Below are 72,089 nucleotides of genomic sequence, written 5' to 3'. Positions count from 1 at the left end.
CTCTTGTACCAGCTTTGTCTATTAACTTAACAGCCATTCTCCTTTGCCAGTACTTCTCTCCTACTCCCCTCTCTCCTATACTATAGTAACAGAAAGCAATCATGTTACTTAATCTACACAGTGATATATGCTTTTCAGTTTTCCATTTCTTCATTATCGGGAAGACTCATGCTTTAACTTCAGAAGGTATGGAGCTGCTGTTCAGCCTATAAAAATATTCCCAAATGAACCAAGACATGTATAAACGAGTCATAGTTCATGGACTGGAAAAATCATACTTCAGATATGCTCATTGTGTGTTTCCAAGGCACATTGATTGTTTGCTTGGTTAGAAATACCAGCTTTCTCTTCTACTTTATGCAGTTACTGGGCTTGTACAGGGGAGTAATACAAACTATTTTCAGCTGAAACCAGTTGCACTAGGTTATAATAAACTAATAGTTTAAATATTTATTTCCGGCAGGGCCCCATCTCTGGTTAACAATTAGGAAAAAGGATAAGACTAGATTATTTCTTGAGCTGGAATTTGTAGCTTGTGACGATGCTTCCCTTGGATTGTCTCCTCACCTGCTAAATCCTTGTAAAGTGTAATGTGGGAAGTGTTTCACTCTTTAGCTAGACAATGTGTGACACAGGCAGGCTCTTCAAGGACTCTATGGCTCATGTTACCACCCTCACATCACTTTTAGCACATCTATATTAATGTTATCATCCCTGATGTAGCTCCATGCAGCATAGTGTAAAAACTACTGAATAACCAAAGCACTGGTCAGGAGAAATACTTTGGGGGATTGGGGACACAACACCCATGGTTTCTATTTTTGGTTTTGAAGGTAGGGATAATGTATTGGAAGACACACTGCATGAGCCTTTGACTCCGTGAAGGACCGATGAGGGCCAGGGGGGCAGTACCTGCCATGGTTTCTTTAGGATGAGCACTAGAAAGGGCCATCACAACACCTGAGAGACCTCAAAAGTGGGTCATATTCAGCATTTGAAGAAAGGATCAGAACATCCTTGCCCATCTCTTGAATTTCTAAATGCACTGGACCAAATGATGAACTGGAATGGATCTTCTCCATTATTTTTTAGTAGTAAACTGAAGAAAGCATAAAGACAATAAAATATTATTGATTCCTTGTTGTCGCAAGCCATGCAGAAAGCATCAAACGCTGAAGCATTTAAAATGGAAAAGCAAGTTAGCAGCTGCTTTTATGCACATGCTCGATCAGTCCTGCTTACATGTGAGCAATCCTGAGGACATGTACTATTATATTATCAATCTTTTTACCCTTAACCTGAGAAATTACAGATTTGGATGCGTACTTTGCCTGTTTGTAAAGCACTAATTACTCAACCCTAGGGAAACACCGATTTACTGTGCCTGGTTGAGTGCTGGAAGAGGTGAAAAGAAGGTTGTGCTAAGTGTCGTGTTTTTTGTTGTGTGTTTTTTTGTGTGTGTTGTGTTTTTTTTTTTTTTTTTCTTTTCAATCCGTTCTCCAAATGATTTGTTTGTGGAGGATTTGACTGGTCTTTATATGGAGGTGGGAAGTAAAACCCGTAGTCAATGGCTATATCTCCAAAAACTGAATTGACTCGTCTAGTAACGTTTTGGTGTTTGCCGACCAGAGGGGAAAAACCCACTTCAGGGACAGAAATTCATTCTGAGAGAAGTCTGCTACAAAGGTTGGGTTGTCAATAGCATCAAGCTGAGCTGAGCATGTGAGAGGCTTTTGTCTCCTAATGCAGAAACCTCCAATGGGAAGGCTTTGGTTTTGTTTTCTTTTTCCCCCATTTATCTTTTTCTTTTTTTTTTTCTTTCTTTCTTCCTTGCCAGATTTCATTACTCACTGAGGAATCATTGAGGCTTAATCATTTGGACAGATCTGAGCCCCTTCCTGAGAGATTAGTGGGAGCATTCAGGAGTAGTGGTCCCAGGGCAACATTTTGGGTGCTGCACTGTGATTTGCCTTAGTGGTCCAAACTGTGTGCCTATTGATTAATGAGAAGATTGTGATAGGGAGACTGGTTGAGGGAAAGATTGCTGGTGAGCAATGATCTTGCGGAAGTCATCTATCTATTTATTTATTTATTTATATTTCTGGAGTGATACTTTTTCTTTTTTCTTAATACAATCTTAATATCTTACCCATTTGAAGTAGGGAAGAAAGCAGGGTTCAGGTTGAAAATATCCTGATGGGGTGGAAAGGGAGGCCATTGGCTTGTTCCCAGGTCCTCTCCTACCCCTGAATCAGCCTGTGCTTATGCAGCCTCTCTGTGTGTACTTTGAGAAGGGAGAACTATGGAGAGCTGGAGTAAAGAAAGTGTATTATTTCTTTTGTCAAATGCTTGAGAACGTGGCACTGATCTCAGCTGAAGAAAAGAAAAAGTGTAAGCATGTTGGCAAAGGGAAATTGATCCATGGCATGGGTATTTTTAGGACATATTATCTACATTAGGGCTTTCTCGGATTTTGAACCTTAATGTCTGCTTTACCAAAGAGGACAGCATCCTGCAAAGCTGAAATGCTGGAAGGCAGCACTTCATCTCACTGCCAGACTATTATCACAGAAGATGTTAAAAAAGAAACCACTGATTCATCTGCAGTGACTGCCAGGAACTCAAGCAAACCCTACAAATCATGCTGCTGGGCAGACTGTGCTTTCAAAAGCAGCTATTAGAAGTGTCGGCTGTTTTCTTGCTTTCTGAGTTAAGAATCGATTGGGAAATGGCAAAGCATATTCAATGCTTTCAGAAGTTGCTTTCTGACTAATTTCTTTCTGAATTCAGCTGTGTCCCTGGAGTCTTTCTTTCTTTTAAACCTACAATGTATATTTATTTCTATGATCTGCTTTTCACCTGAAAAGAATAATAATCCCCATTTGCTTTAAGCCTGGCTGAACATGCACTGGCTTCAGAAATTAATTTCTGCCTACTCTTAGCAGTTAAACTCTGAAGGATAGATCCTTAGCTGCTATAAATTGTTTGGCTTCATTGAAGGGTATTGCCCTGTGTCTTTAACCTCTGGAAGCAAATCTCAGCTTAGAGACCATATGAAAATTGATTTTGCTTGTCATACCATTATCTTCATTTGGGTAAATGGTGTAACTGATGTACTGCTGACTTCAGTCTTGTGAAGCTCTGAGTGTACCCAGTGACTGTGTAAGCACCTGTCACCAAATTTGACTCAAGGTGAGGGTGCTCAGCATCCTACTGGGAAATGCTTTGTACCTCAACTATTGGGCTCTGATATGGCTCTATTTCAGTTCTGGGAGGCCTTCAAATCTCACCCATCCACCCTGAATAACTCAGGGTAGCAACTCAAAAATTCTTAGATGATTAAAAAATCACACACAGATTGGCCTGCAGTTCACCTCCTGCTTTGGAGCCTGGAGAGATGCTCTTGATCACAAGTAAAAACTATTTTTAATTTAACCATTGTTTCCTTGACACTCAACTCCACCAAAATTTGTGCAAGATGGCAAGAGCCCTTTCCAGGGTTTAGCTCTGTGTTTGGTGAATTTGGAAGAGGACAGTCCCCAGACCTCAGGCTGCGGTGCATACGACAGAGAGTGTTCTGAGCCCATTACCAGGATATTTGCTTCAGACAAGGCTGTAACCTTCGAGGCTAATAGGTTATTTGCTGCATCCCTCTGGTTGTAGACAGGATATTGAACCTGCTGTTAAAAATTGCCGATGATGATGGTTCCATACTCTCCTCTGGCAATTTACTTCAATGCTTTAACTGGCCATGCAGGTCACATATCCACATACTCCTTAAATCACGGTGCTTTTGGTGGTGGACCCTTAGGATGTATTTGGTGCAGTAGGGGAGAGCATCAGGTAGCCTGGCATATTATTGCAAAATACTGAAGTCTATGTGTGTCAGATGTATGTAAACTGGTATCCCTGCCTAGCTCTCCCAGCTATGGAGGTAAGAAGCTGGCCTCGTCTGCGTGGTGTATTGCAGGTTAATTTATTAACGTCTAATGGACTCTCTCGTTTCTGTCTGTCTCCTTGTGAAAACCGGAGGGTATTTCTTTCTCTTTCCCTTCCCCCACCTTCTATTCTCTTTCTGAAATGCTAAAGCATCTGGCTGCCTCCAAGCAAGGACAAACTGCAAACACCTGGATGTTGACTTTTTTTTTCTTTAACCTTCCTCCTGAGATCTGCAGCTGCATGACAGACCCATTCCAGAGGCTGTGAATAGCACCTTTTCCCTGCTGCTGTCATTTGATCAGAAACAGCCCCTGACTCTCACTGTTTGATTTAAAGAGCCCTTACTCTGGGGCTGACCTGATTACCTCATGATGAAATGATGTGGGGCCATGACACCGAGGCATGATGTCATGGGCCTTGACGTGTCACCAGAAGAAATACAAGCTTCCTGGTGCTGCAACCTTATTACAAGGTGATTTTTGTTCCCCTATACACTGATTTAAGGATAGGTAGCACGCTTCCCATTCCTCCCCATCGAAACCACCACTATTATTAATGCTGCTGACCGCCTCGATGGTACTCCACAACATCACACCCACGTGGGGTGGGAGATCTGGATGTGCCCAAAATGGTACATACTGGCCATAGAGCCCTGGACCTGTGCACAACCCCCTGCTTGTTCAGCAGCTCAGCCTTGCTCCCAGACATCTAATTAGATTGAAGCCTGAAGTCTCTGGATATCATCCCATACCTCTATGCGAAATGATTTATCATGCCGTCTGATACAATCCCTGCAGATAGCTGTTAGGAGACCTCGTTTAACATGCTGCACACACCCTTGTCCAGTGCAGAAAATGTTCTTGGCAACATGAAAACCAAAGACTTTGAAATGATCCTTAGGAGTTCTTCCTGCACAAGAGCCTTGCTTTCAACCGAGAGCAGTCTGCAAAGCCTTTGTTTCCCTGGATAGACACATCAATACATGCCATCCTGAATATTGACTTCTGATAGTCTTAAGAGGTTGTTTTTTTGGTTTTTTTTTTAAATATGCTCTGTTGGAAACTGATGAAGTTCTTTCCAAAGTCCCCAGGCTGTTGGCAGACAGGAGCTGGCAGTTGGACACAGTGAGAGGCTTGCAGACAGGTTGGCTTCCAGAACTGCTTCCAGAGCTGCTTGTGCAAGCACAGACACTCTGGGGTGGCCACGGTGCTGCTGCCCCTTGTCCAGACAAGGTCCCAGTTTGGGCATCTCTCTGCTTGGAAAGGTCCATGGAGAAATAATCTGCTTTCCTTGTTTTCAAGCCAGTGCCGTAACAGCAAGCAAGGGTCTCTGGAGATGATGCTCTTAAGTCTTTTACCTGTATCCCTGATGATATGCTTGTTGTGGTCCTTCATGCTCAGGACCTGAAACTGGCTCCCTTATGGATTACACTAAAATCCTCAGGAGTGCAGGATTCAAGGTACAAGGCAGAGAGCGAGCAATTGCACATGGAGACACAAAAAAACTTCTCTAACACACAAAATACCCTGTTAGAAATTAAATTTCTTATACCTTTGCCTGTGAGCAGAGCAGGATTTTTGCCACTGATTTCACTGGAAAAATCAGAATCTGAAATGAAAGGTGACAGAATATGCTGCCTGGGTCTATTACTGTCAGTTCGCCTGAGCTGGTAGATAATTCATGGCAAGTAATTTATATAGCACTTTTACTTTTCCTGCCCTTTATCTCATCTGTGGTCTGTCTAATTAGAGTTGTCTTTGCCAATCACATGGTTTATTTCTATTAGCTCATTGGCTAAATGTAGTTCTTGTAAGACATTCATGGCATATAACTCTTACGAGAATAGGAAGAGTAACTCCTTTTGACTGGAAATCATTTTTGCATTATTTAAGAAAAATGGAAGTCAAATAAAAAAGATATTATTTTTTACCAAATTAATGTTTTTTTTAATTTCTGAGGCTTTAACTGATTTGTTACGTAAAACTGAAGTAAATAGACAACTAAGTGCAGCTGAAAGCCAGAAGTATTTTATTCTCTAAGTGTGAAGGACATTGTTATTCCCAGTACCACTACCCATTCTTCTACCGAAAGATTTTCACGTTAATCAGCCCAAACTTGAGAAATGTTTTGGATGAGTTGTGTTGGGAGGAGGGGGGTACGGAATGTCTAGTCTATGAAATATTTCCTATATCTATACATGATGATAAATTCAAAAACCATTTTTCTGCAGGGAGAGCAACATTAGCCTTAAATGCCTTTGTTCCTGCCAGTGAGCTCATTTGCTGGAGTATTTGCAGAAAAGGAAATACAAAAGGGAGGTGAACAAAGGGGAAGTGGTTGAAAGATGGGAGTGAATTGTAATATCCCAGACAGCACATGCAGAGCAAGGGAGAAAAGACAGAAAACAGTGCCACCAAGCTCATGAGTGAATCTCTTCAGCCCCTCGCCTGGGCTGGGAAGAAGCTGCTTTTGACATTTCTTCTCCCTGGTAAAGCCAGCTGATGAGTTGTGGGTGTGTAAATGAGAAATATAACAGTTTCTCTCCGTTCTGCTGGATATCCCTGGCTCGGAGGTGTGAGTTTAGAGCAAGTCCTGCAGAGAATTTACTGCATGTCCTTGTGTTGAAAGCAGCAGCTTTAGTTTCTGAGTACTAACACGTCCTTCACCTCTACCTCTGGGTTTGGGTTCAGCTTCCAGCTCACCAGAATCCGAGTGTGGCTTCTACAGGGCTAAGCTTCAAAACTACTGTGAAGAGCAGCCTTGTTAAAGTCAGCTGGGGAACTGCCTGCTCAGATTATCTGTGTAATCCCTTCAATGTGAGATTAGCATCCGGATCTCGAGAAAAAAAAAAATTGGGTGAGGGCTTTATTTATACTGATTTCCCTACTGACTGACTTTTCTCTATCAAAATATCTTCCAGCATGTAACTTTGAACCAGATTTTCTCCTCTTCATTCCTGCCACCCTAAATAATTTAACATCTGAGGGCATTTTGCCTTAGCAAACCTTGCAGGGGACCAACATGGCATGACTCAATTGCAATTATCCAGGCACGTCTGCTAGGAAGGAAAACTGAGTATTTTCCTAACTGCAGCATCCTCCTGCCACCTGGTCCTGCTGCTCCAGCCAAAACCCTTTGACACACATCTGTGCTTTTTATTCTGGGAACCAACTGCCTTCCCCTTTCCTTCACCTCTCCCCTTCATTTCTCTTTCTGCTGAATCTCAGAGTATATTGAAGAAGCAGCATTTTTTTTTTTTTTTAGTACTCTTTGGCATAAATATCGTGTGGGGCACAGACAGCACAGGCTAAATCAATACTGGAGCGATTGGGCGGTGGGGCCATTCACGCCTTGAGTTTAATTTCACAAATTGATCTATGGAGCTGAAGACAGGTTGCAAAAGACAAACAGCCCTCTATGCTCTGTTCTGCAGTTCCCTGGCTGTCAGAGCAAGAAGGAAACAGAATTTACCATGAGGATGTTAGCTAGTTTCAGGCCCTGCTTGAGCAACAGAATTAGAAAAGGTAAAGACATGAAATTCAGACTCACTTGGGAAGAAGCCAGGCTGGGATTTGAGTTTGGGTTCTGGCTAGCCACAAATCTCAGCTCTCGATTCAAGCATCTAGTAGACTTGGCAGTGGTTTGTATTGTTTGTTTATTAGGACACAATGAGTCACATGCATCCATATTATATATATATATATTTTTTTTTTTTTTTAAATTATTATTATTATTTTAAATCAGCTAAAACTATAGTGTTCACTACTTTTCTTCTTCAGTAAAACTGACTGTGGGGCAATGCAGTGTAGTACAATCATCTGTGCCAACAGAGAATGCAACCCCATAGCTGGAACTGCTACTTAGCTATGGAAAAGAGAGGAGAAATCCTGTGTGTGAAGCCTAATCCAGTCCTTGTCTGTGACAGTGAGAATCTTCAGCCTTGGTCTGTACAACAGTCTCTGGCTGCAAGAACTCACCCCAAAGGACAGACGCATTTGGAGCCTTATCTAAGTTCCCCAGTCATATTGTGCCTTTGAAAATGGGTGAAAAAGAAAATCTTTGTTGTGCAGGCTTCCTACTGAGATTTCTCCCAGCCCTTCCTCCAGAGCTGTGAGGTCCAGGGGATGCTCCTGCCACTTGCTGTGGCCACTGCTGGTGCCAGCTGGAGTGTCAAGGACAAAAGAGCATGAAAATGAGTAAATGGGATTTGGGGGTAGTGTGGCTGGTGGGTTTTGTGTTACGCATGTGCGTGCAGGGAATGTCCTGAAGTGTTAAGCAGCGTCTAACCAACTTTACTTAAAAGGTTTGAGAAATAGGATGGTGTTTTTGTCTCTAGACATCTTTTTCATTTCTAATCTGTCCTCTACTAAACACAACCCAGAATCAAATCTGATAAAATAATCCCAAAAAGGAGGGAGATACTTGAAGCTTAGTCCAAACTACATACATGTCTGTTTTTCTTATAAATTGTTGTTGGATTTATTTCTTTAGGACCAGGACCACTCTAAGCTCTACTCCTCCTTCCCTTGTGTCATATTCTTTCAAGTAATAAATAACCTTTCAAATACTCTTTTAACAATAGATTAAATAGTGCAATGAGTGACAACATGGTCTGAAGTTTCCAGTACCTGATTTAGTTGTTCTAAATGTGGGAGCACACAGAATAGCCTAATTTTCCTTATCTCTTCCAGCATTCAATGCTACGTTCTAGGTTTTCCTTTGTGAGTGATGTTCCTCAGTAAACATGGAAAAGCCTGTGGTGGCATTTAGCAGTCTGCAGCTCGGGCAGTAGTTTTGCCAACTCTTTCTAAATGTTTGCTTGCTTCCCTGCTACATGGCTGGCACTTCGCATTAGATGAAAAGTCATTATTTTTCTGCTTGACTGTTGTCTCTATCCTGTGAGCACGTTATATACACAACATCTCTGACTTAACAAACAGCTTTGCCATGAATTCCAAGCTAATTTCCTCACACAAACTGTTGTCCTTGACTAGCATACAGCAGCTAAACAGAAGGATCCTGTAGTAAGTATTTTAGGTTCTGCCAAGATAAACTATGCAATCTATGTACATGGGGCAGAAGGAAACACAATTGGAATTTTTTCCCCCTCTTGCAGTGTAAGTACTGACAGAGCTGCATGTGAAGAGGCTTTTGCTATGGCTTGAGCTGGGCTTACCCACAGCCCATTTCCATACACTTCCTATCTTACACTTTATCTTCACTGGTTTCAAGGGCTTTTCTGGGTAGGAAAGTTTCTGAATTTGGGGAAAAAAAAAATCCTAGAAATACTGTTTTCCTCACTGAATTTTTACACGTGTCAGTATTAAATTTGTGGTGTCAGCACACATTTTTACAGGAGTGGTCATTGTAGGTGTCACTCTGGCAATCTGCTGTGAACTCCAGGAAGTTTGCTCAGTGCACAGCTCTTGGTCTGAAAATGGAAAAAAAGTAAATTAGGTGTTTTGCTCACCACCAATTTTTGTTTCAAGGTGCCCAGTACAGGGTTTTGTTGTTACGGTACTAAGAAAACAGTAGGTGAAACTGTAAAAGGGAGTAAATGAGTAGCAAAGTCAAGCTGAAGCTCCTCTTTCCTGGGTACACACTACGGTCACTGTCTCCTCACCCCTCTGCTCTGGGCACAGCAGCAGGTTTGGGGGTTCAGCTCCCATGGTTCCCTTTTTAAGACACAGACACAAGAACCTGCACAAAATCCATCCTGAATCCCACCTGGGGCAAGGCTATGCCCCCATGGCCAGGAGCAGCTTTGTAACAGTTTCACAAACCAAAATGAGTCACCAGCTGTAAAAATAACACGGTTGTGGTGGTGAAATTGAGGGTGTGCCAATCACAACATCGCCTGGTGCCCATCAGATAGGTTTAACACCTTGTGAGTCCTCGTCCTTTATCACTTCTGTCGTGGTTTCATTGACACTGAAAGGGCAGAAAAGTACGAACAAACTGTTACACTTGGCCTGATAGACATCTCTACTTTCAACTACTCCTCTGCAAACAGATTGAAGATAACAAGTGCAGCCATCTCAAATGGCTCTGGCCGAAGCAGTGGGTTGCTCAGTAACTGCTTGCACCTGCCTGCTTGCCCTCGACTGCAAAACGTAGTTGCATTTCAAGTCACATCTTTTGTTTCCACCCTCCTTTCTACTAAATATGAGAAAATAATTATCTGCACTCTTGTTAAATGTCAGCAAAAGCCTTCAAGGAAGAATGTGAGATGTACTGACAGATGCCAGTCACTGTTTTTAAAGAATACATATTATAAAATCATTCTTTGTTTCCAACATCTGTTTTATTTCAGACTTTTCAAGTCAGGTGGGGCTGTAAGGATTACATTTCGGCCTTCACATTATCTGGCTCATTTTCCAAGTGCCACAGCCCACTACCACCATGGTTTGCCTGTGTATCAGTGGCTGATGAAGCAATGGCGATTTGTCCTTCAGATACCACCTCTGAGTCATCTTCTGTCCTGATTTACAATGTGTTCCTACTGCTACGGTGGCATTTAGATGTGTGGCAGGTTGTGACTCTTGCTGTCCGTCACTTTATTATTCTTCTGAATTTTGCAAGCAGTGGATCTATGATGAAGGGCCTTCATCGGTTATTACATCATCTTTCATTTCTGCAGCCCGTGTTGTCTGACACAGGGATGCCTTTTGCAATGTGTCTACAGAGTGTCTCCAGATATGCTATCAAGATGTCTCAATAAATAGGGCATAAAGAACATAGTAATTCAGTGGTAGCGCTGGTAGCTGAAATTGTCTGAAAATATAAATGAATTATTTTTGCCTAATTTAAAACATGTTGGTCTTTGGTGGCTCAGAAGGGAGATGCACCTCTTGTGTGGAGGCTCCTGAATTAGTGCTTGGGAGAAGGCAGCATATTCTCAGCCAAAATACAGGCTTGGTGCCTGATCTCTGTCCCCTCAAACTCCATGATAAATATATCTGTTGCTTTCCACAAAGCTGAATATAGGCCTTAGCACACAGAAATTGCCAGTCCTCCTTGATCACTAGGTGCCTTACCAGACATGATAGGGATTTTGATTTATTCATCAAAATCCTTCCAGCAGCAAATAGAAGCACATCCCCCTGTTTCACAGTAATATGCCTGTACAATCACCCCTGCTGCTTAGATGAGTGGCTAATTTCCATGCCAGGAATCCTGCTTTGTGCCAGATCCCTTTATTCTGCTTGGAACTTTGAAGATTTATTATGATGCTAATTAATTCCTTTCTCCAGAAGAGAGTAATTGCAAGTATTGGAAGCAACTTTATAAATGCAGGAAATGAAGGCAAATAGATGCTCTTTTTCTTTCTTTCTTTTTTGATTTCCCTTTTGAAGCCAAAGACCATGAGTTGATCTGATTTCTGGTTTCTGTCATTAACCCACCACAATGAAGTCACATGGTCAGATGCAGCTGGTTGTAAACCGATTCTATCCAAGCTTTGGGTTTGCTTAGGTGAGTAAATCATTAACCATAACCAATCCTCATGCTAATTTGAGTTAGTGAAATAATTTGGTCTCTGAGGCAGAATACCCATTTTTCTTCCTTCCCATAGGCTGGAGTCCCATGGCAGTGGGTGAAGTTATGCTGCAGCATCACAGTGACAAATGCACTTTTGCTCCTCACCTTTAATTTCCTCTCACCTTATCCTTACAAGGGCCTGGCTGCTTGTCATTTAATGTACATGCCCATGTCTGTGCCTTTGAGTGGCTGCTTAGCAAACCACAGTTGCATGCAGCTCCCTGTTCCCATGTTAAGAAGATTGTACCCTCTCCCTTTCTTTTGTCTTATTGACTTTACAAACCAGAGAAAAGCAGAACAGCCAAAGTATGGAACAGTGACAAATTTAAAGCACTTCAATGAAATGCAAGGAATTGCAGAGGGGCACTACCTTTTTCTGGCAGCCACAACCCTAAAAATAGGAACTGTGTCTAGCTCTGGGCTCCCCAGTTTAAGAAGGACAAGGAATTACTGGAAAAAGTCCAGCAGAGAGCTACAAAGATGATGAGGTGTCTGGAGCATCTTTCTTATGAGGAAAGACTGAGAAAGCTGGGTCTGTTCAGGCTGGAGGAGAGAAGGCTGAGGGGGATCTTCTTTATGCTTGTGAATATCTTAAGGGTGGGTGTCAAGAGGATGGGACCAGATGTTTTTCAGTGGTGCCCAATGATAGGATGAGGGGCAATGGACACAGACTGAAGCATAGGAGGTTTCATCAAAACATGAGAAAATCTTCCCTCCCCTGCAAATTTGCATCTGGAACTGGTGGCTGGATGGTGCCACTCGCTGGGATTTTCCCGGTGAGACAGAAGGAAATGTTCAGTAACGGGAGTTTTTGCTCAACAGGAGCTTCGTGGTCATGTGAGAGGTGCATTTGGACCTCTGGTTCCCCTGTATATCTTGGGGGCGGGCAGTAGGATGGCTGCAGCATAAACATTGTGTTCTTTATGGATCCTCTCCTGGGAATCCCTTGACCTTTCAGATGCCTGATTTATATAATCCTCTCAGAGGACAGGCTAAAGGGGGGATATTATCAGCCAATTAAAGGGTTCCCTCCTGAGAAGAGTGGAAAACAGCATACAGATGATTTCTAATTTTTTTTTTTAAATGCAACATCAATTACCATTCTGTTGCCAGATGTTGCGCAGAGGAAGACCCATGCTATAATGTGCTCTGTGGAGCTGCCTCTCCCAGACTGAAACTCTGGGAAAAGAAACCCTGTGGTGTATTCTTAAAGCTGCATGGGTATTAATTAAATATTTGATGGGTGTGAAATATGCCTTTCTGACAAAAAGCAACCATCAAAAACTGCACTAGTTATATCCTTATTCTTCTGTAGCAGCTCTCTGCTAATTGATATTTGGGTCTAGATGAACAAGCAAATAATTTTTAAAGCTAAGGGGCTGTTATTTTAGTACTGTTTTCTAGGAATCTCCAAGCTAACACCCACGCTACACAATCTCTATGGTATTTACTTCACAGTTTCATCTGATCTCTCTCTCGCTTCCCTACTTCCAGCTGTATTTTTCATCCAGTATGCTGCCAGTTATCTTCAAAAGAGAATGTGACAGTGAGTACTCATGAAGATATGCAATGCTACAGTATTTACATCATGGTTTTGGTCACACATGTCATATGGAAAAAAAGATGCTACGAATGGGAAACAGTTGTTGCAGATTCCAGGGTTTTAAACAAAATATTCTGCAGGCCATCTTGTGAAGAGGGAAAATTTTGTATTTCACTTCTGAGGTTTCTAGGTAATTCTAGCTGAAAGAAGTTTTTGAACAGGGAGATTTTTACCACAGCATGCTGTTGGTTCCTGACTGTACAGTTGGAAGGGAAGACAACAAAACAGAACAGAGAAGGAGGAGTGAGGGAGGACTAGAGCAAGTATGAGAATGGTAACTGGGAGCTCAGTTCTAGGGCACAGTTGCAGGGAAATGGCATTGGGCTCATCGGGAAATCAGGTGCCTTAGGCTGTGGGAAGAATCTGCCCTTCCAGACACACACGAATGTGCTGGAGATCTGCTCTTGGTCTTGAGAGGCTGTGGGGTGTCCTATGGGTCTCATTTTCCTCTGGGATCTTGAGCACTGTCTCTACTCATCTCTTCATCTCAGACTGTCTATGAGAAAAGGATCTTGTTATCACAGCTTTCACCCAGCTCTGGTTCTGGTGTCAACATCAGTAGATATTTTACTACCATTCATTGCATGTCCAGATCCCATCCCAATAGGAGTGGGTGGGTTTGGACACCTCTGCAGAGACTGGTGTGTTGGTTTGTACCCATCGGCCATGGGGAGGCCACACAGTGGGGCAAGGACATTACCTACACTTACTTGTTGTCAGAAGTTGTACAATGTCCTGTATCCCAAACAGACCAGAGGCTTGTGGCCTTGCAAAGCTGTGGCTAGACAAGGTCTCCAGCACAGATGCATCCTGTGGAATGAAAACTCACATTATGTTGCTCTTTTAGTATGTGTCTGCCTTAGCCGAATGGTGCTCATTAGTTCATGTCCAGTCATTCCTTGGCTAATCCCTCAATGCCAGTTGTGATGGATGTGCTTGCGAGGAAGGGGGTTGGTACCTGAGAGCTGCTGAGTGTTCAAAATCCAGGTGGGACAAAAATTGAACCCATCATTCAATGACCTCAGCGGTGCCAATTCAGCAGCGATGGTATCAGATAGATTTAGAAAACAACACGATTTCAGGCCTGGGTTTATTTCCTGAGCAAAGCACAGTTAAATCCAGATTGATCAGACAGATGAATGCTTTTCAATGTCCTTCTCCAGTCCGTGATTCTTGCTAGACACTGCTTTTATTTCATTTTAGTTGATAATGAGCCCATAGGCCACAGAGGTCCTAGGTCAAAGATCGTCTTCTGACTATGTACCTGGCACTTTTTCACGAAGGGCTGTCTGCGATGACATGCCACACGTGCTAAATCTCATTGCAAGCAAGTTGGTACATCTGCCACATAGAGATCCCGTTTAGACCCTAAAAGCTGTGTAGTTGCACTGGTACAGATTTTTGCCTTGATTACCCACTGCTGATGGCTCTGAGCAGGGTTGGCTTCATGGGCCACAGTGTGACAAGGATGAAGACGTTTGTGTCAAAGTGAGGGATGTAATGCAGCATTCCTGGACCTGCACATCACTCACACGTTGCCCTCTCAGTCATGCTCAGACAGGCAGACTCAAAAACACCCAATTTCTCAGCAGGCCAACAACTCATCGCCCTCACACATGTGGAACGGGACCCAAAGTTGGGGCTATTGTGCAGCTTGCACAGGTGGGGATCACATAGCCCGCTGCTCCTGCACATTGCAGGTGAGAACCCAGGCCACAAAATCCATCAGTGTTTATTCACAGGGAGAGAGACTGACGTGCAAGATAAGGTCCCTCTAAGCCTTGGTGATATCACAAGGATGAGGTGTTGTGACAGCAGATCACAAACATCTATGTGTTGCCCACGTGTGCTGCTCTTGGTGTCAAGCTACGACTTCAAAGCAGCACCATGCTGACAGCTGTAACCTTTAAAAATTGTAACCAGTCACCACAAGTGACCTGAAAGCAGACAAATAAAACTCATTTTGAGTCTCTGGTGTATTCCATTGAGGAATCTATAGGAAAACTAAATGAGAAATCATGAGTCCTGTTTTGTTGCTGCGCTGCAGAGAAGGCAGCACTGACTCCTGATGAATCGTTTTATGTTGGTGCAAGGGGAGCAGAGGTGTGTTTGATGATTCGGAGAGAGGGAAAACAAGTGCCACTGTAGTGAGGGACACCTGGCTTAGGATGCACATTCCTTAACGCAGGCAGAAGTGGCAAATTAAACGATATGCAATAACTTGTTACAAATCTAGCAAAATACATTTGCTCCACTTAAAATCTTGTCATTCCATGTCGTCACAGATCTGTAAAGTGCATCATGCTGTGAACTGGGACATCACATTTCACTCCTTTAATGTATTCAGTCGTTCTCTCCTTCAACTTCTTCACAGCAGTTCACGCTGCAAATCCTGCTGTTTGATGTTAACTCTCAGTTTGTACACTTATTGGTTAATGCTTCACCACTGACCTCTTCAGACCTGTGGTTTGCATCTTTGACACTGACCCTTGGAATATACCTCAGGTTAGACAGCAAGGTCATGGATTTGACCATTGTGATGGAGATCCACCAGATGGAAGGGGAAGGAGAGAAATTTCAGCGAGAGTCTGAACACTGGTCACATAGTTTGCATTCCCTAAAGAATTTTGATTAATTATCTTACAACAGTAGCCATTTTATGATCAACTCTGATGGTCCTTTCCCTTGGAATTATTACTAGAAGGACAAGATTTTGAAAATAATCAGCCTTCATGAAGAATAACTAATACCCTTTCCTCTGTGTGCATGCCTCTGCCCACTGAACTGAGAACCTGCCAGACCTCTAAGCTCAAGAACATCAGCACGTTAGGGGAAAAACTAATTTTGAGACCAAAGAGAGGAAGCCGGGATGTAAAGGAGGTGGAAGGGAAAGCTCAAGTGATGGGAGTTTTCAAGAATTCCGGATGCTCTCAGGCTGGAATCATAAGAAATAATCACTTAATATCTGGGTAATTTGAAAAACAGATGACAAGGATGGTAGAAAACAGCTGTTCTGAGGATTCTAGCCTGGTTATTTCCCAGAGCAGGAGGTAAAAAAAAAAAACAAGTCCTGTCAATGGAAAAGAAGATTTAACTCCTTGTGTTCTCGTGAACCTCTGTTGCACTGTAATGATACTTGCAGATTCAGAAGGCTCCATTTTCCAGCACAAGGCCTGGTACACTCACTGCCAAGGTTTGGCTTTTTCAGCAAAGCATCATATTTTCACATATTTTCAACTGTTTCACTTGATGTTTAAGTAACATCTCACTCTTCTGTCACTTTACCTTCCAAGCAAGGCTTTAAAGTTTCTCACTGTGTTGCTGGTAATTTGAGTTTCTGAAATCAGGAATTACTGTCCCTAGAGTCACTTAAACATACTTAACTTACAGCAATCCTTTAATAAAAGCCTAATTTATTTTTTTTCTGAATAGTTTAAAGAAGTTTTTCAGTGCACAAAGCTGAATTCTCCCCAAAATGGCTTGCAAGCAGATGCCAACTCCATAATGCTTCTACTTGTTGACTGCAGTACCACTAGCGCAATTTGAATGAGAATGACAGAAAGGGCTCTGTGTTACTAAACTCCTTTAACTGATTTACTTTTACATTAGACTGATGATGCACAAACTGCAATCACATTGCTTGTGGTTTATTAAGATGTGGTTATAAATATAGCAGAATGTTCCTTGTCACCTGCCCTCTCCCTCCAGCCATCCCTCCCCTTTGCTGAACTTTAACATCCTTTTTCCTCAGATCTGGACTTTTGTTTCTGTTTTGCTGTGTTTGCACTACTTTAAATCACAAGAGCAATCCAAATTACATTGGGCATCATGAGTGAAAATTTGGTATAGGAGAAAACAGAACTGCGTCCTTTTATTGTTTAAAGTATCGCATTCCCAGAGGGTAAATATCCTGTAGTACCACTGTGGAAGAGCAAATATGTGAAAAAAACACTTAGTACCAATAAGGATACTAATGTAGTTAAAACATTAATCTCCCTGCAGCTGTTGTCAAACCTGTCACAAGGCTTAAGGTGGTTTCCCTGCAACTTCTCGGGAGAAAACAGCACGTGTGTTTTGTACGATCTTAAGAGACGGAAACTGGATCCGGGGCATTTTTCATTCAGTTTCACAGAAAGACATGTGCTTCCTCCTCGGGATTCTTGTAGCCTGCTCTCATCTGCTCAGTGTCTGTGAGAGCTTGGGCAAAGCAAGGGCTGGAAGCAGGAAAGAGCAGGTGGCAGGAGCTGCTGGGGATGCTGAGCTGCAGGGTTTTATCAGGATGTTTGTAAAAAGTGGGAAAAAGTCCCATGAGAAGTAGCCACTACTTTTTTACAGGACACTTGAATGATGCTGGGAGCTACAACAGATGGGTCCTGTTAGACTGTTACCTGCAGTCTTCTGTAGGTTTCGTTTTTGGTTTGGTTTTGGTTTTGTTGGTTGTTTGTGTGGTTGGTTGGTTGTGTGGGGTTTGTTTGTTTGTTTTTTTGCCCTCAGGTTCCTTCTTTTGGTCCTATCCCCAGCAATCAATACCTCCCCCACATTTATCCTTTCCAGCCCTCCCTGCCTGGTCTTTTAGCATCAGTTTAACTTCCATCTCTTAGCTCCAATTAAAAATAATTTATAAGGGGAAGAAGAGGGAGGAAAGGCCAGTTTCTTGATTGCACGGTAATGAGAAAAAAACTAAAGTTGCTCCTAAGTGATGTCAGTTATTGAAAGCTCTTATGATTTTTAGGAAAACCTCAATATTTGGGCCAAGTAGCAAGGAGAGGGCAACCCAGCCAGGTGTAAGAGCCAAAAGATGGTTGAAATCGCAGTCTCTGAATGATGAAGAGGGAGAAGGACTCTTGTCCCCTTGATGCCAAGGGTTTCTCCCAACAGAGGATGCTTCGTGCCTGAGGCAGAGGGTATGCAGTTCATGGATATTGTAATTGTCTTTACGGAGTGAAAGGGAAACCCAGTTTTCCCAGTGTCTGGTGGCTGGGTGCCCTGGGCTGGTGGCGGGGCAGGGCTGTTCTCCAGATGTTCACTGTGCTGTGAGCCAAGCTGGACACAGGCCAGAGCCCACTAAGACATGGTCATGTCATCCTTTGACAGAAGGTCAGATGGTGGAAGATGGACATAGTGGTGGGATCACCAGTAACTCTGTGCTGGAAGGAGCAGGAGGATTTGCAGTCTGTTTTATGAAGGTTTCTCCTGTTTGCAGCTGTGTAGACTAAACCTCCTTTGTGTGATGCCCTTGCAGGAGGGCATGGTGGGGCATCCACATGCTGCCGCATCAATGCTGGGACCTGTTGTCTTGAGATCTTCCTGGGGCTCCTGAGACCCGAGCTAACAGAGCCAAGGGGCTCTAGGACCTCAGGCTACAAATTTTCTTAACATTGTACCTCTGTGCTAAACTCTTCCTTCATGAAGGAAAGAGTTCAGCTTGAGCTGATAGGGGAATGTAAAGGTATCCTATGCATCAGGCAGGGCACTGTGGTGTAGATGCAATTTTAGTAAACAATCGTGATAAATAACTTAAGCTCTGTGATCGATATTTACTTCCCAGCTATGATTATCCAACATGCTGCACCTTAAAAGCTCCATTCAGCTCCTCGTATCATTGTACGGATTGCTGATTTACTCATGTCCCTCTGCTCCAAGCTCCAGAATCCCAAATCTTACCATGGAGATGCCCCCATTACTGACCATTGGCAGCATCTAAGGTGGCTCATGGGTTCAATTTACCTGATGTGCCTTGGCAAATATGGCTTTTCACCAAAGCTGCAGCTGAGTGCACCACGCCTTTTAGCTGGGAATACAAAGCCAACATTTCAGCATAGGAAAACTAAGCAGTGTGTTTTCCTTCTGAAGAGAAAAATACTTGACTGGGTATGAAGGGTGAGGCTGGGACATTGCAAACATTCAGGTTTGTGTGCCCTTAATGGAGACCTTCCTTCAGCTGCAGGTCACTGCGATGAGCTGAGACATTGCACGTGAGTGTCATCCCCAGCTAAACAGCTGAAGCTTCCAGTTTTACCCAAGAAATGTCAGTTGTTCCTTTGAGGCAGCTGAAGTCAGATGTTCAGAGCAATTCCTGTCATCATCTAATTACAGTCTGAGCTCGGCTTTTGTCATTGATGTCGGGTCATATGGGCATCCCAGATTTCTGCAGGCATGAGCTCAAACACTGCCGTTGATTGTCATCTTGTCATTGTGCTGGGAGCCTTCGCTGTAGCCTACTGTATCTTTATTTGCACAAAGCCTCGGCCAGATGCCTGGCACCATGCCGACAGACTGGTTCTATTTCTGTTTGTTGATAGATCTCTCTTATATCGCATACCTTGATTAACGAACATTGATTTCTCCTGTTTCTGCTGGGTGGAAAGGGTACTCTTAACAGCAGCCTAGGAACTGGTTTCTCTAGGAGAGGTTACTGCATTGCATTTAAAACCCTCAGCATGTACAGCTGTGAAGTGGCACTAAGCACAACATATATTTTCAGGATTTGCTTTTGCCTGCCACTTAATGGCTTTTAATGGCAAAATATATTTGCAACGACAAATTGCTTTGCAGGTATTGTGCTGAGCTTCTGGAAAGGCTCCAAATGCAGAGAGGGATTCAGAACGACTTCCTGAATCCCCATCAACAAGACAAGATGACCCCAAGCACTTATTTTCCATGTATGAAAATTAGAGGAGTGTGAAACACTGACAACAAATTACAGCACTGTTTTGAGTTCAAGGCAGTCACGCTGCTGTGAGGCTCAGAGGGCTGGTTCGCATCACCTCGGCTCTCCTAGGACTAGACCCCGAGTACTTTTTGTTTTAAATGCAGCAAAATTAACACTATTTTTCAATATGCACAGGCCATTTCTGAGTAGGAAACAGCAAAAGTAGGAACGTTCCCCAGCAAATATAATCTGTGCTAATACAATGAACTTTCAAATAAATCTGTGATGTTGCCTCTGGACAAGCCATTAGATTATCAAGCTGAAGAATAATATGTTACACCCACCTCTGCCTCTGGGTTCTTTTGCCCAGCTACAATCTCCAGTGCCTTCAGTTTGTGAAGATGCAAGGGGGGTCTGCAGTGGCACAGTCTCCCCTCTTTTTCTGTCAGCAGAAAACCCATATTTGTTCTCCAGTTTCTCATACTGGGACAATGTGGAGACCCTCTGGATGTTGGATATTCCCCACTGGGAAGAATAACAGAGAGCTCAGCTGCTTTTCTGCAGCACTCTCTGCCTTTCCCTCCCTTCTTCTCCTACCAGTTACCTGTCTCTGGATTCCCTCAGTTCACAGTAGAGGAGCACTCTGAGCTTTGGGTTTTTAACCCTTTTCTCTCCAGAAGCAGTAGGGGAATCTAATTCACTACATATAGGTTCAAAACGCATGTTGTTTATTAGAATCAGCAGCTCTGTATGGTTAGGCAAAGAGTTGCTTTTCAAGGCCCTGGGTGGCTCTAAACATTGTTAAACGTGGTCATTAGAACGTGCTTTTCCAACCATTGAATGGCTGTGAACATTAAATATTTTGTTTTAATAAGTGCTTGCTTTTTCAGCTGCTGAGTGGCCTTAATCTTTTTTTTTTTTTTTTTACTTTATTAAAAAATGTTGTTTTTCCAGCTCATGAGCCACTGAAAATACTGTTCTGGTTTTTTCCTCTCTTTTTTTTTTTTTTTTTAATTGACTGATCAGTTTATTTTTATTTTAAAAAGTGAGTGCGAATTTTGGAGCTTTTGGCTGAAATAACTTGTTTTCAGCTACCAGGACAAGCATAGGGCAAGGCTTAGGATAACATAAAATCAAACCTTGCTTGTGTGAACAAGTTCTACTGAGATAAGAACATACAAACTATCCAAACATCAGCAGATTGTATTCTATGTGTGCTCTGAAAGGACTGATGAATCTCACTGCTGCATGCCAGTTTTCCTACCTGTCAATCAAGCATGTCTTATTATGTCATCTGTATAGACCAACAGGGCAAGGTATAAAGCAATCCTAGGGTCAGAAGTGAAGCATGTGTGTTTTGGATTCAGAATGAAGATGAGAAGTTTGGCTTAAATTTCATTTCCCTTATTTGTGCTACAAGGGAGATCATGTTATGCAAAAGGAAATTAGGAAGAAAGGTCTTTTGCTAGAGCATTACGCTGGAAAAAGCTACTTCTGCTGTGGGCTCATTTTATGGCCATGAGAAGGACATTTATACCATGACTCTGTTGCCTAACCATGGTCTTCACAAACTACCTGAGATGTTTACTGTGCCCCACCTGACCTTCAGCTGTCCTTCCAGGAGAGAAGAGTTTTTCTGGAGGTCTAACACTGTACCTGCTAGTACCATGAGGCCTTGAGTATTACATCTCAAACAACATTAACTGTCTCTGTTTAGGCAAATGGGTTGCAATCTTAGACGTTCTTCCTAGTTTTCCCACAATAGCAAATCCTAGGAATGTGCTGGAGGCAGAGGCTGCCCCTCACAATGTGTGCTCTTGCTCCCTGATTTCCATGGTCACTCTGATGAGGGAGGAAACATTGACAGCACAGAAGGTGGTCGACAAGTGGCCAACTTCTTGCTCAGCGGACGAACTCTCCTTTGGGAGTCCAAAAGTGGCAGCTTTCCCCTGTGGCTGGGGCATTTGGCTTTCTGCAGCTTCTAAATCACCCACTTGGAATGCACTGTGCATCAGCCTGGAAGGGAGTCAAACCGTTTTATGAAAGCTGCAATTAGTGGCTTCCCACAAATAGCATCTAGCACTGACAAGTGGCTGCTCTGTAATGCTGTTTATGAGCTTGTTTCAGGTAATGGAATTTCATTGCCTTTCAGGTGCTCTCGCCACAGGAAGCACATATATTTTTTCAGCTCTGTGATTTTTTTTCCACTAAATTGCACAAATCATTATATTTGGGCAAGTGCATTGGAAACATTTTACTCTGCATTTATTTTGCAGCTCAAGCCCTTCATGAAATGAAGAATAAATATGTTCTTCTGGGCAAACAACTGAGGTGAGAAAGCACAGAGAGAGCAGAGACAGTGAGGAAATAGGACCTGGTCTTCACAAATAATAAATCAGTGTATCTGCAGTGATTTAGTGTAGCTGTGCTGACTGGTACTGGGTGATGAGTGGATCCAAAATTTCCCCCCTTCTCCATCCCAGCTGTGGCAGCTCCTCACAGCCTCTACCTGAACCCATGCCTGGGTCTCCTGGACACATGTGATTTCCTTGGGAGACCAGGCTGTGAAGTGATGAGAAAGAGTTTGCTGGCTCTTCTGCTGCACAGTTATACACAATTGTTGTATTTGTAGGAACTGAGCAAATCAAACCGGGAGTTCAAATGATCTCTTTAACCATAGTGGATGATTATGTTGTGTTGAATGTGGGAACAGAAGGCAAGAGTGAGTCATGTTGGTTGTGGTTGTCCTGTGAAATTTAACCATTTACCAGGGTGATACAGGGCATCCAGCAATGCACAGGACCTCCCTGTGTGGTCCATGCTCAGCAGGGTCCTTCTGCACTGGATGCATGAGCATTTCATCAGAAAAAAGTATCCCACATGAATAGCGGTGAAAAACCAAGCCTGGGAGACAAGATCTTTTACACTGAGCCTGTTAGGTCACGCTTAGGTGTAAGGAGCATTTGTAAGGAAAGCTGAGCACCATACTGTGTAGTGTTCTCTTCATGAGACTCCTTGAAATCAAAAGCCTCAAAGGGAAAAGAAGGCCGTGAACCCAAGAAACAGGTGAATCAAAGGCAAAGTAGTTGCTTGAAGGGGAGGAAACTTGAAATCAAGGTTGCAGGAAACCAGGGTTCCTAGTAGGATAATGCAGGTAATACTATCACACACACTAAGACAATACAGAGCTAATTAGTTCAAATATTTGCTGACAATGTGGGTTTTGAGGAGAGGGGGGCATGGGCTTTCATAAAACTTAATTAACTCATAGAGGAAATCAGTTTCATTCATTGCCACAACAGAGCCAATCAAGATAGGCTTACTGTTTGCTCATTTGGAAAACAATTAGGATTTCTATTTAGACTTAATTACAGTGCAAAGGTTGACAATTATCATCTTTGTGGAAGCACTGGATGCCACAATATCTCAGTTGAACACGTGCCTATAATTACAGACATCATTTTCTTAGCAGAAAATGTAACCCACTTATTACCTGGATTTCATGCCTGTAATTAGAGATAGTAGAAATAATTTAAAAAAAAAAAAAAGATGGGTGGTGCTGAATTATTTTGGTTCTTTCCAAAGTGAATTACTTTGTGCAACTCTTTGCTATGAATTAAAAACTTGGTTTGTATGTTATACTCCTCATGGAAGGAGGAATAGACATACAGAGGAAACAAACTAGCCATGTGGTCGTATTTTGACACTGCTAACAATGTCACTGCCTTAAACTGGTTTAATTCATAAACACTTCCTGATACCTCCCTGAAGTTTGCTGTATTGCACAGGTGCATACTTATCACCCAAATCGTTGCAGAAACAAGCTGTTGAGAGAAACTTTATCAGTCACTTTAGAAAATCATGGCTTGATCTGAGCCAGAACTGAATAGACTTAGCCTGTTGACCAAAATCCTGTTGACCAAAATAAACCACATTAATATTATAGTTTGCAAGAAGTGTTTGACTGCAGTCGCATTTAATACTGCAAAACACAAATGATAAACAGGTTGAGATTCCTCCCATTTGCCAGCCCAGACCCCTCCAGGAGATGGTTTCAATTTGTTGCGTCCAGGGGCTGCACCACAGCTGAGATAAGAGAAAAAGAAAGTTCAAAACGTTTTACAGATATTAATTACAGATAAGGCAGGAGGTAAGACGAGGATGTAAGAAACCTAAACTTGCTTCAGTCAGATTTGTCACTGTCCCTGGGTCTCTGTTTATCCCATGGGCTCATAAAGAAGCTGTGGGAGATGGACCTTTGCAGGGAACAGTGATGGATTAGCGTAATGCCAAGCACTGAACAGGCATCACATTTTACAACAAAGCTGAATTAGTTGCTTCCCTTAGTTTCAGTTGCATTTCTTTCCAAGCCAAGGTGAGGTGGAAGAACACAGGACTCCAACCTTCTTATGCTTGCATTGCATGGGATGTGTCTGATCCTAGAGTAACACCTGGACCTCCTGGGGAAATGTTGTAAGTGACTTTGGGACCAGGGCATCACCTTTTGACTGCCCGCCAACTGAAATGTTGAGTTTGTCTCAGACAGAGATTATCTGCAAGGAGCAGAAGGAGAGGGGTAGAGTTTCCACTTACAGATCCTTTTTTATTTTCCATGGTCAAGGAAGAAATACAGAATTCAATATTTCTTCCTACTTTCGCCCTGCTTCTTTTGAAAAACATGATTTGTCTCCTGAAATGAGCACTACCCTGTTGGGGGAGAAAACCAGCTTTATCAGGTTGGATAATCCCTGTGCACCACAATCAGCAAATAGTGTCAGCAGGGCTTCAGGGAGTGCATTTTTGTAGCTGATTGTGATGGAAAGGTAGCTGGGAGTCTGGAGGCAGAAAGGCATTTTTGATGGTTCCTCAGAAATATTAACTTGTGTTTTCATTCAGGTTTTTTTTCATAGGTGTAGATAAAAGGGAAGAAAACAAAGTTTGAGCATTGCCTGTGTCCTTTTGAAAAGTTTACTGTTCAGGTGCTTTTAATATTGCCTGAATGCTAAGCATTTTGCAAGGAGAAAACAGTGATGGAAGTAATAAAACATAAAAAATAAGTCCTAAAATTGTTTTATGTGCTTATAATGCTGAAGGCCTTTGCTTTTATTTAGTTTCTTCTGTCTTATTCACTGGAGCTTTATGTAGCTTGCATGGTATTATTGTGTTGCTTGGAAAAGCTGAGAAGGTGGATTTTTGATGCCTTGGCTCCCAGCTGCCTGGTACCAAGAAGCTCCTTCAGATGTAGGCAGAGAATCCTGCTCATCTCCAGGCTTTGGAGCAAGCTGCAACCTCACAATGCCAAACACTACTTGGTGTGACAGCAGGAGGACTTCCACCTGGCTTTTCAGATGGGATCTCAGCGCTGGAGCATCTTGATGGCTCCAGACAAGTCAGAACAGAGCAGCCATGCCCCTGCCACAGTTTTCAGTGCAGGATGAATGAGATTTTCTTTTGAACTGATGAACTACAAATTCCCCTCCTGGCCAAGCAACCGTGGTGGGTGGGAAGAGGGGGGGTGGGTAGAAGAAAGAGTTGCTTGGCGAATGAAATGGGTGTGGGTGGTGGGAGCAGCTGACTTGCCAAACTCAGTTGGCTTCACTCCACTGAGCTGGGTGCGGTTGGGAAATCTGGCAGGGTTTGATTGCCTGCTACCTGGGAAAGTTCATTTGGAATGCCTGGTAGCTCCAACCAACCCACAATTAAGTGATCAGATGCAATGATCAGAGGTTCAAAGAAACAGGCAGCACTAAGAAATATTCTAACTTGTTTCAAAAGTAAGGGTAATAGGTTTGGGGGTTTATTTGTTTGTGGTGTGTTGCTTTTTTTGTTTGTTTGTTTCTTTATTTTCTTTAAGGAAAAAAAAAGAGAGCCCAAGAAGAGATGAATCCTCCTAAGAGAAGTAGGAAGGAGGAAATGAATGGAGTGGGGATTTGTTAGCAAACACCAGTTCAGGGCTATTCACTGATTTCATGCAGAACTAGTTGTGCCACTTCAGTGTTTATTTATCCACTACATGAGTCCCAGGTATGAAAACAGACACAGAAACTCATTGGCACACCGGCATTCCTTGCCTGGCAGCAGAGGCATGTGAGATCTCTGCCTTTGGAGTGAACAAAATCACAGTCCTACAGAGCTACATTTATATCAAACTACTTCAGCATCAGAAATGTTGGGTCGCAATTGCTTTTCTCCCTCATCCGCCTTCAATATCATATTTGTATTTTTTGGGAGACAGTAACAAAATTGTTTATTTCTGTCCCAACCAGAAACAGTCCGAATGTCCCTGTTGTTTTAACATTTCTGAATCAGTTTCATAAACAGAAGAAAGTAAGGCTAGTCATGTGAGTTTTAAAAAACACATAGATTTTTCATATCCTTATCTGAATTCAGCCTGTGTGTGTTAAGTGACTTTGTTTTTAACTCTTGGAGATACTGCAGCCCTGTCATCATCAGCCTTGCAGAGGTAAAGATGAGGTAAACACCATGAGAAGTCAAGAAAAGTCCAGTTCTTGTTACAAAGATTTCTGGAGGTTAAGCCTGGAACAGAACATGAGTTTTAAATTGCAAAGATAAATATCTGAGACAGCTGTAGTGTTACACAGACATTTAAGAAAAATGTTAGTTTATGATTGCCATTATTCTGAGTATAAAACTGAGCAGGGAGGCATTTTTTTCTGCCTTTGCTCTTTACCACAGGTATTTTACACCAAAAGCTGGGAAGTGTGGCAGTTGTGAAAAACTCATGCGTGGAAGCACAGATTTGGTGACTAATAGAGAAGGCCTTGTATGCAGACACCTCTGAGATGTTTCAGAGTTTGCATTAAGTGAGGATGAGAAACAATGACTGAGCTCATGCTGAGCATCTCCACAGGATGGCTATAAAAATGTTTTTGAGAGCGCTCCAGGTATAGCTTATGCAAAAAATGAAGCCAAGTACTCAAACAATTTACTTTTGATATAGAGTGCATCATATTAGTGAGCTGGAGAGACAGAAAATTAAAGGTGAAGTGGCCTAGATCACTTTGGCTTTGGCATTTGGGGCTTTTGAGTGTCTTACTTTGATGAGAAGGTACATAAATAAGTGCCTTCAGAATACACTGTTAACCTGAGAGTATTGAAGGGGAGAGAAGCTTGTTGTGTGTGAAAAATATCCTTGGGAACCAGTGCTAGATGTCATGCAAAGCGAATCTGGCAGAAACGATGGGGAGCAGAACAGAACTGCTAAGCAGGTTTGTTGTGGCTTAACACGTGTCTCCTGCATGAGGAAACCTTCTGTGCTGGGCAGATGGGAGCCTGCAGAGGACTGCAGGAAGATTCAAAGCCAGCTTTTGGTAGGAACACCTCACCCAAGGATGTGATCCAAAGAAATGTGATAAGTGGGTCCAGCTCTGTCTCCAGCACAGCTCAGTCCTGTGCACTACGTGTGCACTGAGGTATTTTTTGCTCTTGGCTACGTTCAGGCTGTGACAATCAATAACTCCTCTCTTTGACCTTCAGATTCTCCCTGAGGGAAACCCTGGAGGTGACCACTCCAACTCACACCTGGTTTGCAAGCAGATATCTTCTTGTAGGGGAAAAATGAATGTCTAATTTGTTCAGCAATGAAGTATGTTTTGAATCTCGGTGTAATCTAACTCCCTGGATCAGGAGAGATAGCGCATGGGTTTTGAGACAGAAATATATCCTGTTCTTGAAGTGGTTAGGAGAAAGCAGCAATCTGTGTGGGAAAGCTGGAGAAATGGCGGGAGGGAAAAGAAAAATTACATGCATTAGTGGTTTATGCCTTCCAGACATTTACAAACTCTGGGTAACGCAACTCAGAAGGAATCTTAGACGTTCCAAGGAGGCTGCATGATTTAAGAGGGCATAAGGGTTGCAGTTTGCTCTATGGTTTAACCCACAAATAAAACTTCCATCACCCAGTTGAATATCTGGAAGGAATTTGGAGAGGCATTTTTAGGAGCACAGGCATTAATAAAGCATTTCTTTACTGTTTTGGTGACCTATCACCTCCGCACTGTCTGGCCCTGTGCTGCTCATTGTACAGAGAGGTTAATATGTAAAACATACCACAGCTTCAACAGATTTGGGGAAAATAAAAACAGTCTTGAGGTTGTTGCATTTCTGATTTTTTTTTTTTTTTACACATGCCACTGCTCCTTCTTTCTGTCCCATACTTTAAAGACCATCTACCTGACCCATTCTCCTTTGCTGACCTACTCTCAGCCTTCCAGAGAGAGTGAAAAACCAAGGCAGTTTGCAGCTGAAGGTCCAGTGGCCATCGTCAGCCCATGATCTAATTAGATCAAAACTCTAAGTGTTACATGTCCCTTTAATACTTTCCTACCCATTTCATTCAGTGATATCTTCCAGTCCTTTTCCTACGTAGCTGATACATCAGAAAAGGTCCTAGAGCATTCTTTATTGTATTCCACCTGCAGAGACTTCTTTGTTTTGTTTAATACATATTGTTATCCCATAGCTGGGATACGTTGTCTTAGCAGTGTTCCAAATAACGTGTACTTCATGTAGTGTTTTCCCTTTTCTATACCATTCCATTCCCTCCTTATGTTTTCCATATTTTTTATATTCCAAAATATTTTTTCTGCCTTGATTTTTTGACATGTAAAGATAAGACATATATCAGTAACAAAATAAATCCCCCAGTGTGTTTTTGTGATGAACAGCAGATGAGAATGACAACAGTGAAAAAAAAAATCAAGCATTCTCCTTTTTCTATCTTGAAGGACATTAAAAAACAGAGGAAAATATTTGGAACTAGGATGAGAGCCTCAGTCTAGTGAGGATTTATTTTTTTATCCTTATTTTATTAGGAAGGGGAAACAGAGGCAGAAGGACTTCCCCAAATGAGTCAGTCATGCAGCCTAAACAGATGTGCTGGCATGATTCTGGCATCTTTCAGAAATACCAAGACTCACGTTGATTGTGAAATACTTGCTGAAGCGCATTATCCGGGAGCCTCAAAGGGGTTTCACTTCAGAACTAGTGGTTTGAAGGAAAAGTAGATAATACCTCATATCTCAATCAGACCATGAGAAAGGACCCAGAACAATCAATTTCAGCTCCTTTGCCCTTCATGCCACGCTTCTCATCTTCGTAGAGCACTAGGAGAGAGTTTGAGCCGATGCAGATTGGAGTGAACTTGCAGTGTTACAGCAATGAGTAGGATTGAGTGTAACTGGATTTAGACTCATGGAGAAATTTCAAGAGCTCTTTCTGATCCATCTACTGGGGGAAAATCACCAGAATGATTTCATTCCTGTTGCTTCATGTATAAAGTGATTTTAGTGATGATCAAGTCTCCAAAGTGATGTACTCTTGGTTTGCTTCCTTCCTTCTGCCTTTCCCAGGACAGTGAACTAGAGCTATTGGTTTGCTGGTCCGGTTGTAATTTGGTTCCGGATTAAAGTCTTCCCTCTCCCATGTTTTCACACTACCCTCATTGCTCTTTCCCAAGGCAATCTAACACAGATAACTGGAGACAATTCCTAATCCTGAATTGCCAAGGAAAAACACGGAGTTGCAGTGTCTGGTATTGAGGGTAGTTAAGGGGTTGATCACAGCTCCATTTGCCATGTAGGCACTTCAGAAAGCCAGAACAAAATGTGTTCTGCCTGGCATCAAAAGGCAACATAAAACTTCAAAATACACCAGAAGCTGCTTAGCCAAGGCAGCGGAGAAATAAACATAGGCTGCTAAAATAATTTCAGAAGCAGAGTGAGTGTTGGGTTGATGCTCCACGATCATCTGCAGCTCCCTTGTAACTTCTGGAAGAAGAACTGTCATCTTCCTGCTGGTCCAGATGTGCTGCTCTGTGCTACAGTGTCAAATGCACCGCCTTGTTTTTATGAATAAAAAATGAGGCATACAGAGGATAGTCTAAAAGACTAATTTTAACCATTTGTTTTGATTTTCTTATTAATAAAGTCGCTGTTAATATTGGAACAATTTAAAAATTTGCTTCTTTAATAACTTTTTTTTTTTTTTTAAGAGGAGGAGGAATCTAGATTTCACATATTTTCATTGTGACCATTTTCAGAATAATGCTTTGCAAACATATCTCTGTAAAGACACCACGGGGCTTAGGATACTTCAACAGTAGCCAAAGCAGCAAAACATGCAAATGCCTCTAGATTGCTTCCAGGGTTTTGTTCCCCTGCCAAAAACTGAGACGTAGACTCACAGCATGAGGCAGCAAACTTCTCTGGTTTATGTGCTTACACATGAGGTGGATTTAACATAAGAGACTGTTACATTCCCTCCTGCTTCTCCCCTTCTATTCCTCCCTCAAGATCTTGATTTAACAACTAAGAGAATAATACAGAATTAATTCTGGATTTTGTGATACTGAAGGCAGATGAATCAACTTTGCCAGTTGCAGCACATATTTATCAAAACATCTGTGCTGATGAACCTTTTAGAAAGACCAGTTCCAGTATGTTCCATCAGGTTAATTCTGTTTTGTGCATATGGATGGCCAGGTACTGGGAGATATATTAGATAATGTGTGTGCTTCCTAGGGCTGCTCAGAATATGAAGTCAAGGTGCCAGAAGGACATATAGTTTCTGCCCAGAACAGACACAGGTTCTTGCCTTCATTTATCTTTCTGCCACTCAAATAACTTGGGATGAGCTCTTTGTCTGACTGGTGAGGCATTGTACTCTAAGAAGCAGATGAATCCCAGCCTCCCAGGGCAACCTTTCTTAACCTCCCTTTCAACTTGCCTGTTTTCTTGAGATCTTCCTCAGCTAATGGGAGTTAATTGTCTCCAGGGTAAGAAAATCAGCTATAATTCCTGGCTGCAAGGGTTTAGTCTCTTAGATATCATCATTGGCATTGGGAGCCTGACAGCAATTTAAAGTCGTTAGCCACTCCTGGGTGAATATAAACCTCTGCAGGCAACAGTTGTAGTTTGCTGCTCTTCCCTTACCCTGAAGGAGGCAAACTGCTGGCGACCGCTGCATTTGCACCTTGAGCCCTTTGCAACCCCAAAGGTAGTTCTGATCTTCAGAGACACTTTGGGGAATGAAACCGCTGTGAGGGGTCCCTTTACCAAATTCTGGTTTCAAATTTACACGTGCAACAAGTGGGTATCTGAGCCTGGAGTCTACAGAGCGTGTTTTCAGGATGACCTTTGGGAAGGCTGCTGACACAGATTGTTCCTTCTCACCCCACCTTGCCATGTAATTCTCTGCTGCATCAGGAAAAGCATCAACAAGCAAGTTATCTGTTATCTCAGATTTCTTCATGCCTGACGTTTAAGCCAGTTCTTGCCTTTTCTGATTTTGTTGTGCAGAGCTTTGTAGAGTTTGGGGAAACAGGCAGAGTTTAGTCATCTTTGCTTTAGACTTGTATACTTAAGCCTCTTACCCAGATCATCCACAGTCTCTCCCTCCTCTTCTGCTTCTGAACAAAGTGCCACAGATAGAGATCACAATCCAGTGCTAGGAGAAGCCATCTTCCGAGCACGTCCATGCATGTAGAATATTTCCCAGAAGCAAATGCATTTTTCTAATCTCAAGACTTTGCTTTGTGCATTGAGATCAAACCTTGAGCAATAGAAATTCACTGCCAGACTTCCCCTCTGCTGTGTACAAATTCTGCATATCAAAGGTAGCAGGCACAGGATTCATCTGTATAAAACTGATTTATTAGAACTTGTGAAACCAGGTTTTATTCATGTGGCACTGCAGGTAAGCAGCATAGCATCGCTGAAGGGCATTTCACTTGCTTAATGTCCAAACAGAGCCAGAAATGGGGAGAAACATGTTGAGTAGCCAGTGAGAAAGTAGGGGTGCAGTGATAACTGCCAGGTATTTCAGGCATCAAACAGCTCCTTGGTTCTGTCTGATCAGCTTTGAAAGTTACTATTTAAGATTAAAAATTTTCCAAAACTCAAAGCTTATGTTTTAAAAAGATCTGTTATAGTTTGCACTCAGAGCTGTTCTGTCCTGTCACTATTGAAACAACCCTCCTGGTTTCATGGTGCACCTGTATTTCCGTGTAGTACCCCAAGGATAACTCATTGTCTCTGTCCTTGTCTGTAGCCTCTCACTTTTCTGACAGTTCTGGCATGTCTGCCTCTGCCATGGGGGTATTATTCCCCTGAGTGCTGAGCTGGGACCAGCATCCATCTTTTTAATATCTCCGGAGAGTTTTCAAATGGGAAGCAATTATTTGATGGGGTGATGCTCTGTGGGTGACTCCGCAGCACCAGTGGAGCAGCCGTCTCTGCACTGGTTTTAAACCAAGCACCTGGTTGTCTCTGAGCTGCCAAGTTGTCACTGGTAGCTTGAGGAGCTCTCAGCTCCCCTTTGACCTTAGAAATCACAAAATCTTAGTTTCTTATAGGATGACTTCTTTAATTTCAGCCCGTACTGGAACTGCCAAACTGAGGTGAATTATACATAAACATGCCCAGCCATCAAATCGCAAAGACTTTTAAATTACCAATATATTTCAGACGCAAAATCCTTACTATTCAATCTTCTTTCCTGCTGTGCAACATAACACTAGATACTTAATCGCATTCTCTGTTACATTTGCTTTTTATTAACATAGCGGGCTTACCTTAGTGCTCTACTACTGCTGCTGTATACGTTTATAATTAAATCATGGGAATATATAGATGTCCATATGTTGATATACAACAAGAGAAAAGTAAAAATTCAGAATTGCATATTTGAGCATGCCAGGGGTTTTTGTTTGCTTACTTTGCTGACTAAGCTGCTCCTAGGGTTGGTTCTGATCACAGGATTTCAGCCACATAACCTCGAAGCAGACAGTGACTGGTGGAAGTAAATCTCTTTAAAACTGACTTAAGTCAGACTGGCCTGATTACAGAGGGCTGAATCATTCTCTGTGTTTGCATTTAAGTCTGTTAAAGGTAGGTAAAAGGAATTTTTCAAAAAGGGATGAAGCAGAGAGGTTATATGACTAAAATGTAGGGATATTGATATCTGAGGATGTTTCTTACTTGCTTTTTGAAGTGTGAAATATTAAGCTGGTCAGTGAAGGAATGGGAGAAGCAGATTTATGGATTCTTGGGAGTTTATATTGATCCAGAGGAAAATTAAACATATGATGTACCTATATGAAAGGTGCCTTGAATGTTTAAAGCAGAGCTAAGAGTCTGCAGGTAATTTTGCATTCAGTCGAAGTAACAGATCAATTAAATGTTCCCCTATGCACCCAAAAAACCCTTTTGGGTCTGCATGTATGGATGTAGCTTTGCTCTGAACAACCTGAACCCTTCAAAGCAATCGGTTATTTACAAAGGTAAGAAATAGACGTAATTCTAACTTTTTGCAGGTATACCTGTGTCTGGATGAGATGGGAAGCAATTTTCAAATCTCAGTTCACCTGATGGATGTAGAAGGGAAACCAGGGGAGACAAGGACACCCCACCAGAAACAAACTGCCTTCTTACTCTTAGTATACAGGAAATCTCCGTTGTCCAGATGTGACAGCAATAGCAAAACCTATTTCATGGTACCGTCCCGTGAAGAAGCTGTGAGTATCAACAACAACACAAAAGAGCTGGTGGGGGCCCTGGGAGGGGAGACGTTGGAAATAAGAAATACCATCTATCTGTCCTGGTGGAGTGTGGTAGTTACTTGTGGATCCCACTGCCTAAACCCCATCAAAGTAAAAGCCCAGCACTGCTATCTGTTGTAAGTCTGGTTTGTTTTTTGTTTTTAAAATGATTTCAACATGTTGGCTTACAGTTCTGAAAGTCTGCAATTCTTTGAGAGAAAGCATTGATTTATTTTGTTAATCAGTTATGAATTCAAGCATTCATCTGACACAAAGTATGGGTGTGAGTGGCTGTGATGAAGCACAAGAGAATTATTATAAACCCTTGTCACCAGGGGAACCAGCAAAGTTTCATCTGCTCCCTCCTCAGGTCTTTGCCACCTGACAGAATGACCTTGTTGGGGATGGAGAGGATCAGGATCTCTCCTGACATGTCACAAGCCCAGGGGCTGGTCTGCTTGGAGTGGGATTTGGTGTTGGGTTTTTTGTTTGTTTGGTTGGTTTGGTTTGGTTTGTTTTTTTCTGCAAGTGCATTTAGCTAATTTTTTCATCTCATTGCGGGGAGCAGAGAAACCAATGGTTCATTTAGGTTGGAAAAATAAGGAAGTTGCTTACGGACAAAGATGTTCTGGAGTAACCTCTGAACACAAAAAGTGGCGATGAAAACTGAACTGCTTTTAAGACATAGATCAATAAATGAGTGAGATACTAGTGCTAAGTGACCCTAATTAGGGTTAGTAGCTTTACAAGAGCTGTTAATCCTGATTAGTGCTGGAGACAATTTCACTATATGCATCTTGGATCTGACCTGTGATGTCCCCTAGTAAAGCAGCTGTGTAACTACACTGCTGTCACTCCTGATTCGCACTGCTGGAAAAGAAGAATGGAGCCAACGTAGTTTCAGGATATTTTCTGTAATACTTTATTCAGGTTTTATAGAATCCTACTGGTTTCCCCCCTTTTAAACACTTTAAGATTTTCTACCATAAAGGATTGTTTGGAGGGCTCAGAGTATTCAGGAGGGAGGAGGTGGTGAAGCAGCCAAAGGTGTGTGATAAATTAATGTAATTACTCAGCTTTGCACTATAGCTCAGAGGTGTCCCCTTTACATGTGCAGTACATGCATTAATATGCAGTAATAATGGTAATACAGCATCAAAATAGAGCTGGACACTTAAACACCATCTGAGACCCACACTATTTCTAGATATGTTGCATTGCCACATCTGGTTCCATGCTAGCAGAATGGGGCTTTCATGCTATTTTTACTCCAGACTTTCTTTTCACAGGACTTTGTTTCACTTCCCACTGCCTCTCCCCCCTTCCTCTTTGCCTCTGACTGCTTTCCACATGCACTTGGGCATGACAGAGAACATGCACAATCACATCAGCAGGCCAGTCACAGAAGGAGGGAGAACATAATCCCTTTGTTTTACAAATCCGCTGTTACTTCTCCAGTTGCTCCATCCAACTGTTCCTCCTGGCTGAAGGACTTGCTTTGGCTATTTCAGTCTGCTGAAATGACTCCTATGAAAATAACCTCCTAGACTTCTCATTCTGGCCCGGTCTTTGGAACCTCCCTGTGGAGCAATCCTCTCAATCAGAGTAAAATTGTTTTCCTTTAAAGCCTCATGTATTATACCTTGACGTGTTCAATCAATTCTCTTAACCCAGTCTTACACACTTACCCTTATCCACTGCTCCTCTACTGAAGTTTGGAATAATTGCTATTTGTTTCGCTTTCAGCCAGTTACCCAAGTTTGTAAGGGACAATTTAATGTGAAATAGGCCGTTCTTCAGGAGCAGAGGTGTGGCAGTGGTTTCCATTAATTATCCACACCTTTCCACAAATGTTCGCTGTGCAAGAACCTCTTTGTGAAGGCAGATAACTGAACTATACAAACATCTGTGAATAAGGTCCATGGTTGTTGTGTTCAGTCTTCCACATTAGTAATGGAAACTAAAACTGTAAAGGAGTTCTAAGAGCCGGATCTACCAGTTATTTAATCAAGCAGTGCTTTGTTATGCTGTGGGATTTATCAGCTGGGAGATAAACCCCATAAATAACCCTCTAAGAACTCATGAGAATGAACATCTTCCTCCCTTCTTAGCAGAGAGATCCCAGTGAGATGATCATTACTACTCTGCTACTGTAGAGTTTTGTTCTACTTTCCAACTATACAAGTCCTACATTCAGGAGGGTGCAAAGGAGAGTTGAAACCCATATTTTCCTCTCCTACCCTCCTTGACAACAGCATGAACATGGCATTGTGCTCTGCAAAGAGTCTCACCGCCACATTAAGACAGTTATGGGAGAAGTTTCCAGTTTCTGTATTTATGCAAAATTAATATAAGAAAATTATTACTGTACTTTAGTCCCAGAGTGAAAACTTTAGAAAGTGTTTTTTATAGACTTTTATCTTATTGACTGGCTTGTCCTGTGGTGCAGCAATAAGTAGTTATGAGCAACTTGCAAATGAAATATTTCAGTATGAGGGAACCTTTGAGTCAATAAATAAGCATGAGTCCATCTGCAGTGGACTATTTTTAATATCCCAGGGTCTGCAATAATATGTTTAATGAAAGCCAAATTGAAGTTTCTATTGCTCATTTTTAGGCCTCTTTTCTCAAAGCAACTCTGTGTAAATGTTCTTATGAATTATTATGAGGCTGAATGATTTCACATGAGAATACCAATCCAAAATTGAATTTTTTTCTAAAATATTTGAGACAAAATGCAGAACCAAATGTTTGATGTTTCCTGTGAATCTCAGTAATTTGAGCAATTTATAAAGCAGCTCCTTCACAAATTGTTTTGAGGTAAACATTCATTGCCAAAACCAAATTTATAGGTCAAAAATACCAGTGAATAATGGATGCAACATGCAACAGCTTAATATGCAGATGTGCTTACACACAGTCTATCGTAATAAAAATGAGCGCTGCTCTGCTTCACACCTTAGTGGCTTTAATAATCACATTCAGATATGAATTTTATGAAGGTCCCGTAACATCTGAGTATCTCCATTTGCCCACTGCAGATGCTATTTTCTCTCACTTTTGTTTTTTTTTTGCACTCTAAATAATAAGGACATTGCAAATATTCAAGCCTTGGAAGTAGATCTCTTTCCTTTGGAATTAAAATAAACATCATTAAGTCAAAACAGCTTTAACTTTTGCTCTCTCTTGTTTTGTCTCTTGGTTAAAACAATAATAATAATAAAAACCCATAGTATCTTGGTTGGGCATCTCCTGAGTCAATACTGTACTAAACACATAAACGACTTTCTGTAGGCAGATGGAGTTTTTAGAAATGCAGAGGAGACCCTATACTAGGTGCAAAATGTACTCAGTTAAATGTATATTGTCTTTAGAGCCTTCCCAGCCTGGCTGGAAGCACATACACTAGACAGGACTTTAGAAAGATGTTTATAATTTGATGGGTGATAAAACTGTAACTGCACTTCTGTATCGGATTTCCAAATCATGTCAGGTTCATTCAGCAGGGTAATTCAAAGACCATCGAGGCTTTGATGGTTGCACAGTTTACAGGAAGAAAGAGCTATATTAATATTGTCAATGGATGCTTTTGTGTGGGCCACATGGTACGGTCACTTCTAAGGCTTCTGCTTGGCTGAGATCTGGTCTCACAGTACCGTCGTGCTTTTACAAGACCGACTTTATTCTCCAGTGGGTGTCTGTATTGATTTTTGACAATATTGTATCAGAACCCCGCTACTCACATTTTTATTAATCTTTTGTTCTATTCTTCCTCATCCTGATGTCCTGGTTAGAATTTGCTGGTCAGTGGTTATTTAAGGTAGACTGATCTACATTTTGCAAGCATGACAACAAAACCGAATTTTCAAAATTGTTTTTTTTGCCACTTTGAGCTAGAATTGTGATGCTGAGGTAAAGTGGCTATGTGATTGCCAGAAGGACTAATGTATTCATGGGGTCATCCAAGCAGACATACAAGTTAAAAGTGAAGCCCAGCAACTGGAAAGGAGATGTTTTCCGAATTCAAACATTTCATCATGTCTCCCTACAGACTGAATGATTACAAGAGATTTCCTGCTTGACATAGGTTGGGTTAAATGCCACGAGTAGAATGTTCATGTTAGAAAAAGGAACATCTTGATGTTATACAGACTTTTTAAGCAACTATTCAAAGAAATGTTGTATTTCTTAAGAACAGTTGGTGGAAATTTGTATACAGCTTGACCAACACGCAAACAACTCTGCACAGCCTTATAGGGATAAGCAGGAAAATAGAGCTGGAAACTTGTGGCCTTTTTTGATATACTAGATTTACTGGACTACAGTAACAATACCTTCTGAAATGTTATTTTTCAGCAACCTTTTGTCTACTTACCAAGACAAAGGATTAGACAATAAACTAATTGCAGTATTCTCTAATTATTTGAAGATAGGTAAGGCCTAAGAGAGCATCATTGACTTTTTAGAAAACAGGACAATGATTTTTCCCTGGAAGGGATAATGAGGCCTATGGAGGCATGAGGTAGGACTGGAGAAGTTGGAGGATTGGCTTTGTGTTTGTTCAATACTTTCATTATTTTCTGTCTCTCTTTGCCTCTCAGCTTTTTCTCTTCTCTATTTAGACCACAAACCTTCTTGAGCAGGAAGCGTCTTGTGTGTTCCCAGGTTTGCTGGAAATTCCAAGGACCAGTGTAATGCAAGTAATGTAAAGCAACATTTGGTCCATGTTACTGCAAGAAGAGATTAAAAATGAAAAGGAAGACATCAGGCTGGGGCGAACATCAACAAGCATCAGATGAAGTTATCATCCAGGTTGGCTGTCAGCCAAGTTGCTACAAGCCTCCTTGGAGTCTGCCTCATGAAACACCACTTCCAGCAAAGTCAGAACCTGCCTGTGAACACAGTGGGGATGGAAATGAGAAACCTTTTAACCATCAGTGAGATGAGCTTCTGGAAGAGCCTCTTGCTAGGATTCACTGAAGCACACAACCTTGCCTTAAGGTGAAGTTTTTTCCAGACTATAAGATTATGGGGCATGTACTTGCAGTACAAAGGTGCTGGGCCCAATGTCCAAAGAGGTCCTGTCCTGTCCATTGTTCTTACCACATTCTGCACGTTTGAGTAGGAAAAAAAAGTATTTCTGAGCTCTAAAACTCCAGTTTAAGTTTAGAACAGCTCCTTTATTCAAAATCCATCCCAGAGGCCGCTTAACTGTTGTGTACTGAACCCTCTGGAAGTGAACTAGAGTAATTTGTTTCCTTTCATTCTCTGTAAAGATTCTTAAGCTATAACAACTGAACAGGATAATTTCTTTAAAATGCCTTTCCTTCCTTCTCTCTTTATATTGCCTTTGGCAATTTTAAGCCTTCAAAGACAGCTACAGTTTCTTAACAGTTTCCTGACAGTCTGCACTGCTGAAGAAAGACTTTAATTGAGCACAATAGCATCCGAATATGATAACCTGTGCAGCTGACTGATTATTTTTTAACTACCCTGGATGCCTCAGGAAAAGTAGGCATACTGGAAATATGCAGGTATTTTTTTCTTTAGGTCTTTTCCCAATGTGACCTCACGTGTTCTACTGTGGTAAATAGGAATGGGGTAAATGGGCATCTTAAATCTAGGCAGTGAATTTCACGCTGGTCAAAACAAGATTCTTTTTTTTTTTTTTCTTTTCCAGATTCCCAAGGATTAGAATCAGGAAAAAAAAAAAGTATAAATATAAATAAATCTTAAAATCTTTCTATTAAGTCATTTTTTCAAAAACTGGAAGAGGATAAGTTTTGCTGATCATACTTCTTATAGCTATAATGAGATTTGTTTAGAGGAGGATCTTGAAACTGAATCGTGTGTATCAAATACAAAGACGCAGAGTAGGATTCTTTTTCAAATTCTCCCAATGTTGCTATTCTAGTTTGTTGATCTTACCCAGCCAGTAAGTTCATTACTTTGGCTTGTCTCTCTCTCATGAAAGTTTTCATGAGAATTGTTGAAAGGTTTCATTTTTGTTCCACTGTGGAATGAAAATCAAGTGTCAAAATCATGATGCCTGGGGCTTTGGGGTTCTTTTTTCCCTTTAAAGGAATGAGATTTCTGTTTTTAGTCTGCCTCCATGTACTGAAATGACTTCTCAATTAAAATTGTCATTACTGAGAGGAAGATGACTGTAGTCTGGGTATCTGTTCCCTGGGACCTGCAACCTGTCTGGCAAGGAAACATTGTCAGGTAGGCTTTACCTCATTTAAATGTCATTATTCCAAGGACTTGCTCAATCTGTGTACCCTGAAGTGGGAGAGACTCTGCAGAGAATGGAAAGATGGATGGCAGGCTTGGATGAATGCCCCACTTAGATTGTCTGTATTAGATTGTCATGCTTTTCCTGGCCCAGATGCTAACATCTAACACATTTTTAATACTATTGCCTGTTGAGATCCTATTAGAAAATGATTCAGAGTCTGGAAAGTTAGGGGGGAAGCGGGGGGGCAGTTAATTCCCTAGAAATAATACAGTCATTATATGTACACACAATTCAATATGTAACTTAGGTTTTTTTATAGCCTCTCTACTATCCTGTACACCAGCTTTTTAAAATTGCAGTCACATTCATTATAAAGTAAATGGCTAATGCAAGTGATTCTCAAAACAGTTTGTAATTTAAATTCCTATTGGATATAAGAATAATGACCTGCAATAGCTCATTAGTGGACTTGCAAATGTTCATTATTTCCTTTGTCTTTCTCCTGTTTTTCTCCCATTGCTAAAAACAAGGGAGTTTAAAGGCTTAGACTACCTTTAGAGCTATGCATTTCTAATGACCCATGAAAATGAACATTCGATTCTCGAAAGACGAAATCATAATTCCCTGGTGTTTTCAAGGGGATAAGTGTGTTCACTTAGCAATCCATGAGGAAGCTAGATATTCCAGATAATTTTAAGGAATTATTTTTATATTTATGCCCAGGAGATTATTTTTAATTGTTCTAAAATGTCAAGTCAAATACTGGCAAGTCCAAGAAAAGTCCCTGAAAAGATGGATATGGACACATTAAATTTTTGAACGCAGCTTGTTTCTAACAATATCCTGGATACTGCTACAGTACCAAAGGTTTATCTGTCTCCCCATTGCTTGGAGATGCAGGAGCAGGTGATGCCCTGCACCAGCTTCCCCTTGCAGCACTGCTGTGTAAGCACCAAATGGCATTCGGTAATTGGTGTCCTTCAACACAGCCCATCTCCACTGGCTTCTCTGTGGGATGAAGAAGATGCAGCATCTGCCATGCAGATGATCCTTGGGTTGCTGAGGGAAATGACGCAGGAGAGAGACAACATGGGGAAGTAGTGAGACTCTGCGTTAAAAGAGGAGCAGGAATGGTGGTGTTCTTAAAAATATGCTTATCCTTAAAAACAAGCTGCCTTGTTCACTGGGGTTTCTTATTGCCCTGAAGTCCTCGGTCCCTCAGCACCACTCTTTGTTTGTCTCCTTTATGGTGGTTCATGCGGCAGCATTTGCTGTTGGTGTGGAAATGCAAAAGTGCTCTCTCCACCAAAGCCTTTGTAGCAAAAATCCTGTGGGATTAAACGTCCTGTATCCCACATGGCCTGAGCATGCTTTGCTGTAGTATGTCCTCAAAGGAAAAATAAATGCAAAAAAAATATTTATACTTAGTTTCTCTCTAGGCCAGTGATTTTCCTTCTCATTAGCAATCAAGACTTGGAGATTTTCGGTATACTGGTGATTGCTGGTAGGGGCAGGCCTTAATGCAAACCTCTTTAGAATATAAATTAAAATACTGCTTGATTGTAGAAGTCTCTTGTAAGTGCTTACCAGAAGTTAAGTTTCACTGATTACTTTCTGTGTATGCAAAGGGGGATTATTTTGGCAATGTATGCATGAAAGAAAAGCTGGTAACATGCTTAAAAGCATTACCTATTGTTGGAATTCAGGTTATTTGGTACAGTCATTAGATCACACCCAATAATTTTGTAAAAATTGATTTTTCCATCCTAAGGTAAATTTACTTTTATTGAATTGCTTCAAGCAGGTTTCTCCAAAGCACAATGCTCCTCTGTGAGCCACCAGCACCATGGCTGCTACTTGGTTTGCTGATGCTTACATTAGGTCATCTAAGAATCAGGTTTGACTCAGTTTGGACAAAACTAGCTCATTTGACCTATGTTGAATTTCTTTTAAAGGAAACTACTGAAAGAATGTTCTTTTTCAGTCCTCCCATCTAATTTCTTGCTTAAACTCTGAGACCACTTCTCTCTGACTGGTGAGACTCTACTGGAAGCATCTTCTTCCCTCTGTGCTGGAAGGCAGCTGCTCTCAGCCTGGTGTTAAGTCTTCCTCTCAACAGAGAGAAACAAAAGCTCGATCCCCAGTTTCTCATAATTTCCGTGCACTAAGTCATTTCCTTTTTAAAAGTTTTATCTCTATTCTTATTCAGATCTACTCACGCACCCCTTGGCTTGCTTCCTTCTCGTTTGGTGTGTACTCTGGTGTGGCAGTTGTTTAGCTTTGCCCATCGGGTCCGTGTCAGATGTGATGTTAACCATCTATTCCAAATTCCACTTTAAAACAATAACATTCTCACTTTGTTCACTATAAACTGACTACACAGTACCACCTGCTGATGGACTGGCATCACAAACCTGGCTTTTATTACCCCTTTTTTAAAAAAGGCAAAGTTGCCTGTGACAGCCTTGCTTCTTAGGAAGGGGCCCTATGTGAGAGGTAGGAATTCTCTCATGTTCATGCTTTAGACTCTGTCATCTGCTACCACTTAGTGAAACGATAAAGCTGTGTTAGAAGGAGACTTGTGCTTTAGGAGAAAGCGTGAATGGTGTCCATTTTTCAGAGCCTAAAAGGGCAGGAAGAAAAATGAGAGCATAATCCAGCAGACCTAAAACTACTCTGATTTACATCAGAATCTATACGGGCACTGTATGGCTTACAAAGCCTAGTAAACATCTACATCTACTTCTGTGGCCCACCCCAAAGTTCAGGAATGAAGTATCTGAGTACCAAGGTCATTATATTTCATTAGTCTTCATTAACATGAGAGCTGATCTTGGTCTGATCTCTTATTTCAAAAGCTTTTGCCACTGAGGCACTAAAACCCTTGTTCTCCTTAAAATTCAGGAAATAATCTCAAGTTAGGAAGCAGGTTTGCACTTTCACCGTATGACCAATACATTGAAGTATTGATTATAGTTTTTCGGTTGTTGATTATGAATCTGTTGCTCACCCCAGGAAAGCTCCAGTAGCTTCTGGCCCCATAAAAGACTGCAGAATCTGCCCCTTCCTAGGGAACAAAATCAGTGTAATCACAGCCAGGTAACTGTCAAAGAGAAACAGTGCAAAGCCAAGAAAAAGAGACGACAGAGCCAGAACTTGGTATTTTGCAAATCCAAATTCTAGTCTCCTTCAATTATCTATGAGGCAATTAAGGAGAGTTTATCCTATGTCCAGTCGAACATTCTTGCTTTCAAGAACTTCCTTTCTCCCCAGTTTGCACGGTTTTCTCTTTCTCTTTTTTTTTTTTTTTTTTACTTCTTTTCGATGTGAAATAGTCTGGTGCATGGCGTTTGGTTTAGGAACGCTTGCTTTTTTCTTTTCATTTTGTCAGGACAGAGTTCCATTTGTTCAGCATCTGCACAGGACAACATCTGGAGCCTCAGGAAATTCAGCTGCTCTGTGTATGACGCTTAAACGAAATTACTTTTTCATGCACTTCAGAAGAGTATCAAGAGCATCTTTCTGACCAAACAGGGCCTTTTGTTCTCCTCCAGCAAGTGTTTCTCATTAAAAATGTCATCTCCCTAACAAATTGCTTCATTGCCTTTGCAGCTGGGGTTATTGTTTTCATGGTTTTGTACTTGTGCGATTCTCTAAGGGAGCAGAAAGCCAGAGGAAGTGGAGCTTGGTTTCTTTTCTATTTGCCCTGTGTGTGCCATGCTTTGATTTCCCACCTTTGGGGTGGAATACCACATTTTTACCTCTTTACCCTCTTCCAGCTCAGCTCACAGGCAGTGGCCATGGCACTGGGACAGTCCATGCTCCCGCCGAACCTCTGAGCTGCTCTCTGACCTCCTCTCAGCTCCCTTGGTGCTATGGTGCTTGCAGGAGGGTGAGAGGAAGGAGGAAACAAAGTGAGAAATGTCCATTTAAAGCTGGAATATGAAGGATGTTTTTTAAATGGGACTAATCTGATTCTTTCTGAAGTACCACAAGGTTTGGTATTTCCTTCACTTATTCTTCCTGAGCAGAGTATGTAGGGCAGATGGGTCTACAAGAAAACCTAAATTACTCTTAGGGACTTGGGATGGTTGCTATGACTTTTCATGAAAAATACCAGAAATAAAACTAGCAGCTGAGTGGAGGAGCTGGAGGAGTTCAAAAGGAGACAGCATCAGTCTGTAGCTCCTGCAGCAGGTTCCAATAGAGCCAAGTATGTGCAGTCCCTTACAACAGTGAGCAACCCTGTAGTAAACCTCATAGAACTGAAGTGGCTCAATAATTTCAGTGAAGAACTGCTTAGAATGTCAAAACTTCAAAAAAATATTTTACAGGGAGAATACCATTTAAATGGCAAACATAAAAATCTTTATTTATTTTTTCCCCCCCCTCACCTCTCTCTTTTCACCCAGGATTTCCTCCTTTGTGCATTTTGAAAAACATGTTCTATTTTTTTCTCCACCTAAAGAGAGATAAATGCCAAAAATCTTGAATATTTCTGGTTGGAAGAGACCTCTAGAGGTCATCTAGACCAACCCTCACTCTAAGCCTGGTCAGCTTTGAAGTCTAATTTCAAATGGCAAGTTATAAATAATCTAGAGGCTGTATTATAACTCACTTGCATAAGTGTTCACTGCATGGTAACACACCATCTGCTTAACCTGATATCTTTTTGTAGGTGACTACAGATTGCTCCTTAATTGCTCCCACTATACAAACTTGATGGGAATCAATTTATACAGGCTTATTTGCCCGTTTTTGCAGTTCTAGTGCTAGTTCCACAGTATTTGCAGTTTTTCTTAAAGTCTTGATTCCTTGAGTCATGTATTTTCCTGAAAATGTAGGGTGTCAGTTTTTAAAATGGCAGGAGCTATAGAGAGATGTTGAAAGGCACATGCTTAAAACATCATAAAAGAGCATGTAAGTAATATCCCCTCAATTTTATAGTTCTTCCCTAATCCCATTGTTATTTAGACATTCTGATGTTTAGAGCCTCAGCTTGTAATTCCAGTTTCTCCTTCATTTAAAAAAAAGATGGGAATAGTTGTAAATCAGATGTTGGTTTGTTTGGGTTTTTTATTCTGTTTAAGTGAGTGATTTCTTAATGAGTGCTTTTCTAGGTTTTTTTCTTTATCTCATCTGGGATGCCAGCAGCCATTTAGCTCACAAACCACAACAGTTACTTGGGCCATCTCAGGCACAACTGATTTTTACCATGTCACCTCTCCTCCCATCCCACTTCCACCCAATCAAGAGAAAGTTTCTCTGTGTTAAGCATAGAGCCAGTGAACCCTCCTGTGTGGCAGCTCTGTTTCAGGCTGTAGCAGAAACATTGGGCACCACACTGTGGAAAATAAGCACGTAGCAGTTGTAAATACACACGTACATTTATATATATAAAATGGTGCTAGAACCCACAGTCTATAATTTGTGGGTGACCTTTAACTACATGAGGATAAATGGTTACAAATGAGGACCTCTGGTCTTGGCTGTTGTAACCTATTTTCTTACTTCTGTTAGTAAATCAAAAAACATGTATATCCATGTTTGTTTTTTTTTTTTTTTAGTGTAACATTTGGCTTAGATTTAAGCTGGGATAACTGTACAAAGTGGAAAACCAAACAAATAAATATGATTATCCTGCAGTGTTTCATTTCATGGAACCAGGTTCTGAAATCAGCAAAGCGTGTGCAATATTTTAAGGTCTGTAAGACAGACACATGCTATTCCCATAATGAAATCTATTCCCTGAATTAGGTCTTTGTGCTATTAGGAGCTTTTTCCTCTGTTTATTTTGCTACAAGATTGCATTTTTTTTTGCTGGAGCCAAGTAGTAGACCAAATTTTTGATTTTCAGAGACCCAGAGATGAGGCTGGTGACATGAAACCTCCTTCTTGAAGCACCAACTGCTATCAGAGGGTAAGCTCAGTCTCCAAGAGTGTTACAGGATGTTTGGTTTTGAAATGCACCGAGAGGGGTTATTTGGGGATGTGCACAGCAATTCAGGAATAGTATGGGAACAAATACATTCGATACAGTAGATCATTAAATAGATGTTGGGTGATGGTGACTCCCTGAGAGTAGCACATAGGGAAAACTTGAAGGGAGATGTAGCACTCAAAAGCTATAAATCGCGTTCCCGACACCTTTAGCTATTTTTTGCCCTATCTTTAATTAAATGTGCATGTAAGAACTTTCTTTATTCTATTTGTTCATCACAACACAGAGAAGTAAGTTTTATCAGGTCTTAAGGATTCAGTGACCCTCTGGGCTCTTGATTTTTCCACCGTGATTTCTGTGGCAGTCTCTGATTGCTGCTGAGCTGTGGCCCATCTGCCTTTGGCTTTGAAGCTGAGATATTCTTGTCACAACAGAGAATAAATGTTGGGCTTCATGAATTCATTGGCTTATTACCCATTTGTTTCAAGCTTTTCCTGAACAGAGATAACAAGATGAAAAACCCCAACTGAAAGTAAAAACCCTGCAAGCCCATCTGTATGTGGAATTCTTTTCTTTCATCTCTTTCATCCTTTCTTCATCTCCATCTCCACTAAAACTCATTTTAAACCTCTACTTTGTCATCTGGGCTATACCATACATACTTGATCTCAAGGTCAGCTGTTTATTTCCTATTTCCTCAGAGTACTTGCCCCAGTCAAATCCCCACCACATTTTATCTCCCTTTTACCAGCCTGACATTTAAGGCTTTGTGGTTTGCTCCCATAAGCTCAGGAATGCCTTTCCCTGGATTTGCACAGGTCTCCTGACCTTGTTTTTAGGCAGCTAATGGATTTCATAGGCTTCTCTTTTCCAGGTGCTGCTCACACCTATCCATCTTTTCTGCTATCACTCTTACAAAGAAAGTTCTTCAGGGTTTCTTCACCAGCCCTGTCCAGAGATCAGTGGCTGAATAGAGCACTTCAGCTAGCTGTGATATCTGGAAAAAAACTGAATTTATCAGCTCAGTTGCCTTACAAAGACATTAAGGATCAAGAAGGAAGAACAGAAATAACCACACATCCTCTGCTCAAACTGGACATCGCACAGGAACCCTGTCTTGGTGGATACCTACAAGTCTGGCATCTCTTTGATTTTCATGCCTGCAAGACTGGAAATCTTGTTTGGTGATGGAAAAGAGTGTTCCTGAGAGGGAACTTCACAGGAGAAAAGAGGGAAAGCAGTGCTGGAATCTTAGAAGAAAGGGCGCATGGGGAGCTTGACAGGAATGCTAACGGCAACAGGATTTTAATTTGATTACAGCTATACAAACAACTGCAAACAGTGCCAAGACAGCCAGTAAGCTTTGGGGAAAAGAACAGCAGAAAGCAGAGATGATTTCTGAGATGTTTAGAAAAATGTACATCTTTTGAACTGCGAAAGATGGGAAAGAGCATTATGAACATTAGTCGTAGGGTTTTCACTCTTGAGAAGAAACAAGACTGAGGGTCTGGGTATGAGTTCCTTTGGGCCCAGAGGGGAGAGATCATGCTTGGAAAATCCTGGAGAGCAGTGCAAAGATCAGAAGGACTCAGGCAGAAAAAGGCCCACAACAAGGACCTGTGATACACTCCAGATCACACCCATGTTAGTGCTGCCCTTAGCACGGGTTACTGTCCTGCCTTCCTGTGAATCTTCATGTACCTCAATAAACCCATGGGCTCTTTACACAGAAATGAATCTTTACAAGTAGTTCCCTCATCTGTATGCTCCCCAGTCTCAGTTCATCTCCCATGAAGGTTTAAGGAATTGTGTGGCTCCACAGCCTCCTGAAATATTTCCCATCAGTACTTTCCTTATTCTTATATTGAGTTTCCCGATGATTTATCCTTCTGGTTATCACAGTGATATAATATCTCAATGTTCCTCATGAGGAGGAAAAAAAAAAGAAAGGTCAGCAAAAGCAAAGTTGGGATATCTTTGGTTCTTGTCTGCTTTATGGCTAAAAAGACCTCTTCCCTTCAGATGTGAAGGGATGGTAATGCTGTGAATGTCATCCTGCTTATGATGGAAAAGGGGAATGGTTTTCATAGTTTCCCAAAGGTCCTCTAACTGGATTTGTCTCATTTCCTCTGCAAGTTTGTTCCACAGCTGGATCTCTTCAGCCAGAAGGCTTTGTCTCTAGCTTTTGCACTTTTTGTTCTGGACTTCGTGATCTGCACTGTCGTGGAGAAGTCAGCATAACCGTGCAGCCAGTGTACAGATGGGGAGGAGGTTTGCAGTATACCAGGCTCTGTACTAATTACTCCGAAGATTAGCTCTGAGGAACTCAATTAGGAAGAGAGATAGACTAAGAACAGGTGGAAGTTGTGGGCTGGTTTGTTATGGCTGGAGTCAGGCAAAGGAGCAAGTCACAGGGGAGTCCTCACTTTTGGTTTGTATTTGCCTCAAGATACTGTGTCTGTGTCATGGACACCATACACAACCTCAATACAGACACATCTGGGGACTGCAGGTGCCTTTTGTCTCAGTTATTGAAGTTGGTTTGTCATTGATATTCTTTTGTTTTTAACATAGCTTTCTTGTGCAAGATTCATTATTCTGACTTCTATACCTAAATCCTGCTCCCTGAAGAGGTGGGAAATCTCATTTCCAGGAATTCGTGGCTGTCTCAGTAGACTTGTAAGAGCTCGCAAAGATTAAGGATGATTTTCTGCTCCCACGTCCTCCCTTTCATTCCCTTTTACTAAACCCTATATTCAGGCAGATAAAGTGCTCATGTAGAGCCATTCAGCAGAAGATGGGCCACAGACGTTCAGCTGCAACCCCCTGGGACCTACACTGGCCTTCACTGTGGATGTAGGTTCCATCTTTCCCCTTTGTGTCTTCAGCATGCTTCCCTGCTCTCCTGACCAGTTTATTCTGATTTACATCTGTGTTGAGGCAGCTAAACTGGTTTCACGGAGTTGCTTATTAAAACCTGCCACCATCATGCTCCGTTCCCTTCTGCTGTCACCCGTTTGCTCATGTTTGGATACCAGGGTGATTGCACCACCCCTGTTCTCCAAGCCCTGGCTCCAAAAGTCGATCTCCAGCTGACTCTACCCCATCACCAGGCTGCCTGGCCCCACCTCAGAGCTGGTTGCTAGTACTTGGCAGCACACCTTGTTCTCAGAGGTGTTTCGGTTACTGATGGGTGAGTGACTTGATTCTGAGTTTGCTTTGGATAAGCTCCCATAAATTGTAACGCTTGACTGTAGGTTATCCAAACTATCTGGGCCTCTTGAGACTCTAAATTGGCCTGGAAGATCCAGACTTTTTTTTTTTGAGATTTTTGGCACTTCCTGATCCCCAAGAAGCTGCAAATAGCATGGCAACAGGCTCCTGCATGAGAGGTCAGCATTTCTGCTTCTTGTTTCAGCTGGATCCTGCAAAATGAGTGAGCAAGCAAAGCAGCCTGTTAGACCCAGCTATTGAGCCAGGTGGGAGCATGAGGGGGCTGTAAGGAGCTCCCTGGTTCCTTATGCTTGAGACCTGTATTGCTATGTTGGCATTTGATAGACATGTGACTACAGATGCTGTCTATTGACACAAAATTGGATTTGTCACCTCAGTGCACCAGTCCAAGGGTAAGTCTGGGTGGAGAAGGGATGATACATCATAAAAAGTGGCCAATGGAGCTGGTTCAGGAAGAAAAAAAAAAGATGAAGCTGTGCCTCTCAGATTAAATTGTGTATTTTTGCTTGCAATATACCCCCTCATAACCATGTATGTATGAACATCTATAGTGTCAGGACTAACACAATATCCTGTTTGTAGGGAGAGCAGGAGGTTTGGATGTGAGCAGACTGAGCAGTCCCCTGGCAGAGCCTCACAGGTGCCTGTGTGCAGTAGTTCAGTGACTTTCAAGCCAAAGATCTTGTCCAGATCATTGTATTAACAGCTACCAATGAACCTGTCCTCTCAGACATTGTCTATACAGTATTTAAACACTATAACACTGGCAATTTACAATTACCGAGGCAGGAAGATTGTTGTGGAGAGAGAGAAAATCCAGTCTTTTACAAATCTCTGTAAAGGTCCAGATGTTTTGGTAAAAAAAAGGAAGGTAGGTAGGTTCTTATGTAGAGTAAACCACTTATTCCTACAACTGCAGTGGTGGGTGGATTCCCTGCAGAGTTTGGGGATGGGATGGGATGGAGCTGCTACCTGCGCTTCCAAGCCTGTGAGGCAAGGAAAGCAGTCATCTGACCTCATGATGTCATTTATTTTCACTCACCTTTGAATGCATTTTTCTTATCTCAGCCCTGAAGTGCTGGATAAACACAATCATTTTGCCAAACGTATAAAAAAACCCAAAACAAACAAACAAAAAAAACCAAAAAAAACCCAAAACACAAAAAACCACACTTATCCCAAATCCTACATTCCTGTTACATTATAGTGTGTTCCTCAGAGTAATTTGCAATGTCCTGGTGTTTTTGCTTTACGTGCTGTAACCTCCCCTCCAGCTTTATTCTGGTGTGCAACCCTTCCTGCCCACATTGTATTACGCTTCATGCGAAGGTCATGAAGATATTGCTAAATCACAGCTGTCTTCCCAAACAACTGGCTTTTCCTCAAGCCAATTTTGTTCAGTCTCTGAAAAGCTACAGTACTTGTGCTGGGCCTCATTCAAACTTAAATGATGTGCTCAGTTACAAACATAAAATAAAACACAGGGCACAAACAAAGCAGTTAGGCTTTGATTAATTCTGTGAAAGGGTTAATGGGATTATTTTTTTTTCTTCCTTTTTTTTTCCTCACTCTCTAAGGGGTAAAAAAAAAAAAGACAGAGTGAAAGACTCAAGTGGACACAACTAGAACAAAGCCCTGCTTATGATTAGCATGGCTGAAAATATCCATGTTAGGCCAGGTGCAGATGGCTAATTCCCCCAGACTACAAGCCAATTTAAACCATAATTCCTGAGATAGACCACTTTTCCCAACATTAATGGGAACCAGCTGCCTCCTATTAATAATATGGATGATTACAAGAAAAAAAAAGTGGGGGAGGGAGTAGTGAAGTTAGAGAAGATATTATTTTCCAGACTGTTGGCTGTGTCCTGCTGAGGACAATATGGAAAGCTACAGAATACGACTCTTCAAAAACTTGTCAAGTTAAATACTCACAGTATGTTTGCTCAAAAGAAGGATCGAGTTATCTATGTACTTCTGTGTTTCGGTAACAAGGTTATTTAAGGGGTAGCAATTGTATTTATTTAGTTATTTGCTGGTTCTTTGCTTTTGCCTTCCTTCTGCTGAGGCTGGATGGTTTTGATTAGCGTCCTAGGAGGGGAGCCCGTTGCCTTTGGTACGCTGAGCCTGGCCGTTCCCACCAAAGCCTGATTTCATGTGAGATTGTCGAGTACATCAAAGCAGAAGGACGACAAATGATCTGAAGTGTTCTCCTGAGAGCCTGACTTGCTGCTTCAAGAAATTTGTTCGGGCTTCCATTATCGCTGTGCCAGTGTGAGATGAAATGTGAAGACAAGGCAGTTCACAGCATGTAATACCAATGTGTCTCAGGAGTGTTTTTTCTCTGTGTTCTTGATGATTGTTTTCCTTTGGTTGTTTTTGGGAATCTGAGTAGAATTTACTTTAAAAAATAAATTCCACAAAATACTGAGTTTACTTGTTTGGTAGGCAAGAGGGAAAAGGCCCATGGTATCAGTCATTGGCTATATTCCTTGTTCCCTATGTAGACATGATTCTTAACACATGAATCATTTCTTTGAGATTGATGAATAAAAGAGACTCACTACAAATGTCTCTCTTGCTCCTGCAGGAGATGAGTAGGAGCCAATGCCCTTTTCTCAGTTATTCCGCTAGGATTTTGTGGGATTCTTGGAGACATTTAGTTCATACAGGCTGCATTTCATTTTAATTCCTTTGATGATGCTCTCTGGACACATGGAGGAAAATTCAGCTCATGGCATCGTGGTTTGTGCTGTAGAGTTTGCGAGGGGAGGTTTTCTGTACCTGAAGAGATGCATAGATGGAGCAAGCTGAGATTCCCTGTTACCCAGCCTGAGGGTACAAAAGGCCATGATGCTTCCCCAGATCGTATGAACCTTGTACATACCTCCTTCAAATGGATGAATGACAAGAGACCCTCATAGACTTTCCTGGTTCTCGCTGATTTGTAAGAGAAAGTGGAGGAGAGAGACTAAGATTTTGAATCTTTAATAGTTTGATTGCTTGGTTTTTGTAACAGGTAGCCAGTCACGTAGATTATCTTGTGTCCTTTGCTAGGTTACAGGAAGAGCCCTTTTCTAAATCAGAACAACACATTATCTAGATCTAAAAAAAACATACACATCTATCTATCTATCTATCTATCTATCTATCTATCTATCTATCTATCTATCTATCTATCTATCTATCCTTGACCTTCTAGCTAAGCCATGAAACTAAGGACATTCCAGCAACATATCCCAGCGATAACGCTTAGTCTTCATTCACGTCTTTGCAGCCCAGTCCTTACATGGGTCGCCAGAGAGATGTTCTGTATTTACTGTAAAGAACCAAACCTCCACTGTCCATATCCAAACTTTAGAGCAGCATTTAATGCAGACATAGAAGAGGTAATGAGAAAGATTATTGATTTATGCATGTAAATAGAGCATAGCTGAGTTGACAATGTCTCTTTAAATAATTGAAAAATCAACCTCAGCTGACAGTAGCTCTCTAGATAATGAGGCTGTTTGTGGAAGAACGTGAATAATTACAGAGAGACGATTCTTGCTGCATGGAATTGACCCTTGGGGGCTCAGAGAAAGCAGGATTTGTGGCTGCTTTGAAATGCCAGTGGTCTGGTCCAGCATTCCTCTTGTCAATATGAACCTTGTGTTTTTATTGGAAACACGTGTCAAAACAAAACAGCGTTTGAGGCTGCTGCTGCTGAGAGAAGGTGGGCAAGTCCAGAGACAGCCAACCTGCTTTTCTGTTTGTTGCCAAAAACACTGTGCCACTGCTGCCCATCATTTTCAAATGGAAGGACAGACAGCAAGCACCTTCATAGTGAAGGAATTGTTGCTCTACAGGTATGTACAGATAGAAAAATATCTTACACTACTGATTCTGACACTATTACATCCTTAATGATGCTATTCCCATGCAGAAAATTAATGAGGTCAGGGTGACTGTGCATCCTGCTATACCTTGATGATGCCCAGATTGAGAGTTTATATTATAGTAGGTGAAAAACTGTCACAGCAAAGCAGTCCTCATCTTTTCTGGATGGGCAAAGGAGTGCTCAGTGAAGACCTGCCAGTCATATATAATCTTTTACTCCCTATGGGCTGGCAAAACACTGAAAACTTGATTATGAATCTTGGAACCATTATCTGCATTACAGAAAACTCAAAGTAAAGAGGTGAAAGTCATAGTATCCCATGTTTACATAAATTATTATTTGGATATATTAGTTTTCCTTTTCCTGATTTAAAATTATTTTGTTGGGCTGGTGTTAAACATCTGCCTCTTTCTCTGCCCTCCTCCACCTCCTGAGATGGTTTTATTTCATGGGTGAATTAAATGGTTTGGTGAGCTAAAGAACCCAATTTGTAATGTGCTTTAGGAGCCTTTCAGAGTGAAAGGCAAGGATTGAAGTAGGGTATTTAGTCATTAGTGTCTCTATAATTCTCTCCCTTGATCTACCTGTCCTATTGTGTTGTCAGATCTTTGCGGCTCAGATTTGAGGCAATAATAGTGAAAGCTGGAACATGTGAGCCCTATTTAGGCCCAGCATCATCATATTTCTGGACTGAATCTAAGCCTAATTCAAAAGGCAAGTGGATATCTCTGGCAAAAGAAAACATGACTGTCATAGGCTTTACCAAATTCAGTGTAACACCGTAGAATGTCCTCTGGCATCTTTGTTTCGTTTCCATTTTAAATATAAAATTAAAGACATATTTATTCTGTTGTAGGTTTTAAGAGGATTTTCCTTGAGCTCCATTTCTTCACTGCTGCCACAAGCATGAGTAGCTTTGAGACATTCTCTTTGGAAGGTCAAAATGTTCCAAAACTTTTAGGCAAAGCTCGATCTATTTTCATCTTCTGAGATATTTTTGAATCATCACTGTTATTTCAGACTTGTTTCTTTCGATGAGTATCCATTTCCAGTTTAGAAATTGCAGAGGATTTTTTTTTTATAGTTGATACTCCTTTTGTTAGCTTGAACTACCATGTGATGATTGTCATGTGTGCTTCAAAATAGAGTATATGAGAAAGTTTTGCCCACAGTAACAGGGTTTTTTTTAAATTATCCTTATTAATTAATTACATGAGCTTAATTGATTCTTTAATGAAATATCAACATTAGATACCCATTCTAGAAAGCTGAATCCACTTATGGTCTTTGACTGAGCCCTTTGGTTTTATTTGTGTCTAATACATTTTAGTCTCCTCGTTGCTTACTGAGCAAAGAATCTTCTATGAATCAGGTGCATTTTAGGAAAGGTTATTACAAAATAGAATATTCTGGAGCTGCTCAAATTGAAGCCAGAGGATCTGATAGCAGGCAGACTGAGATCTGGATGGCTCCTTTCAAAGACCTTGTCTATCAACTAGGACTTGGCCCAGGCAGCCCTTGGATTACAGTGGAATTATAAGCAAACTCTTCTCGCAGCGGTGGCACTATTGTTTTGAAACGAGGCAGATCCTCTGTGTTTACTATTTGGCAGGTTCTCTGTTTTTGGCTGGCAGCCACACTGAAATGTGTTTAGTTTTAATTGACAGCCATGGTCAACAGTGCAGATCTCAGGTAGGTACTGCTAATCCTGACAAGGCAGGAACGGGCAACAGGCTTGTATTGCAGCGAGCCAGAGCCTCAGACTTCAGGAAAGCAAAGGCATTTTGCCTCTAGACAATTCACCCTCAGGAACTCAACCTCCAACCTCATAAACTCCACCTCAGAACCTCCATGGGAGCTGTAAGCTGTTGAAAGCAAAATGATTTTCTGATCAGCTTTGATGCAATGGGACGTCAGGTGCTGGTATCCTCGCACAAGGGATCTTATTAGAGCAGGGAGACATCCAGAGTTCGGTTTTCTTGGATTTGAGACTTGAAAGCAAGAGCAGTTACACACAGACCTGTAGTTTAAAAATGTAAGAGACATTCCAAAAGTGCATATGGTTAGATTTATGTAAGCCACAGTTTGTAATGGTTTAGATTTAACCTTCTAGTCCTTGTGAGAGAGTTTCAGCCTTGCTCTCAGGAGAGTAAAAGAATAACACAGAACATTTACAAAAGTAAGGAAAAAAAAAAAAAGAATAGCTTATACTCAGACTTTTGATGGCTAAGTTATGACATCTAATTAGGGACAGCAATGATTTCTGAGAACCACAAAAACGTTAGTTTCAGCTGGCATAAAATTCCCCAGAATAATACTCATGACTATCTCTCCATCTATCTGTTTCTCTATCAGTCCTGCTCGTATCCTTTATTATTAGTGATGCATTCCTTCTCATGTTGTCCTCCTTATGAGATAATTTCTCAAGGAATTCTTAACATACAAGGCACTTAAGAAAGAAGTTTAAGTAGCTGCTATACAGAGCTCCATGGTAAAGGAACTTGTATTTATGGAAAGGTTTCACCCAGCTATCAAGACAACATTTTTCCTATGAGCATTTAGGTCTCATCCTCGTTAACAGCTTATGTCTCTGACTGAGAAAAAGAAACAGCATCTAGTTAGATAATACAGAAACAGGACACTGAAGGTAGAGCTTTACTGTACCGGTGAGAGCAAAGTAAATTTGACATGTCACCTGGGAGTAAACGGGATGGTTGTTCCATCCCTGTGTCATGGGATGACCCCAAGTGAGAAAGTAACCCAGAGCCTGACATGATCAGTGACAGCTTCAGAGCATGACTTTGGTGAATCAAGGCCCAGCCTCCAGATACAACTACATCTTTGGAATAGCACAGCATATATGAATTTGGATCATTTCTGAGAGCTGTCTTTTTAATCTGGGAGAAGTTGAAGAACCTCCCCCAGTCACTCATTTTTAATGGAGCTGTGAGATTGACGTGGAGACCTGGCTGTTCCAGACTTTCCAAAAGTAGAGTAGCCCTATTTTTCTCCTTCAACAGGTCTTTAAACTGTGCAAGACTCGTTCATGAATCTCAGACTTTGATTTGGCACTGCTGTGTTGTGCAGATGTAGCAATCACATTTGTGAGCCTGGAACTAATTAAAAATGGAATATTTTAGATCAGTCATGGTGAGTGTGGCCAGATTTACAGGGAGAATACAAGGGACCTTAAGGAACAGAGTGATCTAGCCTTTCAAAAATGTTCTTCCTTCAACATTGGTACGTTACCTACAGGCCAATTGGGTTGGTCCTTTACAGCACTGTCTTTATGCACCCTCAGGCTGATTAAAGTGGAGTTTAAAGGGGACACAGGTGTTTCATGGTTTGCTGCATTCCAGATGCATGGAAAATCGTCTCTAAAATCTGCCTGGCGATACGTTGCTTTTTCTATTCTGTTTTTTTACGAGGACATGGTTGCCAAGCCAGTCCATCAATTTAACAGGATACAATGAGTTAAAGCCAGTGGGGAATAGAAAAATCAGGAGATGAGAACAAAAACAAGTGAGGAGATAGAGGTGGCTCTGTAGCAACCGTATGCCTGGTAGCTGCACAGAATGGGGTAGCGTCACTGCAGGTAATACTGTTGCCCGAACTGTGGAGGCTGCACTGATTTCCATGAACCTCTCCAATCCTGTGAACTCAGTTTGTGAGTGACTGGAGAGAACCTGCCTGCAGACAGTACTGCAGGGTCTTTGGGGAGGTAAGATTATCCACAGAGCAATTATATGATGGTTCCCTATCATTTTCTCCTTGCTCAGCTGAACATTTTCTAGGCTTTGCTGCTCCTGGCTGCCAGCTCTGCACCTGCTCCGTGCTGAGTCAAGCTTGGAAACAAAAAAAAAAGAAAACTATGATCTCCTCCCAAGGTGTAGCCAGGGCTCATTACGGATCAGTGCTTTTTCCCTTTGCACCTCACCACCAGCCCCCTCTGGCTGTGACTGGTGTGCCACAACACCGGTCACACACCAATTAAACCACTCATCACGGTCTGGTGGGGACATCGGGTTCCTGTCACCACTGCTTTGCGTCACCTGGTCGTCTCCTGGGCAGCACCCAGCTGTGAGTGCCTTGAGCCGGGATCTCTTCACTGTGTGCAGACTCTCTAATGGGCTGTTTGATTAGCTCCTGGGGAGACTGCCCCCGGGCAAACAAATAAATGACAGTAATAAGGCTTTGCCCTAGATGTTCCTGCTACTGGAGAATGGAAAGCTTCCCTGTAGGTTGTCACTCAGATGTGGTATTCCTTGTACCATGCTGTCACCGGTTTGTGTGCAGGAAGGTGACTTTTCAGTCCCGGTCACCCACAAAACTTTGTGATTTGCAAACCCCAAGATAAACAGATAATTTAGTATCTTATATTTTATTTATTTATTTATTTTTATTTTAATCCCCAAAGACCCTTAAAATTAATTTGTAGACAAATTGGTGAAGTAGTGAATACAGCTGGGGAGATGGTCGGGGGGGTGTCTCCAGTCATTTGCACCCAGCTTTTCACTCCGAAGGCAGCACCATCACCAAACGGCCCCATGTGGTTCTGCTCACGGTATCCAGCAAACACCTCGGTTTATCAGCCCACCTTAAAGAAAAATAAATAACAAACCAGCTTTAGTTAAGCAGGTCATGGCTTGCTGTCTCTGCAAGGGGTTCATTGCAGCATGACTTATATTACCGTTAAAGTGATTTAACTGGAACCTCTGCTCAGCTGCGTTGTAGGTGACACGTTCCCTAGCTGCCATGTATCCAAACAGATTGTTGCAAGGCTTTGGATAAACATATTGTATGTCTCTCTCTGAAGCAATTTACATCAAACAGCATTTATTTTATGGGTGCCAACCAGTTCTTGTGTATTCCCAACAGAAAAAGCAATGTTTTCTATCAAATCTGGTGGGTGTAAACAGAATACCTATTAATAATGCGGCAGGAACCCAACTAAATGCAATATTTATGGCTCATGTATGTGAAAGTCTCATAGAGAGTTTGCTTATAAAGAGCGAATGAATTTTGTGGTTAATGTTTGAAATGAGTAAGAGAACAAGAATAATTTTAAACATTTTTCTCACAGGCATACCTACCCACATGCTTTCATTCCTCTTGTAGTATGAAGGATGGTTTTCTGGGAATAGGCTGAATGCAGAAATGCAGAGTTCATCAAAGTGGGTCCATCCAGGGATTTCAGGAGGTTTAGTGCTGGGGTCAATAAGATGTAGTAAAGAATTAGACTGAAGTATTCAAAATCCAGCAAAAGGAGCAAATTCCCAGGGTCTTCAGTTCTTTTTCTTTTTTTTTTTTTTTTTCCGTGTTACTATGGTGAAATCTCAAGTTCATCCATTTATTTCAGTGATGAGTTTAAATTGTGCTGAAACAGAGCAGGACCAGGTCTTGGCCAGCACAGTGGTCATTAGGTGGAGAGTTGTGTGCTAAGCACCTTAAAACTGAATCTTGTCCAAACCTGAAGTCTGCAGAATGGAGATGGAAATTTTGTGAAACGAGGCTTCAGTTTGGGTATTCTTGCTCCTTTTTTGCTTTCACACAAATTAGCAGAGTTCTAAAAACAGCTTCTAATGTTCATTTCTACTGGCATGGCCACAATTGATCATGTCCAGAAAGAGGAATGGAAAGACACGACAGAACTGGCAATGATCCTGAGCCATGGAGTTTGGATCTAAACCCAGATCCAAACTTTGCTAAAGAACAGGAGGGTTTTTTTTTTGTATCTGAAGGTGTGATTTAATCTCTTGTACATGCATAGAAAATCTGCAGTGCTCCAGTAGGGCTTTTTCTCAGTGAATCGGGTCTATTAGATCTGGATTGACCCGTTTGGTGAGGAAACTTTTAGCCTGGGAAGAGAGTGGCTTAAGCAGCATCAGCAACATCTTCAAGGGAAAGGGTCTGCAGCCTTGGGAACCAGGAAGGCAAAGAATATTCCCAACATCACCAAGCACTCTCCAGCTCAGATGTCTCATCTAGCTTTATTCCCAGATTTTTTTCCAGAACAATCTTTTTTTCCTCTTTGGTTGTTTGGTCAGCTGGAGCAGATATAGTGCTTAAAACCTGATTCACAAATGCTCCCATGAATAGGCCGGAAATTTTAGTGAGCCTGAAAGATTTTGGTCATATTGTGATTAATGTTTGCCTAATTTCTGAAGTATTCTTTTAAATGAGTTGCAACTCATTGAACTTATTGTTTTCAAGCAGTTATTTTCACCTGGAAGTGCATTTATTATAATTTACTGTCTGTTTGGTTTCATGTTTAAGCTCTTCAGTCTCTCCGGTTCAATAACCGAAACATTATAATGCAACTGAACCAACCCGTATGATCATTATTATTAAAATCATCTAACAAAATATCATACTATACAATTTAAAAAAAAGACAACAGATTGGCAATTGTTTGTCCAAACTGTATGGTGAATATGTTTCAGCAGAAAACAGGAGAGAAAAGATCACAGATATAATCAGTATTATTATAAACATTATTTGCCACAAGTAATTTGAAAAGCTCTGTTTTCATCCAAAACATTTGTTTTAAATTATATGTTGACATATTCTGGAAATAACTATGATAGACTATTTTTAAATTAGTGGTACACAAAGGAGTTTCTTCTTCATGTCCTTTTTCACATCAACAGTTTATGATGTGCTAAAATAGACTTGGATAAGGGTTTATATATGTGTATGTGCATGTATGCGTGTAGCCACTTTATTTATTTTCTGGTTTGGTCTACAGAATTGTGTGTTTTGGGAAGCAGGTGGTTTCCAGCATTTGAAGAGATCTGCATGTGAAATCAGCTATGTTTTCTATTGCAGGGAAGTATTGCTGCATGTATTTCTTGACATTCCTTTCAGGCATCTTTTGGGGTTTGTTTCCAAAATGCTATGAAAATGTGATTTACTTTCAGAAAGGAACTGCCCAGCTAAAAATAATAAATATGTGGAAACTAAATATGTCAGAGGTGATGTGGAAAACATTGGAGCAGACTGAGCTGAAAGGATAAATGATCCCAAGAAAGAGCCAAATGAAGCTGTGGCAGAAAGTCCGATTTTTACCAGTGTCAGGACAGTTTGGAAACCACAGATGAAAGACCTTTGCTTCTCATGGAGGCTTCAGGAGAACCAAGAGACTTTCTGCTGGCTTGAGTGGATGAGTCAGTCACTGCCTGGACATCCTCACGGGATGAGCATTTGGTGTGATCTTCTCTATAGGCTTTAGCAGTATTGGAGATCTCTGCAGGGGCTGAGGTTTCCTCGTTGTCATCCCAGGAAGCCTTGATGGAAATGCAAATGAAGAGGTGCAGTTTCAGCAGTGGCCTGTATAACTGACTGACAGTCCTGGGGGACATCAGCCCTGTCCCCATCATCATGCAGTATCTATACCACAGGGCATGTCTCATGACCAGATGCACTGTCATTTATGTATGTTGTTTTTCTGGTTTTACCACCAAATATCACATCAGCTAAAGGTTGACAGACAGCTCTGATGCATGTCATTTCTGCTTTTCAGAGCATTCATCTTTCTAGATCTCTCAGATCAATTCTCCAGTTTGGCTACCAAAATTAAAATTAAATATCCTACCTACCAGGAAAACTAATTTGAAAATACATTTTTAACCCCAGAGCAATCTTTCACCTGCAAACTTAATTGTATTCCTTTAAGAAGATGTAATTAAGTATCCTCATGGCAGAACATCAGTTTTTACAAAGCATCTCTAGAGCAGATAGACATCATTACTAATACAATTCTTGGAGGTACAGGCAGAAAAATAAATCGGTTGTCATTGGGACATCATCAATATAATGAACATCTGACATGTAGACTCTCTGTTTCAGATGGAGCAGACATCGATGAGGGGGAAAAATTGTTAATAAGAACAGCAGACAACAGCAGAAAACAGCGGACAGGACATTGCAGACTGTATTTGTCTCATGAAATGCTGTTTGCTGCCAACACATCACAGTAAAGAAAGTCTGGTCTACCTGGGAATAAATGAGAAAAGTAAAGTGAAGAGACACTTTCAGGTATGTCCTGAGAAACTCTACTGAGTAACACAGTTTGAATCTTTGACTTTTTTTATTGCATCTCGGTAGCTACTTTCATTTCAGGCAGGAAATTGGTAGTTTGCCCGTCTTTTACTTCCATTTACCACTACAGCAAAATTGAACCTTTGATTTTTTTGGAACTATAGCTTCTCCAAGAGAAATCAGTAGCTAACATTGTCATTCAGACAAACACAAAGCAGAGCAGGTTTGAGTTTTGCAAAGCCTACAGGGACATTTTGACATGCAGAAATGAATACCCAAATGCCCTTGGCTGCCTCGGGGATTTCCGGCAGCGTCTGCAGGATGAGAGGGAAAAATTCCAGGGTTAAAACCAGCTGAAAATGTTCCACCATAGTGTCCCAGCCCAGCACTCTTTAGTCTCACTCATCTTATGTGGATTTAAGCTTGTGTTTATTGTTAAGGTTAGATGCTAAATTCAACAGGAACCCACTGCTTTTCCAAGAGGACTGTAGCTCCTTTCTTACTTGGAAATTATTTGGGAAGTAAACCTAGACTCTTGCAAATCTTTTCTTCCAATATTCATTAACAAGTTTGGACGACGTACGCTCTGATTCAACTGTTTCCTATTCAATTTATGTGACGGGTGAACTAAGCCACACAATGTAATTCCTTTTCCCAGATTTGGATGACTGCAACACGCTGAAGAAGAAAATTTTCACCTTGTTTACTTGTAAGAGTTTTGAATGATCGGTTGCTTATGTCAAAGGGATTAGCAAAGGGATTTATCAACATACTTGCACAGATCCCCACTTGTCAGGATATGCGGGAGCTAAAACTCCATGAGTCAGCGCAAACTCAAGACTCCATGCCATGAGAGAGCATCCTCATGCAACTACAGCAGCTTGAAGCACCGTGCACACCCTGACCTGATCAGGAGGTATAGATAACCCTCTTCGTGAAATGCATTTGGCCAGAGAGAGCATGGTAGACAGCATCAAAGTTTACGTGGAACCTGAAAGAGATAGCCAAACCTCAACAGGATCAAAAGTTCAGATAAACATCCTAACCATCAGATACTAATGTGAGTGCTCTGCAAACCTGTCCAAGCCATCTGGGCCCTGCTTATTAGCCCAGCAGTGTCATGAGAAATGGTTTTCTCACAAGGTTTCTGATGCTTCCTCTTGTTTGACAGGCAGGAAATACCATGAGAAGAACTTTTCTCGCTGGAGTTCATCATTTTTGGTATGAGCGGCCATCAGGAAGTGCAGAGGCAGTGCAAAAATGAAAAACAGCGTGCTGGGGTTGGGATGTAGGGGGAGAAAGGACATCAAGAAGGAAAGTTAATCAAGTTAACAGGATAGTCTTGAGAGGCATTGGCACATGTGGGAATGGTCTGCTGTGCCGGGCGGTAGCGGGATGTGGTTCTGGAAGAGCAACTCGCCCCACTTGTTCATCCAGCCCAGGTAATAACATTTCCCTGTGACTGGGGAATGCAGCAGGATGAGAAACTCTGTTGAAATAAGAAGCTGCCAGTGCAGGTCTAAAACAAACTTTGCAGCTCTAAAAAGAATTTTCTACGTAAGGATCTCAAATCAGTAATGCAAATCTTGATGATGTTGTCACTTCACAGTGTACTGGGAAGGCTCATCATCCACTGTATTTTTAAATTATTATTTATTTTTTATTTTGCAGGGTTGTCGAGAGTTAAGATTGCGGGGTGACAATCAAACCCTGGCAGATGTATTGTTAACCTCCTCTCCCCCCCACTTACCCCTTTCTCCCCTCCCTCTCCCCCCTTCCCACTCAGGACAGGCGATCGGGAGGGAAAGAAGGACAGAGAGAAGAGAGTTGGAAAAGTTAAAGATGTTTTACTAATGCTACTAATAAGAATAGAGAAAATAATACAAAATATACAAAACCAATCTTGTAAGTCTCAGCAACTGCAGAGCCAGCACCCAAAGTCCTGGATTAGACTCTGTAGCCAACCGGAGCTGGATTCAGTCTCTCACTAGGCCTCAGTTCGCAGGGACGACCAGCAAGGTCCTCTCCTAATGTCAGCCATGAGGAAAAAGGGAAAAAGGGAAAAAGGAACAAGATCCTCGTGATCTCCCACTTTTATATGAAGTATTCACGTGAATGGCATGTTATACACCATTGGTCAGTCTCTCGGTCATCAGTTTCTTGTTGCCCCTCTCACGAGATGTCCATCCGTGCTTATCAATAAGTTTGCATTCCATTGCTAGGTTTAACCAAAACATGTGTCGGGTTCTCCAGGAAAATGCAGCTAACATGAAGGCTTTAGCTGACAGGCAAATTCACTAAAAGAGAAACTTGTTTTTAACAAAACCAGGACAAGGGTTCTAATTAAACACTGGGCTACCTGCTAATATATCTGGCCTCATCTCATTGCTCCAGGGTGACAGGAGAGCAGCAATGGCCTCTGGTGATGGATTCAGCAGTGTACAGCTGTGCAGGTTTGCTACAGCAGGAGCAAACGGAGAATTCTTTGTGTGCAAGTCTCAGGCTGCGTACACATGTGCGTGAACTCTCCAAAAGCAAACAACTAGCCTTTGTGAAGCCAAATTCCAAACAAGAAACCAGCTCAGCAGCTGTGAAAGGTGTCTCTGTGTTTCATTGTTGATAAAAGTGCAACCCACGGTGACTAAAACCTCAGGATGTGGTGGGAAGCTGAGAAGAAAAGAAAGATAGAGTGAGGGGAGAAAGGGAAAAAAAAAAACCCTCTCCTCAGGATGAGGAGTTCAGACATGCCAGATTTCTTTGGCTCAGGCATTGCTGTCATGAGCCTTGCAGACGTTTAGTGTTTGATTCTCTGGTTTCTTTTCACTTGGCACTGAGCGTGAGGATTTTGAAAACAGTATCGCAAAGTGTGTTAAATTGCAAAGCTGACCTTTGAGTGCCGTAAACAGCACCTCCTTTGAATGCTACAGATTGACAGTGCAGGCAGGAACCTGCCGTGTGAGGGTTGTCACCAATCTGTCATTAACCTACATTCGCTCACCGTGGCATAAATGTCGATGATTGTTTTCCTCCACTCCAGCTCTTTCTTGAACACTTCTGGGAAAGCAGAAGGCAACCACCTGAAGGACAGAGACTTGGCATGGAAAAAGGGAAAGGGAAAATGTAGTCTGGAAGTTGGATACTAAAAGTAGGCATTGATTTCCTATCACAGAGGTGAAGTGTTCAAATTTGCTACACTGCTTTGGCTTGAAAGGCATTTACCCAGTTCTTGGGACTACCAGGCGTGCTGTGTTCAGATGAGATAAAGCTTCAGGATTCATTCTGGGGCCCCAGGTTTCACTGCACCAGCTCCAGCCATCTGACTTAGACCCAACTTCTTGCTGAAGCACCAAGAGTGACTTGAAACTTGGTGGCCTCGGCGTTTCTCCTGTGATGCTGTTGTCAGATATTTAGCTCTAGAAGCACTAGCTCAGGCATGAGGAAGGAACAGAAAAGATCTGTAGCAGATAGTACCTAAGTAGCAGAACAGGTATTTTTGGTACTGCACATGTGTCTCCTGCACTTGCAGCGATAGAGGAGTGCAGCTACAATGTGAATGAATTGAGAGCAGAATGATGTAAGGGATGAAGAAAATAAGAAATTGAGCAAATCATGTGAAGGCTGTATGGGCATTTACTGCTAGGCATAATATGGGATCTTATACACACCCACTTACATACATTTATGTGGATATAACACATACATAAAATAAATGTGTTTGTTTATCAGTGCATTTCCTGAGTAGCTGTGTTTTTTTAATAGCACTATACCTTTATCTCTACAAATGAATAACACTATTAGGTTTGATCTCTAATTAGATTCTGAACACCAATAAACTCCCCAACATTTCTGGTTGTCTTTAAGTAGAATAAAAACCAAACAAAATCACCAAAAGAAAACAAGGTTGTTGGTGGAGTCTCACTACCCACTTGTTGGTGGTCAGGAGTAGAACTGAGTAAATAAATTATTACAACCATTTGATGATTGCAGACCTGTCTAACTTTTCTCAGTATCCTGTGAACAGGCTTTATTTTTTGTACGTATTTATATGCTTTGAAATTTTTGATACATATTTTGGATAAACACTGGTAGTAAAGTAGTTTTTAGCTGCATTCAGGCCTGTTAGTGGTATCTGTGCGACATTCAGTACGTCCTGTAAATCATGTGCTACTCTATGTGCTTATACTTGGATAGCTGAAAACACCATAAAACAGAGGGTGAAAAAATCAGAGATTTTTAGGTCATCATATAGGTACTTCCCTAAATTGTTGCACAGCTGCAAGGGTGGACAGTATCACCCAGTATTGTTTTAGTAAAAAGAAATGGGTGGTGTTAATCCTTCATAAATTATATATTTTTTCCAAATCATTATAAGGTTTTAGTTAATTTTTAATGGTGCAATAATCTTCAAAGATATTTTACCTTCACTCATTTCTTGTTAGGATGGCTTCCATAGGAACAAAGAAGCCCCTTGCTGTAAGGCAACTGTCTCTGGGGTGAAGCACTTCTGGTCAACTCCAGCACAGAAGCAAAACAGATCTGTGCCTGAGACTCCTTTCCCTACCAGTCTCCTCTGCTCATTTTCCCAAGAAAATCCTTCATCATCTGCAATGATGTAAAATATTTGTATAACAGTAGTATGTTATGTACATACATGACCATGGCAAGATGTAATAGCATCTCCTCATCTTTTGAAGTTTTTCCTCCCTCCATACTCTCCATGGTTTTATTCCTGGTGGGCTGGCAAAGCCTCTCTGGTCTCTGTGTTGCAGGAGATGAGAAGTACATGGTAACTTGTGCACTGGCCACTCGCAGATGCTGACAGTTCTTGTATAGGTGGCCTATGTATCCTAACCAACCAACCTGCCTACCTGAAAATGAACAAGGCAAAGCAAGACCATCCAGGCTGGGGCATCCTTAGAGCTATTCCCATCTTTCTTCTATGGATCTTCTGGCCCTGCTGGCAGTAAGGTTCTAAGGCAACATCATTTCTCTCTGTCTTTGCAACAGTCTTGGCTTTCTGGGTGTAGGTTAAAGACTGCCTGGTAGGGCAAATGAACCATCTGTGGCATAGATAAACACATGCAATAAATGAGCTACTAATTTAATCTGGTGATTAAGGAGGATTATTTCTCATACCAGCTCTTTACAAGCAACAAGTTGATGTTATTCCCTCCCTCCAGTCTGTTTCCAGTTCTACTCCCGCTGTTTTACTTCTTTACTTCAGTCACATCCTTTCCTAAAAGGTCTCTAGTACCTGATGTTTAATTCACACATTGTTCCCCTGTATCTTCTGTGTGCATGAATTAAACTATTGTAAACAACAGCAGCTTATCTCTTCTCCTTTATTGAATCTGGAGTTTGTTAATACATCCATTACCCTTATATCACAGAAAACAATTAACCAACATGTTTGATCTTAAAAGAATCAATTTATCTTAGTTAAGTGTTTGTGTCTCACAGCACAAAGCCTCGCACAGCACACCTCTGGTCCAGAGTCCTTCTGCAGCACCAAGAACATCCTTCAGATCATACAAGAAAGGCATGCCTGTAAGTTACTTCATTTTAAAATTATTTTTGCATCGCAAATGTAACTTGTTATCACTGATGATTTTTCTCTAAAATTCAAAAATGTCTAAAATCAACATGGAAATATACAGACAAAAGAGACTTAATCATATTTTTTTTTCCTAATTTGCACCTCTAGGACATTTTGTGATAAATTGAAATGCATTTCACAGCACTCTCTGGCATACACTATAACTACGATCAACATCTCCAAGTGTCATAATAATGAAGATGATTATGATAATGACGGCATTGCTTCTCGCCTATTTGCTGCAGAAAAAGAGTTGACTGCAAGATGTACTATGAGGTAGATTTATTCCTAGACTTATTCTTCCCCTCTCTCAGGTAAAATAGGTCAATATTCTATTATAGACCAAAGATTATTAATTTTCTTTCCTCATGTATTTTGATATTCCAGTCAAAAGGCCCTGTGAAAATCAAAATTGAACTTCAGAAAAATGACTCATTTCAGGTATAATTATTAAAGTTTTCTCAATCCATATTTTCCATTTTTTTTTTCTCCAGGATTCCTGTATGTTTGCTCCTTGCTTTCTTAATGGAAAGGAAAAGGAAAACAAAAACTGAGGACTCAAGATGGAAGAAAACAAAGCAGATCCTGGTGCTTGTAGTTATTTGCATTGGGAAGCAAAACCCACAACATCTTCCTCAAAACCAAATAAACATTGGTATTGTTATTTATTGCAATACCAGCCCCTTTTTGACAAACGCTACTCTGCAAAGGTGTGCCTTTCCTGGAGTTATGCTGAGACCCACGCACTCTAAAATCTCAGCCTTTTCTCTGGGACAAGAAAAGAAAACATTGAACCATGAGCATGTGAGGGTAATTTCTGGGTAGAGCAAACCTCTTAGGGGGCAGACACCTATGTTAAAGCAGAACTACTACAAACGTCTTGTCTTTTTATGCTGATTACTCTAACTGAGAACATTCCCTGGTTTATGCTGCCTACTCTGACAGAAGAGAAACTGCGGTAAAGGCAAGCAATTCTTCTGTTCATGTCCAAGGTTAGGGCAATCTGCAGGAAAGAATGTAAATGACACAGAGAAATGAACATCTCATTTCAGCAAGGTCTAATCCATTATCTGCAACATTTTGGATGATTCAGCATGTTTCCTGGCTTTTTAAAAATTATTTTTAAAATTTTTTTATTCAAGCCTCTCACTTTTTTTTCTCTGTTGTATCTGAAGCTGTAGTCCTATTTTTCATCTTGTTGACTCTAGGATAAATCAGGTGTAGGTACATTGGAGGTCTACTACTGGAGAAACACTGGGGTGAAACGTGGCTGAGTAGAGACTCATCACTTGGTGTTATGTGTCTCCAGATCATGGCAGAGACTGTAGGCTGGGACTAAGTAGCGCATGTTGAAAAATCCTTAAGAAATACTTCAGCTTTTTAGATGAAAGGGCTGGACTTTGGGGTTAATGACCAGGGCAATAAAAAGAATGGAAAAAAATGTAATTGCAAACAAGAATCTCTTCCAAGGAGCAGCCTTTCTTCTTCCCCAGCTTGAATATGGAAATCTATTGCGCCTCACTGGAAAACAAAGCTGTGAATGCATTATTAAAAACTGGACTGATTAATGACTTAACCTTTTGATTTAAACATGAGAGCAGAGCTTTTAAGATTAAGTATATTAATTGTTCCACTGATATGTGATATTTGCTATTGAGGGTTGAATATTTGAAAGCAGTCTCAATTTTTTTTAGTCACAATCTACTACAGAAGCAATTAGTTATAAGCACAAACTGGAGGCAAGAGGGGAGAAAGAAAAGGCACAGCTGGAGTAGGTAACAAAAAGAGAGTAGTGGGAGGAAATGAAATGGAAAAATATACATAACCACATTTGCTGGAGAAAAGTATAAACTTGAGTTCTTTGAAAATGTTCTTGTTGACATGAATGTGGAATTTTTATTCATCATAATTTCTTTCTCTAAAAGTGTAGCTTTTTACTTGAAATCTCCGTATTTCACATAATTTAAATTATACGGAATCTTCATTCCCTGGTCTTTCCCCAGATGTGTGAGATGAAAGCTAAAATATCTAGCTTTAATAAAAATTGAATGAAAACTCCAAATCCATAGCGAATATTACTGATCACCTACAAAATTATAAAACTGTATTTTCATGCTCTTATGAAGTTGGATTGTTTTCGTTCATCCTACCAATCCTTTCCTCTTTGAGATACTCTGAAGGAGAGTAAACAGAGACATCAGATAAATGGCTAGCAGTGGGTAGAAATGGCTAATGCAAAAATAATGATAGCTCAGACTGCCCCTTTATGGTTTGCCTGTGCTACAGCTCATGCTTATAGAGTTAATTATTATATTGTGGATATTGTTTGTAAAGGGCTGTTCACAGGAGTCCTCACCACTCCAGAGCTGTGTACCAACACTTTCAGGCAAAATCACAGTTATGGAGTTAAAATGGCAGTCACTTTAAACAATTGCTTAAAAAGTAAGTATGCAGTCAAAGGTACAGGTAAAAGGCTGAAAGGGCTGCTGAAAGATATCCTCCAAATGAAGAAAATCCTGTCTAGATAAAGAGGTGACTTCATCTGCAAGCTTTAGGCATTGGATGGATGATAATCCCCAGGTTCCATCATTAACGGAAGAATAAAAGACTAATTGAGCCATCTACCATTTACTTCCAAATAAAAGCAAGCTTATTATGCACAAAGCAGGCAGATCCTAGAGGGTAATTTCAAGACACTTCCCTGGTATGTATTCACTCCAGGTTTATGGAGAGTTCTGCTTCACCTCTTCAAGATACTCCATCAGGCTATTCAAAGACCGGTTGGTGTTTTGTGCTTAATGCTACTACTTTTGGTGGACAAAGCTCTTTGTAACAATTCTACACAGGTTTCTTGTAAAGAGATTTCTTTGAGTTAACAGGAAGACCTACAATGATTCTTGTGGACCATGAAGGAAGCTCATGGAGAAGTGGCTCTGCTGCCTCAGTACATGCCTGGGAACAATGTGAATGCAAACAGGCTCAAGTTCAACTAACCAAGATGCAAACAATATCCATGAATTGACTAAAGAATTTTGCTGATATGCAGGGAGGGACACATAATCCTGACCAAGAATGGTCAGGGTCCTCAAGCAGGGAAAAGGGATGTGATGATGGCTCCCATGACACCAGACTGGAAAGGGTTAAAGAGCACCAGTTAATTGGCAATCAAGCAGCTGAGAGGCATAATTAGCCAGACTGATTAGACCATAAAGGCATCCCTTTGCCTAGAGAGAGGAGTCTGTCAGCTGTGCTCTCTGGAAGAAGGCTTGGAGGTCTCTTGGACTGGGACCATCAGCTGTCCTGCTTTGTCTGAAGGGCAGCTGCTTTGGAAAGGAGGTGTGAGAGTGGCTATTCTTTTAACAGTGAGTAATTATGGGGCTTAAATATGATGTTTATCTTCTATAGCTATGATAGAGGTGCTTTCTAGTCCTTTAGCTGAGGCTTGGTCTGTGTTTCTTTGGTTGTTTGAGACTTCCTTGGCTGGCTACTTTGCGGAGGGTGCTGAAGGAAGCAACAAGTGGTCTAGCTGGTCCCAGCTTATTTTCTTTCAAATATTGTGGCAAATAGAAACAGCAAGAGCTCTTTAGCTACCTGAGCTTTTTGTGGGCTTCCATGTGCTGAGGTCAAGCTGTTGGGATGCTTGGTGTAGATATTGGAGTGTGGACACCTGAAAGTTGTGGAAGCAGTATTGTGTGGGGGGTGGGTTCAGGGCTCTAGAACAGTTTGATGCTCTGCTGAGGAACCAGCCAGTTTATCCTTTGATCACTGCTGAGGCTTAAGGTTCTGCTTTCCTCTGAAGTCCAAGTGGTAGTGCAGGAGGGCTGGAATACTGGCAGAGGTGCTCTTTTCACTTTTCCAGTGCTTGCCATGAAAGTGCTTGAGGGTCCTTCTGGATGAGAGAGGGAAACAAACAAAACCAACAAGCAAATTGAAACTGGTTTCTGTAGTCCATTGCACCTGCTCTGTGGTGATAAGGAGAATTTAGTACACAAATAAACTAAATAAACTTTGGTTTCTGGCTTCCCAAAGACTCTAAAGAAGAAGCAAGGAAATAACTAAAAAGAACCACATATACAAACCCTTGTAAAGTTCTAGGCTTGTGGCCTGTTTTTACGTTTCCCTGCCTCCTAAAGCCCAGCACACCTTCAGACACTCTTGACTGACGTGAATTTTAAAAAACAAACAAGAAACACCAAACAAAAACTAACAACAACAAAATTAAGAAGTCCCATTGGGATTTGTAGAGTCCAATCCTATCCCAAACAAACAGTACTGCCTGGAATTGCTTGCCAGACAGCTGGCATATCTTGCAGATTAGCTAACACAAGCAATAATGCATTTGAAGAAGAGGTTGAACTTGGCTTTAGCTTATCAGCTGGGATACCAGTGTAGGAACATGGGTCCTCCTGGGCATGACCCCCCTGATATCTACCCTTAGTTGGAGTGGAAGGATTTGCAGACGGCAGGTTGCTTGACCCCAAGACCAAACCCTGTGTGGACGTAGGCTGCAAACTGAGCTGTGAGAATAATTCCACTACAAATTGCTGTGGTGTTAAAGCTCTGGGGAGCAGATTTAATAGCTCCCCTCAACTCTTGCGTTGGTTCTTCAGACTCTGGTTTATGGGCACAGCTGGATGACGGTGAGAGAAGGCAGGAAAGGGAGGTTATGCTGCACTTAAAATTGTGGAAAAAATTAGTTTGCACTTGTTCAGGCTTTCCTGGGTGTCGATTTACCCGTGTAAATTTAGATGCATGGGGGAAGAGGTGCAGGCTGTGAGTGAGGAGCTTTAATCCGGCTGGCCAGAATCAGGAATGTGGGAACCAGCACCAGCCAGGCCTTGAATGCTTTGTGAAGAGAGAAACATAGTTTCAGCAGCTTGGTGTGGAATTTGGGTGGCCACATGTAAACACCAGCGAGTTTAGCTTTCCAGGGAAAAAGAAAAAAGTTATGATTTCAAGCTTATGTTTGCCTCAGATTTCAAATGGTGAAAGGGGGAGGGGGAGTGTGTATAAATGCCAACTCAGCAAAATAAATGGTTCACACAGAAAAACTAATGTCCTGAGTGAAACCTGACTCACTGAGAGCCTCTTGTGTATTAAGTGCATGTGCTGTAGTGACAGAAAAATATCCCTGCTGCCCTCATCATAATACAATCAAAATGCTACTTATTCAAGTGTTTAGAGATCAAAATGCCAAGAGGAAAGGAACAAAAATATCTCTGAAGATGCGAATAAGTGGAAGCTGGAGTTTCAGATATCCATCTGGGCAGTGTGCAAGGTAGAGAGAGCAGCAGTGTTTGCTGGAAGCACACGTGCTGTGAACCTGCAGGATGGATCTTTGGACTCCAGGCCAAGCTGGGGGCTGCTGGCATCTCCTTTTGGAGGGACAATTTGGGAGTTGCCATCCCAGCTGGAGCTGGGAAGCACCTTAAGATCATCTGTTCCTCTTAGCTTGTGTGAAAATGCTTATCTCACCTGCCTGGATTTGCTAAGCTTCACTTAAGAAATATAAATGCTTTCTTAAGGTTCCCAGTATTTGTTTCCTCTCTTCTCCCACCCATTGCTGTTTCCAATGGCAGGATTGCTCTCTAGATCTCAAAGCTGGTGAGCAAGGGCTGCTGGTGCTCTTGCCAATATTCACTCCTCTTGCTTCCAGCCCAGGGCTTTGTGTGTCAGTCCTCTTTTGATGAGGAAAACTCAATGTATTCCTGTACTGCCCACAGAAAAGCTCACAGTGCTGGAGTCGGCTCTGCCCACTTCTGTCAAATTTGACTCTTAGCAGGGGTAAAACTTCATTCTTTGGCTTCTGAGCAATGTAACTTCTTCAGACTCAAATCCTTCTAGTGCTCAGCTGTTGTCAACTATTACA

At 41.5% G+C, this 72,089-nt stretch overlaps 2 long non-coding RNA genes across 2 annotated transcripts; both read left to right on the top strand.

Annotated features, from left to right (window-relative positions):
• Positions 1-32,581: 32,581 nt before the first annotated feature.
• Positions 32,582-61,913, top strand: LOC139828952 (uncharacterized). Its single transcript, XR_011741101.1, has 5 exons — positions 32,582-32,641; positions 33,067-33,267; positions 60,433-60,621; positions 61,283-61,684; positions 61,796-61,913. It is a non-coding gene; the product is annotated as an uncharacterized lncRNA (long non-coding RNA).
• Positions 61,914-66,098: 4,185 nt separating this feature from the next.
• Positions 66,099-68,099, top strand: LOC139829017 (uncharacterized). The gene is made up of 3 exons (XR_011741174.1): positions 66,099-66,171; positions 66,329-66,496; positions 66,715-68,099. It is a non-coding gene; the product is annotated as an uncharacterized lncRNA (long non-coding RNA).
• Positions 68,100-72,089: the final 3,990 nt, after the last annotated feature.

Source organism: Patagioenas fasciata, chromosome 12 (assembly GCF_037038585.1).
Source record: "Patagioenas fasciata isolate bPatFas1 chromosome 12, bPatFas1.hap1, whole genome shotgun sequence".
NCBI lineage: Eukaryota > Metazoa > Chordata > Aves > Columbiformes > Columbidae > Patagioenas > Patagioenas fasciata.
The sequence above is the reverse complement of the archived record's forward strand: the minus strand, read 5'-3'. Positions and strand labels throughout refer to the sequence as shown.